Source organism: Chelonoidis abingdonii, chromosome 2, assembly GCF_003597395.2.
Source record: "Chelonoidis abingdonii isolate Lonesome George chromosome 2, CheloAbing_2.0, whole genome shotgun sequence".
NCBI classification, from domain to species: domain Eukaryota; kingdom Metazoa; phylum Chordata; order Testudines; family Testudinidae; genus Chelonoidis; species Chelonoidis abingdonii.
In genome coordinates, this window is record NC_133770.1 from 212446598 (window position 1) to 212518686 (window position 72089).

The window sequence follows — 72089 nt, forward strand, 5'->3', positions numbered from 1 at the left end:
TAATGCTGCCCGCTTCTTGTTTACAGTGTCACCTGAAAGTGAGAACAGGCATTTGCATGGCATTGTCGTAGCCGGTGTTGCAAGATATTTACGTGCCAGATACACTGGAGATTCATATGTTCCTTCATGCTTCAACCACTATTCCAGAAGACTTGTGTCCATAATACTCAATAATGATTCAAAAAGTGCGGACTAACACATGTTCATTTTCATCATCTGAGTCATATGCCACCAGGAAAAAAATGATTTTCTTTTTTGGTGGTTAGGGTTCTGTAGTTTCCGCATTAGAGTGTTACTCTTTTAAGACATATGAAAGCATGCTCCACACCTCGTCCCCCTCAGATTTTGGAAGGCACTTCAGATTCTTAAACCTTGGGTCAAGTACTGTATCTATCCTTAGAAATCTCACATTGATACCTTCTTTGTGTTTTGTCAAATCTTCAGTGAAACTGTTCTTAAAATGAACGACGTGTGCTGGGTCATCATCAGAGACTGCTATAACATGTAATATATGGCCGAATGCGGGTTAAACAGAGCAGAAAACGTACAATTCTCCCCCAAGGAGTTCATTCAGAAATTTAATAAATGCTTTTTTTTTAAAAAAACAAGCGTCACTACCATGGAATCGTCCTCTGGAATGGTAGCCAAAGCATCAAGGGGAAAACGAATGTTTAGCATGTCTGGTATGTAAATATCTTGCAGGGCCAGCTACAAAATTGCCATGCGAACGGCTGTTCTCACTTTCAGTTGACATTGTAAATAAGAAGTGTGCAGCATTATTTCCCTTAAATGTAAACAAAACTTGTTTGCGTTAGCAGTTGGCTGAACAAGAAGTAGAACTGAGTGGACTTGTAGGCTCTGAAGTTCTACACTGTTTTGAGTGAAGTTATGTAACAAAAAATCTACATTTGTAAGTTGCACTTTCACGATAAAGAGATTGCTCTACAGTATTTTTATGAGGTGAAGTGAAAAATACTATTTAGTTTTACAGTGCAAATATTTGTAATAAAAAATAATGTGAGCACTGTACACGTCGTATTTCATGGTGTAATTGAAGTCAATATATTTGAAAATGTAGAAAAAACATCCAAAAATACTTAATACATTTTAATTGGGATCCTATTGTTTGACAGTGCAATTGAAATTGTGATCTAACATTTTTAATCGCGATTAATTTTTTGAGTTAATTGCATAAGTTAACTGCGATTAATCGACAGCCTTAATAAAAATATCTGAAATAACAAAGTGATACTGTAGATACAAGAATATTGTGCATGATGCAGAAAAACAACTTGTTTAACTAAAATATTTATTTCCTTGGTACCAGAATACAAAAAAAAAAAAAAAAAATAGTCTCATTCAAGGGACCTGATCCTGTAAACAGTTACACTTCTTCTTTGAGTGCTGTCCCTGTGGGTGCTCCACTTCAGATTTTCGTTCACCCCTGCGCTCGTACTCAGAGACTTTTGATAGCAGTGCCTGGTTGGGTTGCACATGCGTGGTCCCGTGCTGCTTCAGGCAGTTAACTGATGCTGTGCGACCAACCCCCACTCAATACTTTCTCTACTGCTCTTGGCTATGAGTTGGAGCAATCAGCAGCATCTCACTACTTAGTAGTTAATCAGAAAACAGTTATTTAGTTTCATCGTTAGCACCTGGTTAAACTGTTCCCTTTTTCTTTTACCCCGTCACCTAGTTAAAAAAAAACAACAACAAAAATCTTTTTACTTTTACTTTCCTTTTGAACTACTGTCAGGAGAAGTTTCAGTTGAACCTCTGCATACACAGTCGCTTTGAGGGTGAAAGCTCCCCCTGATAGGAATGCCCGGTTTCCCAGGCTTTAAATGCTGTCTCAACTGCAAGCTTGCTATACCTGTCTCAGACGGACACGATCAGTGTGTTTGCTGCCTTGGCGATACACACATAGCTCAGAAGTGCCAGCACTGCCTCAAGCTCACTGCCAGGACAAGAAGGGCTAGAGATTTGCAGCTAAAGCTCCTTATGGAGAAGTCTCCGACCACTCCTGGTCAAACTTTGCCAACCACGTCTTCTGACAGGGGTCCCTCCTCAACCCATGCATCTGAGCAACCTGCCAAAAAACTGTCAAACAGGCAGGCACCTCTGTCCCCAACACAGGAATCAGTCAAGAAGTGCCATTCCACAAGTGGACAATCAGCACTAGCACTGACTGCATTGTCAGCACTTGTAGCCCACACAGTGGGACCATCCAGCCAGGGACTCTAAAAGAGCTGTATCTGACAGAGGCACTAAGAGGAAATCTAAACCCTATGTCTCTGCACCGCCAATACCAAAGCCGTGATCCGCACACAGTGGCACAGCACCGGGACAGATGGTGACTCCTTCAAAGGCACACTCAGTGCATTCAGTTTATATACAGCAGCTCCTGGCACCGACAATGATATAGCCTCAGAGTCCAGTCAAACAGGCAACACAGCAGTTTCTAAGACTAAAGGATCTCTTAGTCAGCTCTGCCCCTGACTCCCCTATCATCGGCACGGATGAGAACATCTCACGCTCGGCACCAAGTCTCCTCTCCTCTCGTATACAATCCGCTCCTCCCTATTAAAGTGAGGAGGATGAGAGCGAGGAATGACAAGGAGATCTCCCTCCACAATCGCCTCTCTACCATCAGCTGACTAACTCAGGATCCCCTCAGGATACATATTACACTGATCCCAAGTATTTCCAGTGGTATGACAGCCCTGGGCGCCCTCCATACCTCCCTCACACCAGTGGGCATACTGGAGCCTGTGGGTGACATACCCCACACAACAGGGACTGACCACCACAGCCAGATCCAGAACACAGTCACCTGCAACTTCAGTGCCTGGACCTTTGATGGTAGCAGGAGAAGAGGAGGAAGAACCCCCGATCCTGGAATGGGGCACCATCTACCTACTTGTCACCACTATCCACAGATGACACTGTCACACCTCCTATCCTAATATAGGGGATGTTTTCAGACTATTCCAGGATCTATTTAAAAGGGTAGCTAGCTCTCTGGACATCTTCCTTGAGGAGGTCCAAATGACACAACACAAACTAGTGGACATTTTGCTTAATCCAGAATCACTCTGCCCATGAACAATGCGCTGATGGACCCTGTCAAAACCATTTGGCAGACCCCTGCAACTGCTCCTCCAACCTGCAAAAGGTCTGACAAAAAGCCAAGGACACAGAGTTCCTCTTTTCACATCCAATACCCAATTCCCTAGTGGTGGACGCAGTCCAGGAACGTGGTAGGCAACAACAGCCCAAAACACACCTCACAACAAAGAGTGGAAAAGACTTGATCTGTTCGGCCGCAAGGCTTATTCCTTGGCTACACTACAACTCCCCATAGCCAACTACAAGGCATTACTGGCGAAATATGACTATACTAACTACACAAAAATGTCTGATTTGATTGATTTTTATTTCTGAGTACAAGAGAGAACAATTCACAGCACTTGTATCAGAGGGATAACTCATCTCCAAAACAGCCCTGCAAGCCACACTTGATTCTGCAGACACATCTGCAAGATCAGTGGCGACGGCTGTCGTGATAAGAAGGGCCTAATGACTCCATCTCTCTGACTTCCCTGAGGAGGTGCAATCAACAGTTGAGGATTGCCATTCGAGGATCCCAAACTCTTCACTGAGAAGACAGATGACTCTCTCCATTCACTCAAGGATTCACGAGTGACACTCTGATCCTTGGGAATCTATACACCCAAACCCAAGAAAAAACAGAGGAATTATTATGTAACCCAATGCTACCGCCAGACCATGTATTCGCAACAACGCACGATGGGACCTCAATCTGGTCCGTCAGGCCCTCACCTGTTCCCCATTTGAACCCAGGGCAACGTGCTCATTACTACACCTTTCCATTAAAGTGGCATTCCTTATGGCAAGTACATCTGCCAGATGTGTAGGAGAACTGGGGGGATTCATGGCAGATCCCCCATACGCGGCCTTCTTTAAAGATAAAGTATCTCTGAGACCACGCCCCAAGTTTTTACCAGAAGTTATCTCAGTTTTCCACCTTAACCAACCCATTTACCTACTAACATTCTATCCCAAACCCCACACAGATGGAACGCATAGTCCACACTTCACTCTCTTGATGTACAGAGGCTATTGGCTTTTAACATAGACCAAGGCCATTTCATAAATCACCCAGACTGTTCGTATCCATCATTAGAGCAACAGTCAACATCTGATACCTCGTTTGTCATCTGTCACGACTTCAACTCTGAAGCCCCTTCCTTCCACGGGAAGTCATCTAAAGTGGAGCACCCACAGGGACAGCACTCGAAGAAGAAGATAAAGTAACTGACCCTGTGCAGTAATGTAGGTTCTTAGAGATGTGTCCCTGTGGGTGCTCCACTATCCTCCCTCCGCCTCTCTATTTCAGAGTTTCTTACTCAGTCTGTGCAGTAGAGAAGGAACAGAGTGGGGGTCGGTCGCACAGCATCAGTTAACTGCCTGAAGCACATGAGACAGGGACCACACGTGCGACCCAACCAGCCACTGCTACCAAGAGTCTCTGAGTACAAGTGCAGGGGTGCACGAACACCTAAAGTGGAGCACCCACAGGGAGATACATCTCAAAGAACCTTTGTTACTGCACAAGGTGAATAACTTTCTCACATTTAGTCCTACGTGTAAAATTACTCAACCACATAAGTGTTTTGGGGATCAAAGCCTGTCTGTTATATATGCAGGATAGCTAAAACTGAAAGCTTTTGGCCTATATCCTGAAAACGCATGGGAGTAGGTCTGTGGTTTTATTGCAACTACCCACATGTGTAAGGTTCAACATCTGCATGAATATTTGAAGGATCAAGGCTTTTATACATAATTAGCCAGATCCTCAGCTCCTGTAAAATGACTACATTTTCAAAGTTGCTTCAGTGGAACTATGCTGATTTACATCAGCTGAGGGTCTAGCCTAAAGGCTTCTCGATAAAAGAATACAGAATCATAGAAATGTAAGGCTGGAAGGGATGTTGAGATGTCATCTAGTCCTATTAAGGAAAAACAGCTATTAAAAGATTTGGTTATTTTTAAACAATTTAGATTGAAGAGGCTAGAATGAAAAAAAAATTGAATATTAGAGCCTTACTTGTCCAGTATTCTAAACTATTAACTACTTCTGCTATTAGAAAGTACATTATATACTCTACATTGGAAAAACAACAGACCAAACTATAAATTCTGGATTGAACTTCGGAATCTGCTCTGTCTCTGATCCAAGTTATGTTAAGAGATGTTAGCCTGATGATGATTTAACAGGATTAATGTATTTCATTTTCAAGTTAAATCATTCTACTCCTCCTAAGGGCATTTAAGAATATTTGCCTTATTTTCTGGTGTTTAGAATTTTGTACCTGTTTCTTTGAAAATAAATCACATATAGACGAGGAACAAAGGGATTCTCACACTCGCACAAAAAGTCCACAGATTGTAAACAATCTTTTGAAAATATTGAGTCATTCCATGTTCAGTCAGATATTTTTGGGTGAGTATTGTATTTTTTTCAGTTTTAAATGTTAACTTTGTTAAAGATTTCAGATATAGAGACAGTGGGCCAAATTCAGGAGTGATTTGTAACGTGTAAAGAAGAGCACCTTATACTGACATCAAATGCCAGGTTTTCAAAAGAACAGCTCTCAGTTGCACATGGGAGATACTGGGTGCTGAGCACAGGGGAAAATCTGGCTACTTTTTAGGTGCCCAAATTGGAGGTGTTTTGAAAATGTGCCCTGTGTTTTTTAAATTCAGGCTCTGTTAGACTTACTTCTGTTTAGTCTAGCAGTGGGTAAGGGACTTTAAATTGATATACATGGGTAGGATCTGAAGGAAGTGTAAATGAAAGTAAGCCTGCCTGTATCTTAGTTTACCCCTGTGGTAAGCCTCTTCTTCCCAAATCTGGACCTTAGCGTCCCAAATCTGGGTGCTTAGCATGAAACTCCCCCAAGCTTATTACCAGCTTGGATCTTATCTCGCTGCCACCAATCAGGATTCAGAGTTCCTGATAAACTCACCCGGTCTCCCCAAACCTTTCCCTGGGGAACCCCCAAGACCCAGCAGTCTGGTCTACGGCCGGGAGATTCTCCCCTTTCCCTTTCCTCCCACCCAGCGCTTTCCATCCTGGCGCTAACTTGAGAGGTTCGTGATGTTATCTTTTACATCACATACCAAGAAAGCAGTCTCCTTATCCCCAAAGAGACAACCTCAGCCACAAAGAACAGAGATAATCCTCATCTCTTTCCCCTTCCACCACTCGTCTCTGGGCTGCCGCTGGCCACACCCTCCTAGATCTACACATAAAGAATCCCCTCCCTTAATACCTTTCTACCGAGGAAAACTTCAACCAAGTCTTAAACGAGAGTATAATTATATAAAAGACAAGACAAGACAATAATATTAGAACTCATTCCAAGATGCAATACAGGCTTATTTGCTTAAGAATTAAATGAATAGACCAGTGCTGATTCAAAAGAGAGATCCAATTTGAACATTATCCAGCAAGCCACACATGTAAAACAACAAAGCACGTATTACATAGCCTCTATTGCTTTGCGTACCTTTGTACTTACACTGGGAACTGAAGTTTCGAGATTAAGTCAGGAAAAAGAAAAACTCTTCCCTCACAGCCGAGAGAAAACAAAAAAAGAGACAGACCAAAGACAAAACCAGCAGTTCCCTCCCTCACTTTGAAAAATCTGGTTTCCTGATTGGTCCTCTGGTCAGGTGTTTGGTTCCCTTTGTTAATCTTTTACAGGTAAAAGAAACATTAACCCTTAGCTATCTGTTTATGACAACCCCTTAAGGGGTGGAGGGCAACTGGTGTAAATTGTCCTACCTCCATTGACTTCAATGAAGCTAGGACAGAGGTGGACAAACTACGGCCCATGGGCTGGATCTGGCCCACAGGATTGTCACCCCCATGCCACTCACAGAAGCGGCTGGCACCACATCCCTGTGGCCCCTGGGAGTGGGAGGGCAGAGGGCTCCGTGCACTGCTCTCGCCTGTGCGCACCGCCCCCCACAGCTCCCATTAGCCAGGAATGGGGAACCGCGGCCAATGGGAGTTTCGGGGGAAGTACCCACAGGCAAGGGCAGTGCATGGAGCCCTCTGCTCCCCATCCCCCAGGGGCTGCAGGACCGGGATGCCAGCCACTTCCGGCAGTGGCATGGGGCTAGGGCAGGTATGGAGCCTTCCTTGGACCTGGTGCGTGCTGCTGCCACCTCAGAGCCACTCCAGGTAAGCCGTTCTGGGCCGCTCCTGCACCCCAACTCTGCCCTGAGCCCTCTGCTGCACCCTGTCTGCACCCCACACCCCCCTGTACCCCAACCCCGTCCTGAGCCACCTGCCGCACCTCTACCCTTCCTGCACCCCAACCCTCTGCCCCAGACCCCTCCTGCACCCCAACCCCCTTCCCTGAGCCCTCTTGTACACTTCGCACCCCTCCTCTGCCCCAACCCTGAGCCCCTTCCTGCACACCGCACCACCTCTCACACTGCACACACCTACACTCCAACTCCCTGCCCCAGCCCTACATTCATGGCCCTACATACAATTGAGGACAGACTGCTGCTTCCTGCATGTGTGGACAGTTCCTAGCACATGGTGAGCTCTATAAGAATAGAAATGGTGCTTATTTTCAAATGCTTAAAGAAGGGCATCTACATTCATATTTAGGCATCAAAATAAGTCTGATTTTTGGAGGTTCTGGCCTTCCAAAACCTCATACTGATTTCAGTCAGGGAGATTTTTACCTCTGAAAATTAGGCCACCTTGCTTAGGTTCCTATATATGTATTTGGGTATCTAATTTTATGCACCAATGTTTGAAAAAAATAGGGCATAAGAAATAACTATGTGAACCAAATTCTGGTGGTGTGCTATGCATGTTCCTGAAAAGGTACAGCTAAGATTAGCACCACAATGCAATTGTTACATCCCTGTCCTGCCTTCCCTTCAAAAACATGGAGTTGATGCTGTGTGGCCTCTCTGGATAGAACCTCAAAGAGAATTCCAGAGTGATGCTCACAGGTCAATAGTAGAGGTAGTCAGAAAACAGAATTTCCATTCCATAGGAAACTTTGACAGTTCAAAACTTATTTTTGTTCCAAATTAGAACCAAAGTCAAACTTCCTTGTGGAAATTTTTATTCAGAAACATTTTGTTTTGATAATGCAAAACATTTCATTTTGGTAAGATAAAAACATTTTGTTTCATGTCAAAACTATATAAAATATAATAAATATTTTAATGTAAAACTAAATTATATTAATTGAAAAAAATAAAGTTGAAATGAAACATTTTTACTTTGACAACATGAAATGAGAAAGATTAAATTATTCATTTAGTCTTTTTCCCACTGAAAAAAAGTAACCACCTCTAGTCAGTAGTACAGGCTACATGTTATATCACCAACCTTCCAATTTGATTACTACTAAGGATCCTTCCTCCTTGGCTCATTCATAAGTTTAATGTGCATAGGTTGAAAGCAGTTGATTGAAATACAAAGTCAACATTTATAGCATTTATTTGTATTCGCAGAATCAGTGGGATTATTCTTTTGAGTAACATTTACTCACATGAACAACAATTTGTATAATTGGGGCCTTAAATAAAACAGAGGTTAACAAGGGATGGTAAATGCAAAGGAAGAAGCATTATGAGAAGCACAATGGCCTTCATTCTCCACTGTCAGAGCAAGTAGAGTGGGGTGGGCATAGGGAGCCAGTTGCAGCTCCTTCTTTTAAGACCTCCTTGCCCTAAGACAAGTTAGGGCTTCATAGGGACAGCCCTGACTTATACCACTGCTGTAAGGTCCCTCAGGGACCTTATTCCCCCCAGAGGTCTCATTATAGCTGAGCTCCACTCCAACATGCCAACTCCCCAATCTGCTCTCCTTTTCTCTATGCCCCAAGTTGATGGGGAAGCTGGCACAGGCATGGCGGAGCACCTGCACTAACTTTCCTCTGGCAGAAAGTTCCTAGCACTGGGGAAATTCTCCAGTGGCTATTTCCTGTTGATTTAAGGCTATGGAGCACTGGTTATATAGTATAAGTTTGCTTTGAAGACTCAAAAATCTAGCCCATTATGCTATTGTTTATATGTACCTTGTTTGGTTCATTTTGTATAATAACAAATCATGTTTGTTATTTATTGTATTTAAGGTCAAGGGAGCAAAGTCAGGCAGGAGTGATGGAGTGGATATGAGACTTGAAAGGCTACTTAAAACAGTGTGAGGGCACATCTAGACTAGGAAAAATGGTTGTGTTTTAAAACACATTAGCTACTCATTTTAACTGAAACAATTTTACACACAACTTTGTACCTCTAGACAGGACAAGTTGTATTGAAAAACAGATTAGGTGGTTGTGGGCAACCTTAGGGGATGCTTAATGCTGAGGATCTATGGTTTACCACAATCAATTGACATGTTTTTACTACCTGTAAACCAGTGGTTTTCAAACTGTGGGTCGAGACCCTGTACTGGGTCATGGAATGGAAGGCACTGGGTCACAGCAGCTCTGATCAGCACCACCAACTGGGCTGTTAAAAGTCCCACTGGCAGTGCTGCTCAGCTAAGGCAGGTTAGTTCCTACCTGTTCTGACACCATGCTGCACCCTGGAAGCAGGTCTGGCTCCTAGGTGTGGGGGGGGAACCCATGGGGCACCACACACTGCCCCCGCCCCAAGCACTGGCTCTGCACTCCCATTGGCCAGTTCCCCACCAATGGGAACTGAGGGCTGGTGCCTGCAGGTGAGAGCTGCAAGAAGCTGCTTGTGCGTCTCCACCTAGGAGTCAGACCTGCTGCTGGCTGCTTCCGGGTCACAGCATGGTCTGCAGTGCTAGGACAGGCAGGAAGCCTACCTTAGCGCCCCTACTGCGCCATTGACTGGGAGCTGCCTGAGGTAAGCCTGTGCCCCAATCACCTGCCCCAGCCCTGAGCCTCCCCAAACCTGGAGCCCCTTCCTGCAACCCAAACCCCTCATCCCTGGGCCACACCACAGCCTATGCCCCCACCCCAGAGCCATGACCCCCCTCCTGCACCCCAACCCCCTGCCCTACCCCAGAGCCCCCTTCCACACCTGAACCCCTCATTCCCAGCCCTCACCTCTGCACCCCAACCCTCTGCCCCAACCTTGAGACCCTCCCAAACCCCTCATCCCCAGCTTCTTTGGGTCATGAGCATCAACAATTTTCATCTGGGTCAGCAGAAAAGAAGTTTGAAGACCACGGCTGTAAACTATATCCTAAATCTAAATGCTAAATTTAATCTGTATCTTAAATCTACATCCAGTCTATATTCATATATTTCAACTGCATCATAGAAATATATAACTGTTTCCCATTAACAACTTCTGTTCTGGGCAGTACAGGACCTATGGGTCCCAAAACATGTTCCTTATGATTCTCCCATTTCCCAGTTTCTCTTATGAAACAGCTAATCTTTGGCCCTGGGACCCAGAGGAATATTCTACTCGTGCTCCAAGGAGCGGAGGCTGGGGAAACTGGAACCAATTAATAGGTGCAAATATAAGGCAGCAAAGAGGGTGTGTGGCTGCTGCTGTAGCGCTTAAAGTGCACCAGGTGGAAATGGATCTGGGAAATAAAATTTCTAAGCAGTGAGCAGGGTCACTAAGGGGTGCACAACCTTAGTATCATATAGGGGAGACCTTCTCTAATTGGCTGCTTTCCTCACTTGCCTACTTCCTGGGGAAGACAGGTCAATCAGGGTTTCTGCAGAGCTCTCCCCTCACCCTCCCTTCTTACAGGAGGGAGTGGGGAGGAAGAAGAAGATAAATAGCCCAATGCTCAGTATGACTCCACTCCTTCCCTGTCTTGTTGCAACACCCAGCCTGAGAAGGGGGAGAGAAGACTTTGCTGCAGCCCCCAGGCCTAGGAGAGAGGTCTGAAGTACCCCAGGAGGAGCAGAGATGAGGGTAGGGAGAAGGGCAGAACTGACAAGGGGGAAGAATTGATCAAGGGGGTTGTGAAGCATAATTAATTCCTGGGCAGGAGGAAGGACAGATGTGGGAGTGATGATAGACACCTGCTCTTGCGCACACACACTCTTTTCAGACCATTTTGAGCACTGGAAACAACTCTTCACTCCCTGACTAGTGGGTCTGAAAATGTAGGTATTCTGTTTCATTTGTTTTCTGTTGTGAACCTTGTCTTTTGGGTAAGCAGCCTAAAAGGACTGAGGACACCCATGAAGAGAGTTTTCCAGGAGCTCTCTCTCTCTCACAAATTCCATTTTGCTCCTTTCCCATCTGTCATGGAATAGTTTTGTCCACTGTGTTGCATTTCTTCTTCCTGTTGCATTCTTCTTTCTGTTAAATGGTCTGGATTCTGTAGTCTTTCAAGGGGAATCCAGTTGAAGCCACAGGGGTGTTTTGTTTACGGTTTTTATAGCTATAAAGAAAAGTTATAATTCAATATGTGTTTAGATGAGTGCAAATAGCTATCATAGGCAGGATATGGGTCTTGGATCCAAAGACAATCAACAGACCTCATTAATGTCAAGTGCTCCTTTATAGGCTCAACAGAAGGATCACTCAAGACCCTTTATGTAGTAAAAATAACTACAGACACATGTGGCTCATTGCCAGGGCAGAGCTAAATCAGAAGAGGTTCCCCTGTTTGCAAACCAAGGCTAAGATATTGGTTACAGGTTGTGTGTTGGAAGAAGCAAGCAAGAGAGAGTTGTGAGTGTGACCCTGAAAGGAAGCAAAGAGACACAACTTAGACACACAGAACTTGCAGCAGTGACGCATTTGGGGATTTCTGAGCAAGGAAACTGTCTGCTGTTATTCATTCTCCATGGCGTTCATGGAAACAGGACTTTGTGTACTTTTTTTTTTTTGCAAATAAACAAGATTACATCAAGAATGTACCTGAGTCACTGTGGATAGTTGTCTGAAAACAGCTGCTCAAGGTGCAGTAGGAGTCAAAAAAGCTAACAGTGTTAAGAACCACACAGTCGGGAATAGATAACAAGACAGAAAATATCATATTGTCAGTATATAAAACCATGCTGCACCACACCTTGAATACTGCATGCAGTTCTGGTCTCCCCATCTCAAAAAACATAGACTAGAGTTGGAAAAAGTACAGAGAAGGGCAACAAAAATGGTTAGAGGTATGGAACAACTTCCATATGAGGAAAGATTAAAAAGACTGGGACTGTTCAGCTTAGAAAAGAGACAGCTAAAGAGGGATAAGATAGAGATCTATAAAATCGTGAATGATGTGGAGACAATGCTTAAGAAGGTGATATTTACCTCTCACATAACACAAGAACTAGGGATCACCCAATGAAATTAATAGGCAGTAAATTTAAAACAAATATAAGGAAGTATTTCTTCCCACAGTGCTCAGTCAACCTGTGAAACTGGTTGCCTGGGAATGTTGTGAAGGCAAAAAGTAAAACTGGGTTTAAAAAAGAATTAAGTTAAAAAAGATAAGTTCATGGAAAATAGGTCAATCAAAGGTTCTTAGCCAAGATGGTCGGAGACACAACCCTATACTCTGGGTGACCCTAAACTTCTGACTGCTAGAAGTTGAGCCTGATGACAGGATCTGCCCTGCTCTATTCAGTCCTGCTGAAGCATCTGATACCAGCCACTCTTGGAAGATAGAATACTGGACTAGATGAACTATTGGTCTCACCAGTATGGCCATTCTTCTATTATTTTCTTTTAAAGTTGTTTCTGGATTTTATTTTCTTCTTTGTTCTTTTTCCCCATCTCTGTATCTTTCAGTGCTTATTGTTAATTACTGAGGCATTAATCTAGGCCAATACTAAAATGACTACTTACACCATTAATGTAAATCACTTTATTAACAAGTTGTTAATTGATCTGATCTTTCAAACCTACACTGAGTTCCAATGACATGTTCACAACGGCCTCCTTTTATTTTCACATGATGTGAACTATGCGTTGATTGGTTAGGGCTTTCATTCTGACAGCCATTCACTAAATTCCAAAAAGAGATTAAAGTTTATTATAACAATAATACCCAATACTATAAAGTATCTAAAATAGTTCAGCCAATTTACTAATTAGATGAGCAATCTGATTATGCTTTGGGTTATTGGTGGGTTGGGGTAAAAAGAGGCATTCACTTACACAAGACAACGTCTACAAGTCTGCTTCATTCTCAGTGTTGGGATGGAAGCTTTTTTAAAATAATGTAAACTATCTGGTCTACCTTTCTGATAACATAAAATGTTTTCATTTGCTGTCTGATTCTATCAACCTCTTACATATGGTTTGCTGTGCTTGGTATCACACAAGCAACTCAGGAGGACACTTAATACAGAAGGAGAAAAGAATGGAAACTCTCTTAAAAAAGCAAAAACATGTTTGAACATTTTTGCTAGATCATGCTAACTGGAATTTAGAGCTAATAGCAATTCAGGTGCAAGCATTCCAAAGTTTCTAGAGAGACTGACAGGAAAGAGTTTCATCCTTTCCAAAAGCTGGGAATCAAAATTCCAATTGGGGAAAAAATAGCATTTAAAGAGCTATCATACATAACTTAAATTATCTTGAGTTTCTTAGTCTAAAATGGTTTTCTTGATAAAAAATGTATTAATAATAAACTTGTGCCTATTAGTGCTGAGGGGGATCAGATTTTTATTGTTAAGCTTATGAATTTGTATGACCAAATAATGGCATTTATCAGGGTGAAAATGAAGGGATTAGAAGTAAATCCATAGTGTTACGATGGACAGACAAGAAGCTTAAATAACAGGAGATCTAATAAAATATTTATGTGATTTAACAGGACACTATCAACTTGATTTTTTTTTTTTTTTACTGACTTGTTTTACAAAAATACAGTTCCTGATGGAGCACCCTTTAAATAGGTCAAAACTTTTTAAAACAATCCTTTAAAATATTTGATAAGGAATTTTCAGCTCTCTTATTGATGTTTATAAGGATCTCTTCAGCCAGGGAGAACCTGACTGATATTCAAGGGAAACAATAAAACTGACTAAACAAAAAATCACTAATTTATGGGTCAGTTTTAGTAATCTTAGGTGTTACAACAGTAGCAGGTACAAAACTTTCACACAGATATCTGGTTCCTCCCACCCCCTTGATAGTACCCTTTAGATGAGCAAGTACAAATATCTTGCTACATAACAATATATCTGGCATAATATATGGCCCTAAAATGTTAAGGACCTTTTTCAGTAACCTGACCATACGTGGTATTTTTTTTCACTGACTTGCAGTTGAATGAGAGATCAATCATTATTATAGCATTTTCTCTGGATAAGAGTGTACTGTATTCATTATAATTCTTGCCTACTGTGTCTATCAGCAGCTGAAAAGCTGTCTACATGGAAGGAAAATCTTCTCTCCATTAATACTTCAGTTCTTGAGTATAACCATTCAGTACAGAACTATGCCCTTTGCAATTATTTCAGTAAGTACTTATGGATTCCACTTCTATGATGATGTGTCCTGAATTGTATAACATCTCATTTTTCTATTTTTTTTAATATTCAAGGCTGTGACACAATCTTGTATTTTAAAATTTTTCCACTAGATAGGGAAAAAACCCATAAGATGCCTTTTATATTTATCGTAGTCTAGAAAGCATTGATTTGTGTTGGCATTAAACATGATCCAGAAATGCTAAGATTCTGAAATAAAATGTCCACTCTGCCTTACTCATTGGATAATTTGAAGTTAAATATAGAATTCCAATAATCAAATAAATGATTAAACAACTTCAGATATCAACAGTCGAAAGCAATCATCTGTCCTTCAACAACAAAAAAAAACAAAACTTCAGTTTCTCAATAAATCCAACACATCTACCCAGAGTTACAACAGGGAACTATGGAAGTTTGTCACAAGATAACACACAATTGTTTGGAAATCTTTTTTTGGAAACAGGCTTCATTAAGCAAGAGATATTTGTCTTCCCTCCCTTGCCACTACTCCCAACCACCTCTTGCTCTCCTCCCAGGAACCCATTATCTTATGACAAATCAGTAACCCCATCAATAGTCTAGTTAATAGCAATGGAAATTAATAGATTTTATTTTAGAATAAGTAGATTTTGAATTCATTTCTTCCTGCTGAGGTCAAATCTCCACTAAATACTTGAAACTCGAAGAAAGAGTCCACATAAGTGTACATCATAAACTAAAGCAGCTTTGCAAATTTTCCTATGCTATCCTAAAACTGTGTCCCAGTCTTGACCTAGACCACTGAACTTCTCAGAAATGATAGCATGCCTACTCAATCCCTGATCTTCCTGCTGAGACTACCAATACAGGTGCTAACTTGTGCTAATATCATGCTTTCTATGTATGACATAGCCACTTTAGGCCCAGATCCACAAAGAAATTTAGGCATTATGACACTGAGCATCTAGCTTCCCCTGGTTAATGGATTGCTTCAGGGCTTAGCCAGAGATAGGTGTCCAGACACCTAGAGTGAGGCAGCACTGCACATGCCTAGAGGAGCCTATGTTTCTGCCTACCAGGGCTGGTGCTACCATTTAGGCAGCCTAGGGCAATCGCCTAGGGCACCAGGATTATTCGGGGGGCCGCATTTTGCCGGGGGTGGGGCGGCAGGTGGCTCCGGTGGAGCTGCCGCAGGCATGCCTGCGGAGGGTCCGCAGCTCCGGTGGAGCTGCCGCAGGCATGCCTGCAGCAGCTCAACCGGAGCCACGGACCAACAAACCCTCTGCAGGAATGACTGCGGCAGCTCCACCGGAGCCGCGGGATCAGCGCGGGGGGCGGCGAAATGGCCGTGCGCCCAGGGCGCGAGAAACCCTAGCGCTGGTCCTGCTGCCGACAGAACTTCTGTTGCTGAGTACTTAGGTGCTGAGTGAGTTTAAGTACCTATATGGTTAAGCACCAGCCAAGTGGGAGTTTTGCGCATCAGAATGCCTAAACCTGACACTTAGGCACTTAAAGTACTTTTGTGGATCCAGGCCCTATCTACTAGAAATTGGACTAAGACTAACTCACTTCCATAACAGTTTTCAGAACTAAGGTGAATTTGAACCGATGGAAGATTGGTTATGCTGAAGGTGAAGAGGTTGTGGTCAAAGAGAGAGAGGTCAGCTACGGAGAGATCAAATGGAACCGGGTTTAGAGAAGACTATGTCAAGTGAGTGGCTCTTTGGGAGAGGTAATGCAGAGTTGAAGTGCAGGCAAAGATGTAAAATCAAGGAGACAGATGGCTAAAGGGATTAACAGGATGGTCATAGGAAAATTGAAGTTGCTGAGGATGCGGGCAGTCAGGAGGCAAAATCTGAGACGATGGTAGATGAAAAGGAGCCTGGAGGGCAGTAAGGATAGCTCCATAACCAGGGGGAAATGTAGTTTCCTGAAAAAGAGCAGTAAGAAGCAGTGGGAGTTATCACTAAAAGGGTAGTATCTTGAGTTTGTGATGCCACATTTGAGTTAATTTACTGTTAGGTGTGAATGACTTCTTTAAAAAAATGTTAAGAACTATAAGTTTATTTGATTTCCATAACTCTCACACAGAGTCCTGAATTTCACCATATTTATTCTTTTGGGGGAAGGAGGGGAGTGGGTTAGGGAGAAAGATGGTTGAGTAGAAAAGGAGGAAGTTGAAGGTGGGGTTGTGTGAATTATGAAGACTGAGTGCAAAGCTGTATCCTGCCCTGCAGAAATGCACGTTTGCCACCTGCTTTCTACTTTGCTTAATTTGTATGGCTTGAACAGCCTGCATGGGAACATGGCACGCAAAGCCAGGGGTCAGTGAACAAGCAACTCCCCAACATTTGTGTTCCATCTCTGTCTGACCAGGGGTTGTTCTAAATTCCACGGTGGATGGGAAAGAAATTGCTCTGTGAGAAATGTGTGTGTTAAATTTTATCCTTCATAACAACCACAGAGATTAGGCGGGTCCAAAACTTAGTGAACTGTTTTCCCCTCCACCCCTGTGTCTCCGTCTCCCCTTTATTTGCTCTTTGGGGCATCAGCAACCTCTTCTTTATTTCTCCCAGCATCTTTCACATTTCTTCTCCCCTTATTCGCGTGGCCTAAACGCCTCAGCACCTAGGTAGACAGCGGCCAGCCCAGGAGATCAGCTTATGAAATCTCTCAAATCTTAACCCTAGGGAACTAAATCCAGCCTCACGGAGTCCCACGAAGCCTGAGCCCATTAACCAGGGTTGCAGACGGTTGAAAGGCAAACCCCTAAATGTCAGGCAGCTTCCAGTGAGGCCCCTGACAGGAGTTAATTAGGAGCAATTAGCTTGTCCCCGCTGGGAAGCGCTGCTATTCCCTCTCCCGCCTTCCCCTTCCTCCCGCTGCTGCGCCAGGCTAAGGGGTGGCTTGTGCTGGCTCCTTGCGCAGGACTGGCGTGTGCAGCAGGCAAAGGACCGAGAAATGCGCCGAGTCCCGGTCCCCCTCCTCCCCTTGCCGCTGGAGCGGTGCATTGTGGAGGGAGCCCGCGTCCCGCCGCTGCTGAGGAAGCCTCCTGCCCTCGGGAAGCGCCTCGCTTGGGAGCTGTCCAAGGTCCCGGGGCCCCTGCGACACCCCCGGCCCTCCCGCCTCCTCCCGCCCTGTCCGCGGCGCCCGGCCGGAGACGAGCATGGTGTTTGCTCCAGGTAACGCGCTCCCCTCTCCCGCGCCCATTGGCCGGGGTGCAGGCGGGCCGGGCCCTGCTCTCCTGGGCTGGGGAGGGGGCTGAGCATCCCTCTCGCTGCTCACCTGAGAGCGCCGCGCGCCCGCCAGCGGCTCCCCGCGCCCGGCCCCTGCACACGCGCCTGGCTTTGCAGAGGCTGCGGTCTCCTTGAGCAAGCGCCGGGCGGAGCCCCAGACCCTTCGCCCCCTGGAGCAGCTGTCGGGGCCACCTGGCAGGGCTAAATTTGGCGGGAGCATGGGGTGCTCTGCTGGCGCTGGGGCTCAGGCTCTGCTGCCGAGTGCGCCTGGCTACAGCTGCTAGTGGGGCAGCGAGACAGCTCAGCCTCCAGCCCGGGGACTGAGAGAGGGAGGCTGGAAAGGCTCTTTGGGGGGCGGGGGAAGAAAAGGAAAACGCACAGTCTTGCCAAGCGGAGAAGGAGGAGGGGAGGCTGCCTAGGGCTAAACTTGGATGAGTTCGAAACAAAAGGTCACCTAGGTGGTTGCTGTCAGGAGAAAGATCCTTGGGGGCAGCTATACCAGAGAGCACAGCATGGTGCCCCAGTGAGGGGGGAGCCTGCCTCTGCTTTTCAAAAGGGTTCCAGAGGCTTTCCCTCAGGGATAGGCTTCTAAGACACCCAGGTCCTTTTGAAAATGTTACCTGCCGACTGAAGAGATCTAGAGCAGTGCTTCTCAAACTGGTGGTCCATAGACCGGTGCCAGTCCGCGGCGAGTTTCCGCATAAGAGCGTCAACTAGGATAATAATATGGCACTGATCCCTGGCACATAGGGAAAAAAATTGCTGGTCCCCCACATCAGATAGCTTGAGAAGCACTGATCTAGAGTATCTGAATGGGAGAGTTCACTCAGGCCCCTCCTGCAATCTTTACTCAAACTCCACTGAGTGCCTCGTAGTATCTGACCCGAAAGGCCTAAGATGCACAATCATAGCTGAAAAGATCATCACAGGAGTTGCATTGGACTCAGTGTAGTTTGGTGGGATGGAGAGAAACTGAAGAAAATCAGGCTGGTGTGCGTAAACGTAACTTGTGTAAAATGGCATTTGTAAGGGGGCGCTCGCTTCTTCCCTAAAACGTAGGGCACTAGTATAACCGGTCCGGACCAGTGTAGCAGAAGAGAGATAAGAGAGACTTGAGGGTTTAATTTTTAAAGTTTTCATCTTCCTAATCTCAAGTTTCTTTTGCTTTGAGAGTGTATCCTGTCAGTTAAAGAGATAGGAGTCTGAAATGCTGGAAGGATATAATAGCCTCAGAAAGCCTGTTTGGTCAGCCTGACAATTGAAAAACACAGCATTTTGAAAAATTATCTGTTTTCAACATCAAAATATTAGTCTTGTATTTCAAGTTGCCCAGTTGCTTGCTAATTAGATACATTCCCCCTCAGAGACTGTTTTGGATTGGAAAGAAAACCAAGGAAACAAGTTGTTTGTCTTAACTGAACCAGATTCTGTTTATTGTAGCATCCCTTCAGCTACCTTTTATCTGACAGTCCAGATGTCTCTCACCATTAAGCATAGCACTGTAAAAAGGCACCATGGGACTGGGGTACTGCAGCAAGAGATAAAATAATGAAAACAATTCCACCACCACCCCCAAGGATGGCAATAAACTGACAACAAATCTTCCATTGATAACTTGTGCTACACAGAACTTTCTTTTCACATGCCTAATCCATAAATAGGAAGTTGTTTTATGCAACGATTCTGTTTCAGTCAATAAGAAAAATCAGCAATTCCTTTGCTCATGTTCCCTTATAACAATTGGTGCCATATCATAGATAAGGTAGTGAATAAGGATATCTAGGAGGTTAGAAATCAGTCATGGGAGTTTGACATTATCCTGAAATGAAAGGAAAAAGCTTGAGTGGATTGCATTTTTAATCAGTTTTCTTATTACAGATCAGTCTGGGTATTATTTCTACTTTAGATACAAGAAGTTTATAATTATATAAGAAGTTTGGGGAAATAGTTTGTAAACCTTTATCTTTCTCATAGTAGCTGTGCTACAAAACAATTTCCATGTTTGCTTTGGAATAGGAGTTTCATTCTGTCTTAAATTTTCTGCTCTTATCTTATGATGTATGAGCTGGTACTCTGTTTCATTTTTGTGCCTTTCACAGCACAGAAAGATTGTTTGTATAACTGGAAATGGTTATACAGTCATTTCCTTAAGCTTAATGTCTACAATGATAAACATCCAGTAGCCTTTGGTTCCAGAAAATAAATAGGATTTAGGATAATGCATCTTATTTAGCTGTAGGCAGCTATAGCTTCATTTTGTTCATATTCAAAAATCTATGAGCTTCTGAAATAATAATGAATAAGTTACTCCCCAGCACTAATTTATACTGGATTATAAATTGTGAAATAGAAGTAAATCTTCTGACTTAAATAGAACTTTTAAAAGGCTAACCCAACTGACTCTTGACAAAATTGATATTTTCCTTTAAATTCCTGCTACCTATATCTATTTCCTTAAATTCTTGCACCCATTGCTACCAATATACAGGTACCTATAAATCATTGGACCCGATGGACCAAAGCCAGTAAATGAGGGGCATCTTTCAGTGTTCAGAAGAAAATGGGCCTAATCCTTCACTGATTTCCACAATGTGTCTTGTTTACACCTGTGCAAAATGGGCATAAGATGCTACCGCTTTGATGTGATAGTGTTTTACACCCACTTTTAATTCACTGAAGATAGGTGCCAAGGAATGGAGAAGCTAATCCAAAGAGAAGAGATTTTTTTTTTTTTGTTTAACTGTGATTCACTGCATTGGTTGACTTGCTAATCACTTAGACACTATGAGTCAGGATCTTTGCCAATGTACAGGGACTGTAAAGCCTTTTCAGACAGGTACCTGGAGATCCTACATTGTAGAGGACATCCTTTGGTAATGTAGCTCCTCACAGTGGAAGGTGTATGCTCCATGAGAAGGTGGCATGACAAAGTTCTCTTGTGTTCTGGCTAACCCCAGTGGTGACTGCTTTAACACATGCCAATGAGTGAATTGGCCTTTTGTTGGCCCAAATTAGAAGGCTGTAAAAGAGATGTGAAATCGTTTTTGCACCATCTTCCCCACCCGAAGTCACAGTTGCAGTACAGTTCAGTTCAGCCAGAACCAAACTTTGGGGTCTATGCCTTGAGGTTTTGTCTGCTTGCTGAATTCGGCAACAATATTTCAGGCAGCCTACAGAGTGGACTAGTTTCCGTCATCCCCCGCCAAACACACACACACACTTCTTTGTGTCATTGGGTGGATGGGAGACTGCAGTGGACCAGGATCAGATCACAAGAAAATGAACTCTGCACTGCCCAAACCGCAGTCTTTCTTACAATGAATTCCAGATATTAAAAAAAAAAAAGCTTGCAAAACTATATGCCATATAAAGCCAATTATTATAAATAATTCCACTACCTACCACTTTGTTTTCATAGTGTAATGAATACCAAATTATTAAAGCATTCAGTAGTTGGCACAAACTAGCAAAAGATGATTCTATAAAGTAGGGTGACCAGACAGCAAATGTGAAAAATCGAGACAGGAGATATGGGGTAACAGGAGCCTATATAAGAAAAAGACCCAAAAATTGGGACTGTCCCTATAAAATTGGGACATTTGGGCACCCTACTATAAAGTGACAATACAATGTTGTTACCTCGCTGTTACAAACTAATTCGTCTTGTCCATTCATTAAACCTAAGATGTTCATCTATAAACATTAATTTTATATAGGCATATTTCAAAATAAAGGTAACATTTAATTATGTCTCTTACAAATTATGAAGTACATTATAGCACAACTAAGAATTACTTTCCAATATTGTGTTTTTAGTAACTTATCAAAATGTATCTTTCAAGTTGTAGCCATATATGCTTATTCTCAACCCAAATGTGATTCTCTCCCCCCACCTCCAGTGTGGAAATATTGAATCAAAACCAGTAATTTTGATTTGTCTGGGCATTAGCAAAAAGAATGTGTCTTTCATACTTTAAGGCAATTTTCTGACATTATTTTGCACTCAGATCCGTTTTGTTTTAAACCTTCAAACTGTGTATGTGTATATTCCTGCATAAGGAATGCTTTTGTTTTCAGAAGTGAGTCTGAAAATGTTAAACATATAAAAATGTATTTATTTTGCTAATGATCTAATGTTGGGATAATATAAGCTTGCATAAATTTTATTCCATCTTTATTAGCTGCCAAGAATGGTAGTTTCCTAAAGTTTAAAGCAAGAAGGGACCATTAGATCATCTAGTCTAACCTCCTGTAATCCCAGGTCATTAAATTTCACCCAGTTACCCTTGTATTGAGCCCAATAATTTATCTGAGTAAACCAGAAATTGTGTTTGGCTAAAGCATATATTCCAGAAAGGCATCCAATCTTGATCTGAAGACCTCAAGAGATAGAGAGTCTACCATTCCCCTGGTAGCTTGTTCCAGTGGGGTTAATCATCCTTACCGTTAAAAAGAATTGTGCCTAATTTCTAATTTGAATTTATTGCGCCTCAGCTTCCAGCCATTGGTTCTTGTTACACCTTTCTGTGCTAGATTATAGCCCTTTAATACCTAGTATTTTCTATCTGTAAAGGTGCTTGCAGTCATGAAAGAGGGAAGAAAAGGTAGGGGTTAGTGAAACCTGGCACTATTTATATATGAGGATCATTGAGCAAGCATATTTCTATAACTTCTAACTAGCTTGGACTTTTACTTCAGGGTTTTCACTGCTCAGCACCATTTTCCTGCAACAATAACTCTGTCACTGACACAGCTTTACATAAAATGTTTAAAGCTAATAGTATTTCCTACTGGCACGACGACACTGCAGATTGTGAGTGCATCCTGTACCAAAGGAATTTTAGAAGTCACATTAAAATGCAATTGAAGAGATAGCAGCTGCATACTTAAACAGATGTTTTTACTCGTCTGAATAGTCATAATCCTGTCTAATTTAAAAGCTGCGGAGGTTGGGGTCTGGTGTTTAGTCTAATGTGACCACATGATACTACATCGTGTTTTTTGCTTGTTACTAATGATTGCAGTGGCTGCTCTCAATCCTAAACTCTGTCTCCAATGCACCACCCAGGCCCTTGTGGGAGTAAGAAACAAAGAGAGAATTACACACCTGTAACTTTGCTTCTCTGAAGATATCCTATTGTAAGATCCTGAGAGTTCCTTAGCATGAACTGCCTTACCTCCAAAGGAAGTTTGACCCTTGAAAATAGCAGTAGCAGGGTAGAGTATGGACTAGGTGCCTACTGGTTATCATGCAATATCCCTTATGGCTGTAAATGTTGCCCTCCAGTATTCTAGTCTGTTCTTACAAAAGTAGAAAGAGAAGCCAATTCATGAAGATCAATGTAAGATTTAAAAGCATGCACAGTGTAAGATTACTGCTTCTTAGCTCGGGACTGACAGAATTCGTATTTCTACTGGTCATAAGATAGGGTTTGCAAACCCTACAAGCTTGGCACAGTATGATATGAAGGTTGAATTGCAATGAGTTTGGTGTGGCTGAGTGGTTAAGTTATGCATGAAATATACAATGAAATAAAAAAGATTAAGGTATGGTCAGAATTAGCTCTAATATTAATTTAAAATCTGAATCTAATTTGTCAAAAAAAAATCTTAAATGTGTTAATATAGTGAGAGTTGAAATACAATTTATTTTCTTAAATTATCCTGATCATATGTTAAGTCAAATTCAGATAAATAGTTGAAGGCACATTTCATTTTCAGGTCAATGGATTGAATCCAAAGTAGATCATTAGTGATCACCAGAAATAATGGAAATTAGGTTTCTGTGCAGTAGTCATGTTAAATGAGATGGTCTTAGTGTTGGTTTTGGTGGGGTTTTTTGTTCCAGACATATTGACTACTGGCCTTGGGAATAATCTGCAGCTACTAAGCAGATAAGTAAAGCAGTGAATGGGGAAAAAAAGAATGAGTTACTCTTACCTCTACAGTTTGTCCCTCCATGTCAGGAATGAAAATTTGTTCTTCTAGAGAAAATTGCTTGCTAATGTCTGCTGTACTTGCTCTATGGATAAATAACTCATTTTCCAGTGGTTTCAGTCTAGCAACATTAATGGGAAATAAATTCACCTAAATGTATTATCAACTATAGTGAAAGCTGGATTTATTCATATACTCTTGTTGACCTGGTCTCCCTTGTATTAAAGATACAAATAAGAAGTTTAATTTGTAGTTTGAAAAGAACTTTTATTTATCTATATATTGACTGACTGAAATAAATTGCCTCAAAGTGATCAGTCTATGATCAGGGTACACACTCTGTGATAAATGAAGCAGAGGGTAGCTCTCTTTTATGGAAACTCAGCCAGTCAGTTGGCTATAAAATCCCTCTTAATAGCTTTTCTCTACTTGCTTTACCTGTAAAGGGTTTTTTTGTTTGTTTTTTTTAAAAAGCCCATAGATAAAAAGAAGGGAGTGGGCACCTGACCAAAAGAGCCAATGGGAGGGCTATAACTTTTTTAAATTGGGAAAAAACTTCCCCTTTGTCTGCTGCTGTTGTTCTCTGGAGAGAGGAGATGCAAAGCAGGAATAGGGCTGAACTATGCTGTAGGAAGCTTTAAGCCAGGTATGAAAAAACATCTGCTCATACCTAGAGACTACTTATTTGAAACCTCCAAATATGTAAGTAGATCAGGGAATGTCTCGAAAGACGCGATTAGGTTTATCTTTTATTTTTCTTATTGGCTTGTGGATTCCTCTGTGCTAACCCCCAAATGCTTTTGTTTTGTTTGAAACCGTTAAGTTGAACCTCAAAAGAGAGATCTTGATTAATTTTTGGTATTTTTTTAAGACCTAGCAAAAAGCCTAAGTTCTAGATGTTTTTTTTTCTTTTTTAATAAAATTTACCCTTTTTAAGAACAGGATTGGATTTTTGTGTCCTAAGAGGTTTGTGCATACGTTGTTTTAATTAACTGTGGGTAACAGCTAATTTCCTTTTTCTTTCTCAGCTCTTCCCTGGAGGGGTGTGTATGAAAGGGCTTGAGGATACCCCACAGGAAGGAATTCTCAAGTGTGCCTTCCTGGATTCCAAAAAGGGTTTTTTTGCACTTGGGTGGTGGCAGCATCTACCCATCCAAGGTCAGAGAAAAGCTGTAACCTTGGGAGTTTAATAGAAGTCTGGAGTGGTCAGTCTTAGTTTTTAGAATCCTTATGCCCCCCACCCGCCCCGCCACACACACCTTCTGCACTCAAAGTGCCAGAGTGGGGAATCAGCCTTGATACACATACTCTAGTAGTTTGTACACTTGTACAGAAAAGCATGCATTACATTTTAAAAAAATGGTCATTGGAGCAGTATCTGTGTCAATGCTGGCAGAAATAACTAGTTTGACCTTAACAATGGTGTACTGCTTCGGGATTCTTCAGTCTATGAAGTCCAAGAAGGTGAGCTCTGTATTGCTATCATATAACCTCATTACTCTCTGAAGTAGCATTATCAGAAGATTTTTTTTCTACCTCTGTCTACAAGAGATCTTGGAATCTTCTGCCCAAAGGAATAAGATTGTCTTTCCTAAGGATGCACAAATATGTGAGGCAAAAAGTGGTGTACTGTATGCTACTTACAATGGTGCTCATTGTGAGATGAATCTTTAACATTGCAATACAACAAACTCTACCTTACTTTTCTAATTCAGAGCAGCTGCTAAAAACATGAAATGGTTGCTATTGATTATTGCCTCCATTCATAACTTGTCAGTGGGAAGGGGGTGCACATCTGTTGGCCCAAAAAAAGGCTTCCTGGTTATGATTTTCTCCCCCAATGCCCTACAAACTCAGGTTCCCTGCCTTTGTCTGGAGAGTTACAAGTAGGACCCAAAGGAGTTCACAGAAAGGAAGCAGGTCAGCTGCACCCAGTTTCTAACAGCACTTATAAAGAGGACAGTCTCCTAAGAGGGGAGCAGCTGCTGTTCAGAGAACTACTCTTCACTGATTGAAGGAGTACTCCACATGTACATAATCTTGTTCGCTTTATTGTCAGTTGTGACCTTGCTTGTAAATAATTAGTCTGAATTACTGAAAGACCTCCTGAAGAGGCTGAATTTTCTACTGACTTTCTAAAATAACCAGGTCTCTTTCCCAAAATTCAGCAGTGGTTTGTTGTTGGTTTTTTCCGTGTGTGCCAAAAGGGTCATCTCCTTTTACTGGATGGATTCGGGGGGAGGGAAGAACTCTCCTATAGTCAGGATTCAACTGAGCAATTTTCATTAGACTATGTATATATCGTCTGAAAGTGACCCAGCTTGAAAGACCCCTAAAAGGAATAACGGAGAACAAATCAGATATGAATTTACCTGGTTATACAATAAGGGAGAATGACCTCAGGTAAATCCACACTAGGAAAAATGTGTTTTTTAGCAAGTAAAATGAGACAACTTGTAGTTTTAATGTGTGTTAGTGGGTCAGAGTAAACATTTAGTAAGGAGCCTAAGAGTCTAGCTTGCAGTGTGGGCAGCTGAGAGGAGAAAAGAAAAGTCTCTTCACTTATAGACTGAGCACATCTGATACACAAATTGACAGACACATATTCCATTTTCAGAGTAGAACTGCCATTTAATAATTAGGGATATTAAGCAGTTATATATAATTCAAAGAGCATTTAGAAAAAGCTCATATTTGTGTTTACTAAGCAAGCAAGATGACCAGGGGAGGTCTAGGCCAGTCAAGCATATTTTCACATTAATCCACCCATCTCTCTGTATTCAAATGAGAAGCAACTGCTGTTTGCGGCTATCATGTTGGTAATTTGGATGCCAGGTATCTTTAACTGGACAGGAAGCCACATATATAGTTTGTAAGAGATTGGGGAGTGGGAACCAGGAGATCTTAGTTCTATTCTTGTTCTGCCACTGGCTTTGGTTAAGTCACTTAACGTCACTGATTCTTTTTCCATCTAAATAAAGATAGGATAATTCCTACCCCACACAGATGTTGTTATAAATCTTAATTAGTGTTTGTAAAGTTCTTAGAGATCTTCAGATGCAAATCACTATAAAATGTGTAACGCATTACATCAAATGGCAAAATCTAATATTATCCACTGTGCTCTCTTTGTTGGAGACCTTCCATTCATTTATAATTTAAATATACAATGGTGCATATAAGACCTGATCCAATCACAATGAAGTCAGCAGTCTCTTTATTTCAGTAGGAATTGGATTGGGCCCACAATAGTTTTCCACTCTAGAGAAGCTGTATACTCTGCTCAGGTCTTCCCTTCAGCAGATTTCTGAACTTGCTGCAGAGATTGTGCTCTTTGAGAGAGAGAGAGGTTAACCTGAAGCTTTAATTTATCCATTAAAGGAAATAACTGTAATAATGGAAATTAAAGTCTCTCTTTAGCTTTAGAAAAACTGGGCTCAGATGTTCTGTAAGAATCAGCTTTGTTTGCTGAACTCTGGCTGTAAGAAGACTTTGCTTAGACTGGCCTTCAAATTTAGTTCCATACAGCTTTCTCTTGGAGCCGGGTCTGCTTACCAGACTTTTGTATCACCCATATTCTGAAGTCACAACAAAATATTTTATCCTGATTTATTATCTCCAATAAAATGTATAGCACAAATCTGAATAGTCTGTGTACTACAAGATTTCTAATGGCTAAAATTGTTTAAAGTAAAGAACTAAAACTGCATCCAGCCCCTGCAGGTGAAGAATAAATATAGCTCCTTGCAGAACATATTTATTATAGATGATTAATTTGAATAGTCCATAATGACAGAATTCTGAATCTTTACTTTTTGGTAAATTGTATGGTTTGCCTATTTAGAACCTGAATGTTCTTCTAGAATGTATTAAACTGAGAAACTTAAGTTGCTTCTAGTTAATCTTATTGAAATAGTTGTGGGAACAAGTTTAAGAATAGCAACAAAAATAAACTGGTTTAAAAATATTGTTTGAACTTGTGAATTCCTAATGCAAGTTTGATGCTTCATTTATAGTGAGCATATTTCAAACAGAACAAGAAAATTCACAGAAGTCTTTTTAATATAGTGTTGATACAACTAACATAGCCACTGAAATTCCTGGGAATTTTTTCCTCGGTTTTTGTTAAGTAGCAAAAAACGACCAGACAGAAGTCATGAAAGCTCTGCTTCATGAGATTCTTGCTTGGATGCTATATCTAGATACTTCTTAAAGATGTGAATGATGAATTCAGCATTAAATCAGAGTTTATGGGACAGTTTATACTCATCTCCCTGTTCTTTCAGGATTGGATCACACTGAATCACAATCTATCAGCCCCTGACTGTTGCTGGTAAAGTTATCTGTACTAGCTCAGCTCTGGCTCCAGTATCTTGGCTGGTGGACTAGGGGGAGTGCAGGCTGTGCTAGGAGCAATGCTGGGTTCATAGGTTATTATAAAGCCAGAATGGAGCACTGATCTAGTCTGATCTCCTGTATAATAGAGGCCATAGGACTTCCATAAATTAAATTTGTTTAAACTGGAGCATATCTTTTAGAAAAAGATGACTGAGCCCTAAATGTTCTAGTAAGAGTGAATGCTAAAATATCCTCCAAAACTAAGTTAGGAAAATATGGAACTACTCCTGAGGGCAATCTGTGCCAAAAAATAAGAAATTCTGCACCCAAAAATTTAAAATTCTGCACACAGTATTTTAAAATTCTGCAAATTTTATTTGTCAAATAAATGTGGAGGCTCCAGCATGGTACTAAAGAGCACAGGCCACCGGCTGCACTGAGGTGAGAGATCACTGTGCAGCTTCCCTCCCTCCCCTGGGACAGAGACTCAAAGGTGAGGCTGCACCAAACCCTGACACAGTGCCAGGACAAGGCCTGCCCTAGAAACAACCCAGGGCCCTGCCCCTCCATGCCAGGTGCACCAGGAGTGGTCAGGCAGGCTCAGCAAGGCAAGATCCAAGTGTGGAGGGGCTTAGTGTGGGGGGATCCAGGTTTGGGTTCAGAGGGTTCTGTGTGGGACAATCTGGGTGCAGACAGCTCAGTGGGGGATCCAGGTACGGAGGGGAATCTGGATACACGGGCTTGTTGTGGTGGGGGGGGGGGCAGTTCTGGGTGCAGTGGTAATGGGACTTTGCAGGTGGTCCGGTGAAGGTGGTTGGGGCTCAGCCGGGGGGGTCTGGTTGTGGGTGGGGGATAGAGCTTGGCAGGGGGATCTGGATGGTTTGTTGGGGTGTGCAGGTCCAGGGAGACTGGGGCTCATCCGGGGGGGTTCTGGGTATGTGGGGTATGTGGCTTGCTGGGAGGGTCTGGATATGAAGGCTTCTGTATGCACAGGGGTTGGGCGAATGGGGAGCAGCTCCCTGTAAAGGGATCCCTCTGCCTGCAGCTGAGGAGCAATGGGTGCAGGAAGCAGGGGGATGAGGGAAGGAAGGACTTTGCAGAGCTTCCTGTAGCCAGGGGAGAAATCTGGGGGTGGGTCTGTCCCAGCCCTGGATGCCATGCAGGGGAAGAGGAAGTCCCGTCCTCATCAGCCCAGCCAGGACTAACACCAGAGCCCAGCACAGGGTAGGAGCCACCAGCTAGGTTTTCTCCAGCTCTGCCTCCTGCCCCCACAGTGATTTACCTCTCTGCTGGCTGCCCTGGGCAAGCGAAACATACTGCTGGGGAGGATTGCATGACTGCTCTTGTGGCTTCCCTTTGCTTCCCCATCAGAAAGTCATTTTTCTTCTGGGAAGCAAAGAAATCTGCAGAGGACATTGTGATGGGTTCCCCGCCCACCCCTTCCGGGGTGCCACCTGATGTACTGGGGTAGCACTGAGCCTGCCTGTTCCAGCAGGCTGGGCTCCCTCACCCTGACCTGCCAAGCCAGGCCCTCAAGCCTCCTCTAGCACACACACAGGTAGGGACACACCTACCTGCAGAAAGACACAGACACTGAAATCAGTGCTGCATGGGAAGGCTTTCACCTAAGGAATTGCCCAGCATTCAAGTGCACTCCCCTTCTGGAGAGTAAACCCAAAATTATATTGTCTTGTGCTGCACCAACAACTGTACGGTATAAGCTAATTGAAATTTGCCTTCTCCTTCACTGTGGACAGAGATATGCACAGCTTTTTGCCCCCCAGTTATGATTTACACAAGTTTATTAAGTACAAGAGGTAGATTTTAAGTAGAGTGGCCAGCTGTCCCGATTTTATAGGGACAGTCCTGATTTTTGGATCTCTTATATAGGCTTCTATTACCTCCCACCCGCTGTCCTGATTTTTCACACTTGCTGTGTGTTCATCCTAATTTTAAGTAATTATAATGGATAGCCAACAGATTGAAGCAGATTACCTTAGTAAATAAACAAAAAACACAAATTGAGCATAACACACTAGATAGGTAGGATATAAATTAGCAAAATCTCACCCTGAGTGATAAACTGGCTGGCTGACTCCTAAGGCACAAGTTGCTTTCGCTTTCGCTTTCCCAGGTTTTCATACACAGCTAATGAGCCTTCTAACCTGAGACCATCACTTCCAACAGTTCAGTCCTTGCCCATCAGGAGTTTCCAGGTGTGTTGTTGCAGGGAGACTGAGGTCCTGCCCCCCAATGTTATTGTCCCCCTTTTGTATCTTCTCCCCACTTGCTTGAAAGCTCTTTTGCTGTGACCTGGGTCAGAAATTCCCATTGTGTAGTGCTATCTCTGAGAGGTTTCTATTGTACACAGTTCCTGAGGTAATCCTGTGCTTGTGTTCATTTCCTCAATAAGCCATTAATGTTGTTTGACCTTTTTACTGTTGTACCTGAAAGGCTGCTTGTGCGTGTTTTCAACCTCATAACATGTTCCAGTGTAACACACATACTGAAACTTCATATACAAAGATAACACCTACAATCCAATGAGAGATTAATGTCTAGCAGATCAAGACTTTTAGAATGATACCTCACAAGACATACTCTGTACAAAGTATCAGAGGGGTAGCCGTGTTAGTCTGGATCTGTGAAAGCAGCAGAGAATCCTGTGGCACCTTATAGACTAACAGAGGTTTTGGAGCGTGAGCTTTCGTGGGTGAATACCCACTTCGTCAGCTGACGAAGTGGGTATTCACCCACGAAAGCTCACGCTCCAAAACCTCTGTTAGTCTATAAGGTGCCACAGGATTCTCTGCTGCTTTCACTCTGTACAAAGCATATCCTAATTACATGACAGTGGTGAATATTGGGGTGTCAGTGTCACAGATATAAATTCTGCACATGTGCAGTGGAGCAGAATTTCCCCAGGAGTATATGGAACCAATGAATGAACCTTATTCATTCACAGCTTAAAGATTGAAATACCCATAATAATCTGATGGTGCAACTGCTTTTAAGCATTTTTTATTCCTTTCTCTTTCTACTGTAGAATCAGCTGGGTATTGCCCTCAGACTTTCCACACTAGTCAGTCATGTCTCCATATAACTCCAGAATAAAGAATAAGAGGCAATATTAGACACAACTAACTCTAATACCAAGAAAGAGACATTTCAGTCACTTAAACATGTACTTTTGTTAAGGTTACAGCTTAATCCTATAATGTACACCCAAGGTTTCTTGTCATACATCTAGATTCAGATGTGTCCAAAGCAGCCCCTAATCGAGCACAAAGTTCAGCGGGAACTATTCATGCATAAAGTTAAGCATTTGCATAAGTGTTTGCGGGGTTGGGGTCCTGGTGACTGCCTCATTCATTCTTAATATACAAGCAACGTGACCAATTAACTCCCTGATCTTGGACACCAAACAACCTCACTCTTTAAATCTCTCCTTGAAATCCTCCTTATTCTGGTTGGGCTTCCAGGGCTGAAACTCTTCAACCAGTTTATAAAAGTAATTGGAAAATAAGCTTTTCATCATCTTATATTAAATTATATGCTAAAAACAAATCATGCTGCGCACATTATATACACAAAAATGTGTAACCAAAGAAGAATCATCAGATGGAAGAAGATATCACTTTCCCAACACCTACTGCCAACCTAAGCATGAGGAACTGACCTCAGCTTCTCACTTTGTGGTACACTATACTGCCACACACCACCCACCCTAATTATTTGTATTATTATAGTGCTCAGAAATCCTGTCCCTGGGTGCCATTGCTGCTGCACCCCATCTCCAAGCATGCACTGCCACTCGCAGGCAAGGATGTTTATTCTTTTATAACAGAGGTTAAACAAAACACAATCTTAAGTCAATAGCTAGCCCCCAGGCTTCAGAGCCATCCGTCCCAGGGATCTCTGCCACTCCAGCTCCTGGCAGCCTCCTACCCTCAGCCAGCTCTGCTTTTGGCTTGGAGCAGCAGCCGCAGGATTGCTTTCCTGATACTCTGGCTCCACCTTGTTCCAGGGACTCACCACAGGAGTTAACGCGACTCCAGTATGACCTTTGCTGCCCAGAGTTCAGTCTGTCTGAGTCTTTCATTCCCAGTCGCCTACTAGGAGCCTTTTATAGGCCCGGGGTAGCCCGGACCTCTCTAATTAGCTGGATTAGGCTCAACTGCTCCAGTCCAGGGGCACTGGGCTCAATCTATCCACAGAGACCAGCTACCCTGTCATAACCCCATTCATGGACCAAGCCCTATTGTGCTAGGCACTGTAGAAAGAACAAAAAGACTGTTCGTTCCCCAGAGATTTTACATTCTCGTCCTACGAGCTAGAAGCGTCATCCCCCTGCTCGTGTGCACATACTTGTGCTAGGTCTCGTTAAGCTAACACAACTATAAACAGCAGTGCCGCTGTGGTAGCACAGACAGTGGCAGTGGAGGCCTGGATAGACAGGCCAAGTGCAAACCCTCCTGAAACTGGGCAGTTTCAGATGCACTTGGCACTTCTAAGCTGAGCCTCTGCTGCCACTTCCCATGTTACTATGGCTAAACTGCCGTTTATAGTTGTGTGTGAACTCCATGTACGCAAGCAGGGAAATTACTTAGGCTACATCATAGTATAGATGTAGCCTAAGTATAAGACAAGAGACAGCAGATAGACGGACAGAGGAGTATAAAGAAACAATAAAATAATATTGGTCAGCATGATAGGCAGTGGTCTCAGCACGCCAGCCGCCTACAGGGTGTTAATGTAGCAAAGATAAAGACAATATGACCTCAAAGAATTTTTCCACTGGCACAAACCAAGAGGAAGATGTATGGGTTGCAAACTAAGGTCCTAATTCTGCAGTGAACTCGATGTAGTTGTGAACTTATACATCTAATTTTAGTAACTTTTAATATATGATTGAGATTTTCTAGATAGCAATATTTTTCTCCATTTGCTGTATCCAGACTTTATTGGAGTAACTGTGTAAATAAAATCATAATTGTGCTATCCTACTGCAAATAAATAGCGCAATACATTATATAACACCGATGAAAATGGAAATGCGTAAACAGGTTTATGTAAATCATTAGTCTTCCAATCCAAAACTGTATGGTTATAATATTAAATGGTACATTTTTAAGGATGGTGAATATAAGCAAGTACTACTGATATGCAGTTTCAGAATGCAGATCTGGTTCAAGGTTCACTCAGACTTAGACGTATTTACATAAATTATGATTGTAACCAAGTCAGAGAAATTAATCCCCATTGCTTCAATTAAAAGTTCTAAACTACTACCAAGAAATTTGCCAAAAAGAATGTGATTTTTAGTTTTAAATATGAGTAACTTGAAAGCTGTTAACACAAAAAGAACCTTGAATAAAGAACAGTTTCTAGTGTATATGTTTGCTGAAATGAAACTACACTCATTGCTGCTACAAAGCAGAACCTAAGCTTTTACCTCCGACTTCCTTTCTTCTTTGAATGCTTGGGATTTATGTAACCTGCTATATGTACTCAGCCATCCTCCTCACATTCATATGAGTTCATGCATAATATGTGCTACTAAAGATAAAGCCCCTAGCTCCACTTACTACAGCTGCTTTTAGGGATCCTAATTGCTAGTGAGCAGTCACAACCTTGTTGGTGAAAAGGAAAAGGTACCATTCATTTTATGAGCCTTCAGTGCAGCCCTATACCGTAGGAAGATATGATGGGATGAATAAATACCACATTGCTTGGCAATGAGGAGTGATGTCTACTCAGTTTTTCCTAGTCTAAGATCCCTCACGATCACTCCTCATTTACCATCCTGCCACTGCTGTCCTTCAATTCACCAGAAATGCTGCTTCTGTTTCCTGCTAAATACCTGATTTGGCTGCCACTTAAACCAATTTTATAACTTTGAAACTTCATTGATCTTAATGGAGCTACTTCTGATTTACCCGTGTGTAATAGCAGGCTTGTGTCTTTAATGGGTTAACTTCACAATAATATTCCACAATTTTTCGCATGGATATGTGGAAAGACATGAGTGATTCAGAGACTTACTGTAGCGTGACTGTCTGTTGAAAACTCGCTTCCTGTGGCATACACACATTATTAAAGCTGGTCTGTAGCAAGCTGAAGGCAGAAAGTCTGAATGCAGGCCCACAGTATAGGGGGTGGGAGACGGATTTGATTTCAAGGTCATGCAAGAAGACTCAAGATGCTTGTGAGGGGGTGGAGTAGGTGCAGGGTGTGTGTGTGTGTGTGTGTGTGTGTGAAGGTGACTATATGCAAACTGGGTTGACACCTTCTGCAAATCTTAATCTGTTTTTATAATCCTAGTTTATAACTCAGTTTCCCTGAAAGCATTTCCTATGTGTACTCTGAAGCCAGGAAACATGACAGAGCATGTGAGATCTTCCACACAAGAGGTTCTTGATTTTTAATTACAATCATTCCATTGATTTGCAGGGGAAAAAAGCCTTGGAATCTATTTATAATACTATATTTTCCCAAAATTATTAATAGTTTTTCTTTCATGGAGAGCAGCTTTGATCCCAGCCAAGAGTACTTCAAAAGCTTAGCTGCTGATGTACAGTGCCAGTTTTTGGTGAAACTGGAACTCTAAGTTTGAGATTGGTGACTCTTTGGGTACTTTTGCACTGCAGTTAGAAACATGCTTCGCAGCTTGTGTAGAAAGACAGGCTAGGTCTGCTTGAGTTAGTGTGCTAAAAATAGCAGTGCAGCAGGGATAGAACAGCTGGCAGCTTGGCCAGCTGTCTGACTACAAACCCATCCAGACCCCCCAGCGTCTGTACTCAGGTGGCTAGCCTGAGCCACACTACGCAAATAGAGCTAGCATATGTCTGTCTATTTCAGATGGGAAGCATGGTCCCAGCAGCAGTATAGATGTACCCTTGGAGTCTGAGGCTTTGTGAACTTCTCAAATTATTTTGGGGGTGGGGTACAAAACTACTGACTCTGCAAACTATTTTCCATGTGTTGTGTTAGCTGGAGTAAAAGTTAAGTTAAATGCAGTCTCAGGAATTGAACAACTAGCTAAAGGAAAGGCTGTGCTGTTTATTAGTGATAATATAACCACTCCCTGCTCTGCAAGTGCTAAGTTTTTTTACTTAATAGTCAGATAACTTAGAAATTTCTGTTATGCAGATAGAGGAACTATAGTGATGGGTGCCAGTATAAGAACCTAGATTAATGTATGGATACCAAATCATCCCTTCCTACTCTTTGATACCTAGATCAGGATCTTAGTCATTAAACAAGTCTAGTTTCTGGACACAATGCTGTTACCTTACTACAGCCTCTCTGCTGAAAGATGTATTAGAGTTAGAGTTTTTTGGAAGTGGACCTGCTGCAAAATAAAACTCCTCAGCACCAGCCACAGCCTTTTCCTGCCCTCAAAGCACCCAGTCTGGTGCCATGGACCAAGCCCTTCAGAGCACCACTCTGGGAATGTAGCCGTCCCCTGCCCTACACACGCACACATGTACGTACGTGGCAGGGGACAGGATTTTCCCTTTGTAAAATAATTAGATCAAACATTCATGCAAATACTCACACAGCAATAGCATGTGGAGTTTTAGTAAATTGCTTACTGTTACACATTTCCAAACTTCATAGGCTGATCCATTACGTAATGTCAGCATAGTAAATCAGTGATTTGCTGGACACTTTCAAAACACTAAACAACAAATTAATCATGTTATATTATGCATGCTGCAGTCTGGAGTTCTGCAAAAATTCTATCATCACAGGCAAAAAAAATAAGTCACAAATCACATTTTCATGGATTTGGGAAACATACCACACTTAATTGTTTGCCCGTTTTTCATGGGGGTGGGGAGAACAAACTTCACAGGAAGAAAATTAATTCACATTTGGCTATTCACAGTGTGAAAAATATCTGTGAAGCTCTGGTATTATTGTGAACAAGACTCTGATGTATCATCTTCAGAAATAAATTCAAGTTCAGATTTATATAATATAAACGAAATGCAGAAAATAAGAAAGAACTTGTGAAATAAACATGGAAGTACCCCTAGATAAATGCGGGGAGGGGGGACAACATTCAACAGCATCATGCTTGGTAACAGTATGTTTTGTTAGGAATAAAAACTGATTTGGTGGATGAAGCGAAGTTTTTGGACACACATCAAGCTTCTAGAAATGTATATGAAATTGCATAAACCCTACTTTAACACATGTTGCTTTGTTTTCAATCTTATATTTGTCTATTCCTCTTGATAAAATATCACCTTTAGGACACCAGCTGAAGTTGGATGACCTCTGACTGCCTTACAGGAGAAAAAATTGGCTCTGTGATACATTAGTTCTTGGATAATAGAGAAATATTGTGCATTTTATTGTTAAATGACATTGAACTGCATCCAGAAAACACTTACTGTTTCAAATGCTTGGGAATGGAAGAAACTGAATAGAGGGGAGCAGATAGTGCCAAGAATTCAAGTGGTTCCATTGTGTCAATGTTCTCATCTAAAATCTGGCTTTCTAGGAGTTTGATTTAGCTTCTTTAACATGGGGCCAAATGTTGTCAGCTCCAATACTAAGTATAAATTCTTTCAAAATTGTAAACCACATTCCTATTTTATATTTTGGCCAAAATCTATCTTAAAGTATGATAATTTAAAAATAAAATTACAATAAGTTAATCGTTACGTTTCAAAATGACCTCGCTAAAACTAAACAACATCTATTCTTATAAAGTATTAGAGTTCACAAATTCCCTCTTTCTCATAAGGTTAGTAGTTTGGATGGTATCGTGCTTTTGATTTGGACATATAACACCAAGACTTTGCATTGTTTTCCATCAGCTGCGAACAACATTTTGCTATTTAGGCTGTCATAAGAATCTTAAAATTTATCTTGAAAGATTTGTAAAGTAAAGACTGGGAATTTCTCACAGAATGCTTCACACAGAACTTAATCTTCAGTGGACTCTGATTTACCCTAGTTATTATGTAAAGAGCTCCTCTCATGTGGCTTCAGAACAGAAAGCCAATTACATATCCTGATACTGAGGCACAACAGGGCCAATTAAGAATGAAATGAGCTCACTTATTATGCACAGTTTGCATTATGAGTAAGGCTACATTTTAGTCATGGATATTTTTAGTAAAAGTCATGGACAGGTCATGGGCAGTAAACAAAAATTCATAGCCCATGACCTATTCATGACTTGTACTATATACTCCTGACTACATCTTGGGGAGAGAGGTGGCCCGGGGAGGTGCTGCGGGCACTGGGGAGGGGAGGCAGGGACCCCCTCTGGTGCTTGGGGAGGCAGACAGTGGCATGCGGCCCAGGACCGCTGCTAGTGCTCGGGGCAGGGAGAGCAGGTGGCACCACATGGCCTGGGACTTGTACTGGTACTTGGGGGGTGGATGTTGGTTGGGCTGACAGGCTCCTTACCCAGCTCTGTGCCTCCCTGGAAGTGGCAACGTTCCTAGGCATAGTTGTGACCATGCAGCTCTGTGTACTGCCTCCCTGAGCGCTGGCTCTGCAGCTCCCGTTGGCCAGGAACTGTGGCCAATAGGAGCTGTGAGGGTGGTGCCTGCAGGCAGAGGCAGCGTGCAAGGCCCTCTGGTCATGTCTCCCCCAAGGAGCTGAGGGATGTTGCTGCTTCTGGGGAGCCCCCCCTCCACCCCAAGGTTAGCGCAACCCAGAGCCCTCACCCCCTCCCACACCCCAACCACCAGCACCCCACCCAAGCTCCTTCTGCTGCTGGGGTGGAGGGGCGGTGGCCACCACAGAAGTCATGGAGGTCATGAAATCTGTGACTTCCGTGGCAAACTCGCAGCCTTATGAGCACTCTCAGACAGATTTTCAAAAACATTTAGGTGCCTAAAGGTGCAGATAGGTGGGGCTAATGGGATTTTCAAAATCATCTAAGACCCCAATCCTCAAAAGGTAATTAGGCACCTAACTCCCATTGAAATCAAGTATCTGGGTCCAAGCATCTATCTCTTGCTGTTGAAAACCCCATTAGGTGCCTATCTGTATTTCTACATGCCTAAAAATATCTGGCCCTGTGTCCTTAACACTGACATTTCTTTTCTTGGATCAAGACAAATCCTTAACATGATACAATGTTTTTCCTGTTGAATAATTAGTCCTGACTGTAGCCCATCCACATTTACTTCACTGCAGACTTTTGGCCAGCTTCTCTGCTCACGTGAATCCTTGTAGTTCCATTGACTTCAGTGGAGCTGCATCAAGTTTACACCAGTTGAGGATCCTGACCCTCTGTTACTACATTACTCCAATTCTTCTCTTGATTGTAACACTGATGAAACAAGAATCAATTTGCCAACTTTTCTTAAGTAAGCAATATGCACCTCTAGTTGTTGTTTTTTCAGTAATCTGTGTAGTTCTTCAAGTGGTATTCCACTCAGATGTGTTCACACCTGGTGCACTGAGAGCCAGAGACTTTTTCCCCACAGCAGTACTCATTGGGGAATAGCGCACACCCTGCTCCTCTCCATGGACTTTCCCAAGGCCATATAAGGGCAGGGCCCTCAGCCAGCAGCTGCCACTCTCCGGCCACCCATCTCTGAAGGCAGCTGGGCAGAAATAAGAGTGGCATAGTATGATATTCACACCCTTACTACTGTCCTACTGTTGGTGAGGTGCTGCCTCAGAGCCGGGTGCCCGGCCAACAGCTGCCGCTCTCTGGCCACCCAGCTCCCAAGTCAGTGCAGAAGTAAGGATGGCAATACCATGACCTAAGTTCCTGTAAGCTGCGCAGCTGGGGGAGGAGTGGCCCGAATGCAGTCATGGCTGGACCTGCCATGGCACCCGGCCCTTGGCCACAGCTCAGCCACGGACCTGCTGTGGCCAGGGCACCCCTCACCTGGCTCAAACCCAGCTGCAGCCCAGACCTGCCACGGCCAGGGGAGGGGCGCCTATCTCGCAGCCCCAGAGCTGACACAGTGGGAAAGGCGCCTCTTCCCCCCAGCCCAGGTGCTGCTGTGGCAAGCTAGAGCTGTGGGGAGAGTCCTCTCTTTCCCCACTGTAGTCCTGGAGCACCCTCCTGCACCCCAAACCCCTCATCCTTGGCCCCATCCCAGACCCCACACCTCCAGCTGGAGCCTTCACAACCCCACACCCAACTGTCCGCCCCAGCCCTGAGCTCCCTCCCACACTCCGAACCCCTTGCCCCCCCCCACGTGAATTTTTCTTTATGCACCAATATGGAGGTGATGTGTGACACATCACCTCCATATTGGTACACATAACAATATTCATTCCACACAGGTGTGGGAAAAATTAGAGGGAACTCATCCCTTGTCCCGCATTGCTTCCTGCAGCCCCCATTGGCCTGGAGCAGCAAACCACGGCCAGTGGGAGCTGTGATCGGCCGAACCTGCCGATGTGGCAGGTAAACAAACCAGCCTGGCCCAGCGCCAGGGTGCTTACCCTGGCAAGCGCGTGCCAAAGGTTGCTGATCCTCGGTATAGGCTAAAAGCACACAAAAGACCAGATTCCACAAGTCCATGACATACTTTTCAGCTGTGAATTTGGTAGGTCCCTAACTATGAGGCCTGACTCAGCACCAGGGCCTTCGTCAGATCATTTGGCCAGCCATCCTCAGGCATCCTCTACTTCTGCGGTAATTCTGGAAGACCCCTAGAAGGGAAAGGGGTCATTCACCTTCTCCTGGTGTTCCCCATAAGAGGATCCATAAAATAGATCAGAGTCAGCAGACCTTGAAGAGGAATTCATTATCCTCAATAGGCACTAAATGACATCAGGACCCAGGTACCCAAGGTAGATCTGGACCATCAACTTCTGTCTCCCCGGTAGTGAGGCAGGAGGATCCTGGTATGATACTATTGACTCCAGAGCCATCCGAGAGACAGACATCGAGTTCAGCATCTAGGAACACTGTAGCAGTGCCATCCCTTTCAGTAACCTTTTGCTCTGCAATCCTTTATGGCAGCAGCAGATCTGCTATGTCTCTCTGTGCCTGCATCTCCGTTTACACAAGAGGTGAGCTCTACATTGGGACCCATAGTGACTCTATGTCCATCACATCCTTTGACTTTGGGACCCAGTTTACAAATACTTATGGCCCCAGTATTGATGAAGAAACAGGCACTGCCCATGGTCGTTGTGCCTGTGGGGCTGGTACAATTGCCCCCTCTGTCCTCAGTGCCTGCTACACTTCTGACCTTGATACCTATTTGCTTACTTGCTTGGTGCCTACTTGCTTTTTAGAGTGGGGATTGGCTCCATCAGGCTCATCAGTACCAGCGGTATGCTCCTTCCTGGTCCTGGACCCATTCATCCAGCCATCCCAGGACACCCTTACAGTAACTGATGGTACCTCCCCTTCCTTGGTCAATACACAAATTGGGATATCCAGTGGTCCCACTGGGGTGCACTCCACCAATGCCCATGAGCTACTCTGAGAACTCATCAAATTCTGAGTCAGAGTCCAGCTCTTATTCATCTCATTCTCAATGAAAGGGGTCAGGCAAATCATCCAAGCCTCAGCTAGGGGACAAAATTGGTACCCAGAGCACAGCCACTCTTATAATAAGGGAAGACCATCCTGGTCCAATATGTACTGGCCTACTGTGTCACAGCCCTTCCCACAATGGCCTTCAGAGGACTGATGGGTTGGATCTCTTTCCCTCAGGTCAGGACCTCAGCACTTGTCCAAGGATAAATTCCCCCTCCCATCCAGTTGTGAGGCAGATGAACCTCCAGTGCTACCTTTGATGCAGATACAGAAGGATACCCATCCTCCTGAACCACTTCTTGTGGGTGAGCCCTTGCCAGATGATCAACCTTTGCCTTAAGAGGCTACATTGGTCCTCGCAATTCTGGCTTTGCCCTCTCTGAATGACTCAGAGGTACTGACTTCTTCTTCTCCAGTCCCAGAGAATTTTAAATTCTACCAAGACTTACTTAGGAGAATGGCTATAGCCCTAGACATTGAACCTGAACTGATATAGGAAAAATATCCACAAGTTATTGGACATCCTCCAAGCATCTACACTGGGAAAGGTAGTTCTCCTGATTAATGATGCCTTTCTGCAACTGGAGAAAACGTTATGACTCACATCGGCATCTCTAACTCTGACAGTGATGTCCCTTCTCAGGGGTTCTAGTGTTTTTACTCCCACCCAGCATTGAACTCCCTAGTTGTCAACACTTGTTAATGAAAGATCGCTGCAGGGGAAATTGCAATCCCCTCTCCCCCAAATAAAGAGTCTAAGGCCAGGTCTACACGACGCGTGAAAATCGATTTTAGATACGCAATTCAGCTACGAGAAGAGCGTAGCTGAAATCGATTATCTAAAATCAATCTACTCACCCGTCTTCACCGCGCGGGATCGATGTGCGCGGCTCGCCATGTCGATTCCGGAACTCCGTTGGGTTTGGTGGAGTTCCGGAATCGATGTAAGCGCGCTCAGGGATCGATATATCTAGATGAGAGGCGATATATCGATCCCCGAGCAATCGATTGTAACGCGCCGATACGGCGTGTCGTATAGACGTGGCCTAAGAGACTAGATGCATTAGGAGGAGAGATTTATTCTACTGCCTCACTCCAGATGAGAATAGTAAACCAGCAACCCTCCTGGTGAAACATGATTTTCTTAATTAGCAGGTGATGTCAAAGTTCCTGGACACATTGCTGGACAATACAAAGGAAGAGTTCAGGGCCTTCTTAATGATGGCAAAGACTTCGCTCTAGTCTGCCCTAGACATTGCAGATGCTTCCTCCAGGGCTGTGGCCTCTGCAATTATAGTGAGAAAGGTTATGTAAATCCTGGATAGTGCTGGGCATTCAGCAGTCTATTGAGGACTTATGTTTTTACTGTCAATATTTGTTTTCAGACAACACAAATGAGGTGTTGCACTCTTAAGACTCACATATTCTGGGGATGGAAGGCGGTGTGTGTCCTACACCTGGCTACCAAGAAACGTCATTATAAGCCTCCTCAATAATATTCTCAATGATATCAGAGGCAACCCTTTTATCCCCCAAGGCACTATGACTCTCCTAGGAAGAGACAGATGCCTCAGAAGAGGAGAGCATCCAGTTCCAGTCTAACCAATCGTATCACCCTCAATGTGCTGTAGGGAAACAACTTTTTTCATGAATTCTTCAAGACCAGCAATGCAACCACCAATGATCTACCCATCCCTTCCCCCAACCACCCATTCGGGACAGATTTTCCTCACTTGGGAGACCATAATCTTGGACAAGTGGATCCTAAGTACTAAGGGACTGGGATATTTGATCCAGTTCTTATTCATCCCCCTTCCCTAATCCCCTTTCAGAGACCAATTTTACAAGTCTGTGCTCCTTCAAGAAGTTCAGTCTCCACTCACTCTAAGGACTATACAGGAAGTTTCCCTGCAGTTTCAAGGACAGACCTTCCATTGCCATTATTTCCGTATTGCCAAGTCCAAGGGAGGACTGAGACCTATTTTGGACCTTAAGATTCTCAACAGGTGCCTCAAGCAACTGAGATACCACGTTTACCCTTGCTTTTATACTCCCCTCACTAGATATCAACAGTTGGTTTGCTGCTTTTGATCTTTGAAATGCATATTTTCCCTGTGGTGGTATTACTCAATCACTGGAGATTCCTCAGTTTCTGGTGAGGGGTGGGGGGAACTGCCATTGCCAGGACATGGTAATTCTGTTTGGCTTGTCTTCAATTTCGTGTGTATTCACCAAATGTTCAGTGGTAGTGGCAGCCTTCTTAACAAAGAACGGTATCCACATCTTCCCTTACCTGGATCATTGGCTGGTACAAGGTTTGTCACAGGATCAGGTTTGGTGCCACATCAGGTTAATCATCTGCTTTTTCAGTCATCTGGAACTCCTTCTGAACAAGGAAAAATCTATATTTATTCCAACTCAGAGACTCAAGTTCATTGAGACCCTACTGAATTCTATAAATTTGATTACTTTTCTTCCTCACAAGTTTTAAATGATTCATGACTTGTGCAAATCCCTCTGATCTCATCTGTCCACCACAGCTCGGACTTGGCTGAGATTGCTGAGCCACACAGCCTCATGGTTGAAATCTATCACCCAGACACAACCTGAACAGATTGGTGTCATAGGCTGGGATGTAGATGGTCAGACCAGTAGTGGTCAGGCCTAATGGTTGCTCCAAGAGTCAGGAGCCAGGAATCAGAGGTGCAGGTCAGAGCCAGAGGTCAAGCCAAGGGTCAGAGCCAAAGTCAGTAGGTAGGGCAGAGAAGTAGGGATCTGGAACAAGGTGGGAACCAGGGGAACAGGACAGGAAGGCAGAAATCAGGAAAAAGGTAGGGCTCAGGAGTGAAGTGAGACAGTCCAACTTAGCAGTCAGCTATGGATTTACCTAGTTGCTCAGACTACTTCCTGTGCCACCTTCTGGCTTAAATAATGAGTTCTTCTGGCTTAAAAAGCTCCTGCCTGTGTTAATATGTTCCCTGGAGTGGTGAATGACCCTAGACAATGGGTGTGTAGGCATTCCCTTTTCTCACCCAACCGCTCTAATAGGCTGGGGTGCTCAAAAACTCAAGTGCTTTGGTTGGAGGAAGAGTCCAATCTGCATAGCAGATTGTCCTTGAGCTCTGAGTTATTTGCAGAGTGTCTTGAGTCTGCCTTTCTTGTATCAGGGGGCTTGTTGGGCCAAATTTGGACCAACAATACCTTTGCATTGTACTATCTGAACAAGAGAGGGCGGGGCTTGCTCCACTCAGTTCTGTCAAGAAGACATGAGCTTTTGGAAGTTCTGCATCACACTGATTTCCTCCACAGAAGATTCTCCCACAACTACAAGTAGTATCTCAAGAACAGGATGCTGAAGTCCATCTTCTGAACATGGGGTGTTCCTTTAGTCAATCTGTTCGCTGCAAAAGACAATAGGAAGAATCATCCATTTTGTTCTCAAGTGGGCCACAGTCCAGACTCTCTCACCGACGCCTTCTTGTTGGTGTGGAGACTGGAACTAATGTATGCATTTCCCTGATTCTCCAGTCATTTACAAACAAACAAGATCAAGTCAGGTTAATCCTCGTAGACTTGGCATGGCTCAGGCCATGCTGATTCTCAGACTTCAGTCTCTCAGTTTAATTTCCTCACCTTTGGCCTCTCCTCCAGGACTTAGTGCCACAGCAGTATGGTCACAAACTGCATCCAGACCTCAAGAGCCTTCACCTCACTGCATGGCTTGTGAGTGGCTAGACGAAGAGAAGTCATGTTCCTTGGCAGTTCAAGAGGTTCTGCTTAACAGTAGAAAGCAGTTAACAAGGACAACTTACATGGCTAAGAAGAAAAGGTCTTCCATGTGTCCCCCTAGTTGTGAGCTACAATCTTCAGAGGCAAGAATCCAGAACATCTTAGAGAACCATCTTAATTTGAAATCCTCAGCCCTTTCCATGAGTTCCCTGAGAGTTCACCTTGCAGCAATCTCAGCTATCTATCTCCTTGTCCCAGGAGCTTGGTATTCTCCAGGTTGCCATAACTAGCTTTCACAAGGGAGTGATGCGCCTTTTTCCACCTATTAGGGATGTGGTGCTGACCTGGGACCTTAACTTTGTGTTGGTAGCTCTTAGGAGCCTGCTTTTGAGATTTGCTTACTTTTGGCCCGAACAGAAGACCATATTCCTCATAGCCATTACATCAGCCAAACGAGTATCTGAACTGCGAGCTTTGATGAGTCATGCTTACACAATATTTTTCAAGGACAAGATAGTCTTGAGGCCACATCCAAAGTTTTTAACCAAAGTAGTGTCAGTTTTTTATTTAAATCAGGCATTGGAACGTCTGGTTTTCTTTCCTAAGCCATGTTCTAATAATGATGAGGAATTTCCACATATCTGAGATGTTAGGTGAGTGTTTGCCTTCCATCTGGACAGGACCAAAACTTTCAGACAATCACCTTTGTCTTTTTGTGTCCTCTCCAGATTGTATGAAAGGGCAAGTAGTCTCAATGCAGATAGATCACCTCTTGGATCACGACAGCATATCGGATAGCTGACACTCCTTCTCCAAACTCTCAGCCCATTCTACTGGGGCTCCACTTTCAACAGTTGCTTTTCTGAGAGATGTTCCTATATTGGACATTTGTAGGACTACCATGTGGTCCTCACTATACGCATTCATGCGTCGCTATGCCATTCTAACTGCATCAGGACCAGATGAAAATTTTGGCAAATTAATATTATAGTCATTGTTTAACTAGACTCCAAGTGTATACTGGGATTGAGTCAGCTGAGTGGAATGAACATCTGCACACATTTGAAGAAAAAATAATTACTTGCCCATTCTGTAACTGTTGTTCTTTTTAGATGTGGGTGCAGATGTGTATTCCATGACCCACCCTCCATCCCCTGTTCCCTGGAGTCTTTGTTTCTATCTCTGGTCCAGAGGAATTGAGGTGGAGGAATTAGGAATTAGCAGCACCCTTACATAGACTCAGAGGGGCCATGAGGAGACCCAGGGTGTATACACTGTCCTGACAGTGACAGGTACTGCTGCAGGGAAAAAATAATCTCCAACTCTTGGTGCACTAGGCACAAACACACCTGAGTGGAATACACATCTGCACCCTCATGAGCAGCACTTACAGAACAGGTCAGTAACGTTTTTACGCAAATATATTTGCAGGTGTAGTTAAAGATTAATCAATTTACACTTTAAAATAATTCAAATTCTGAAGCCAATGGAAATTTTGACACAGATGTCAGCAGGACTTGGGTTTTGTGCTTTTTTTTTTTATTAAAGGTAAATAAACTGTTAGAAGCATAGTCTTTCTTTATATAGCAGTAAAGGAGAAGGTGTCAGATATGCTAAGTCTATATCCTCATCCAAGAGCATAGCCCAAGTAAATTGTTGTCCAGGAGGGTTGGTGGAAGGCTCCTCTCCTCTCAGCCTACCAAGTAAACATGTAGCCATTCCATATCTGAGTAGCACTTCTATCTGACACACACACCCCTCCCTCCATTCAGGTGGTGGATCTATGCAGGAACAAGCCATCCCTCTTCATTCTTGCTGAAGGCTGTGTTGACTCTGATAATGTTGTAGACAGATCCACCTTTCTAGATCACCTCCTGTTATGGCAGGTGTCTTATTTAATCTTTACCTTTACAATTCACTAACAGAATTTTTCTGTATTACATTTAATGTATTTTAAGTAGCAAAAATACTTAAATTCCTCTTTTTCAAACTTTTTTTTTTTTGTAGGTGAGAAATCTGGAAATGAACAAGAAGAAGTTGCACTGCAGAATGCCAGCAAACAGATTGTGCAAACTGCCATCCTGCAGGCAGTTCAGCAGGTCTCTCAGGAGAGCCAACAAAAGGAGAAGAGAGTAAACAGCAGTGTGAGTCTGCAGTTAGAAAGAGGAGAATTAACCAAGAAGCATGAAAAGAAGTAAAAGAGTGAACTACTTGTTTTGGTCCTCCAGTTGGCAGTATCTCCAGCTTGCCTCTTAGTATCAGCTGTGTTGCCAGTGCAATGTTACTACTGTAAAGCAAACCAAAGTATAATCAGCACCTAGACATAGAGTAAAGCTGCAATAGTTCTCAACTGAGAAATATTAAGTGCATTAGGTGACTCACTTCATATTTATGCAGTGCCTCTTAAACATAATGAACAAAAATACTGTATCTATAAAATAGTTTCAAGCACAATCTCTTCTTAAGGGATGGTTTTATATGCAAAAGCTTATTGTTAGTGCCCTTCTGTATGAATCTTATGTGCATCATCTGTGTCTGTTCCCTTGGCAGATATCTCTACTGAGTTACAGATTTTACTAGGGATTGGCTGTGTCAACTAAACAATATATTGTAGCATGTAGGAGATGCGCTTTCAGGCTCCTTGAAACACGAGTTTGTGTTTTATTTTGATAGAATGTGGACTGTATAAAATAGCAGCTGTAAAATGGATCTGGAAAGTTTCATGCACATATCTTTTTTTCATTCTTTTACAGTCTCTTTACAAAGTACATTATCTATGACTATATAGTTCACTCATTATGCTGCAGATGATGTAAATGTCCAGTACATTTCTAATCTTTTGGACAAAAATTATTTCTGAGCCTCAAAGATTCCTTTAATTTTACCAGTAATAAAAGAAAAGAACCCAGGATGTTATACTGCTGCCTAATTCTTCCTCCAGTTTTTCAAATTCATGTATGCTTAGATTTATAATAACTAATAGGATTAAAATAGCTAAAATATGTAAAGCTTTTGAATTTATGAAAATTCAGGAGGTTGAAAATACACTATGAATTAATTTTGGGGAAGAAGACATTTGTTTCCCATTTGCTGGGTCTAAAATGACTTCAACTATTTGCAATTTTAACATAGATTCACATTATATACATGTACACTAAAGTAACACTTAAGAAATGCCCTTAAATGCTAATAATAAAGTGCATGAAGTCTATATGAAAGCCAAATTAATTCAATGTGACTTTTTCACTTTATGTTCAGTTGTTGAATTGTAGGTTGCATTCTGATACCAGTGGAGTGAAGATCCACGTACACCAGGCAAGAAATGATCTTGCCTTTGCCTCAAAAGAATTTCTGTAATACTGGCCACAATGAGCACAAGATGTAGCACATGTAGAAATTTTTCACTTGGAGAAAGCAGATGCAGCCTCAGGAGTCTGTAAAGAGGAAGACAAACTTTCCTAAATGCATTTGCTTCTCAATGAGACATTTCTCAGAGTATTCTTTTGGTTTATAGATTAATTGGCTATTACTTGGTGCACCCTGTTGCTAGTACTAAACTATCGCCAGTGCTAAACTTCAGGATTCTTTCTCATGGGCTGAGGTTTAACTCCATAATAACCACCCATCCTCTAATGTTCTGCTTTGCTCTATTAGCTCCCATTGATTGATGCTGATTTACACCAGATAATGATCTGGCCTAGTCCAAATCCAAATAATAAAACCAGTTTTTCTTAACCCTTAAATGATGGAAAGCTGAACTGAACTGCAATGAAACATCCTCTATTTACTCACATAGGTCTTAGTTTTTATTTAATGAATTTCACTAATCAAGGACAGACAAAAACTAAGAGAAGGAAGAAGTTGGTGTGTTGTTGTCTTTTATGGTCATATGACAGATGGCTGATGGGAGGTATCAACCTTGAGCGGAGAGATGGCTCCTGTCTAAACAACCAGCATATTGCTATTTTCCCTGAAGGTCTAGAAAGGTAGATCAAGAGCAAAGTCCAATTCTGAGTCTAGTGAGCAGGAAAGGTCAATTTAGAATATGATATTAGTTTGGAGTGACTCCATAGTTGGAGACAGAGGATGCATTTCAGCCTCTGAAATTCTCACTTGGAGAGCAAAGGAAAGGAGATGCCTATCATCCCTTTAAGGATATTCTTTCTGTTCACAGAAAACATCCCAGATTATCCTTTTCCTTCCCAAAGTTACTTCTAAATTGTCTTTTTAACCCAAACAATCTTTGCTCAAATACATAAAAACCTTCAGTACAGTTTCAAAACCTCTTTGAAATTCCGGTTCTCAAAACTAAAGTGCAGTGTGCATCATGTTCCTCCTTAGCTTAGTGGCAATATGGCCTCTCAGAATTCTAGATCACATTTCATTATGTTCAGTGCCTTAGCTATTCTTAACACTCTTTCCCACAGGTAAGTCGTGTCCACCAATTCCATTGTCATGACAGAAGTCTGAGTTCTGGGGAAAAGAATTCATTCTTTGATCCAGCTGCTTAAATTTTCAGATTGAAAATATTCAGGCCTAATCACACACTAGATTGAAACTACAGATGGGGCATGGAGAAAGCATTGAAAACAATAGTTATCTAAATAGTATAGTTTCTCTCAGAAGTACAGTGTGGGTCTCATATCCATAATATGTAGCTGTAATACATATTGTACACGTAGTGTCTTCTGTTGACAGTGGGAGTTCCCATATATGGGTTGCACCCAGACTATGTAGCTATGATCTGCCCTGTGTGTAAGTGAGCAGCTGTGTAACTCACAGAAGAAAATTTTACCCTAGCTTAATGCATGCTCAGTATGGTAAAGAAGCATAATTTGCTTCTTGGTATTTGGTAGAAAGAGTGTATTTGTGGAGAAAAATAACTGACTAGAAATTATTTCAGATAAAATGGAGGCCTTTTTACCAATACTCAAAAATGGAAAATGGTGCACATCTCTAAGTTGGATGTATATCAGCAGCAGAAGAAAAGCAATCTTCACTAGATGCTTTTCATAGTGCACAGATAGCAGATCATGGGGGAAGATGAATGCAGTGTTCAACCCAAACACTCATCTTTTAACAGAATTTGAGACAATCAAAATATTTTAAAGTAAGATATAGAATAATATTGCACACCACTTGCAGAAGAAATAAAAGGAGATATGAATAGAGAGAAGTACTCACGCTCAGCCAAAAACAAAAATGCTAAGTAAGACTGGGTTCTTCCATGACTAACGCCAGCCATGCCTACTGACATCTTTCGTGTTAGGTTAACTTGTATAACTTATTTCCACGTAACTGAGCTACACTATATTTGTGATCAAACATTTCCTCTGAAGATTTTGGGAAAAATAGAAGCAAAGAGTTGTGTCTAATTGCCTGTGCAATGTATGTACATACTTTTCATCTATTATTTAGAAAGACATTTGTTTTAATTTTTGTGCATATACATTTTATTTATGACAAATAAACATTGTTGCTAGAGTTCGAACATCTTGTATATCGGTTGGTAATATCACAAAAAGAGCATTCAACATTTTAGTTATAGCTGTTGTTCACCATTGTGTCTAACTGATTTTCCACTGTCATTCTAGCACCTGAGAATGGAAATTGTCAATAATAATAATAAACATACAAATCAGTTAAGTTCCATCAGTAAGAGACGCTTTTAATTGAACTATATAGATTATCCTTGTTATATGTGACATGAAATACAAATGCAATTAAGTCTCTAGGTTTATCTTAAAAGAAGAAGAAAAACAAATCTCGGATTCACTAGATAATCTTTCATACTGTACAAATAGGAGATGATGGGGGAAGATGAATGCAGCATTCAACCCAAACACAATAAGAGTAAAGTTCATCTGCACGGGAGAGAGAACCTTCTCTGGGGCTGGTCCAAGCCTATGGAATGAACTCACCCAAAATATGACCATCACAAACTTCACTGCTTTTGACTTCCAGTGCAAGGTGCATTTCTTTCACCTTGTCTTATCAAAGTACATAGCAACAGATATATCTATTGAAAAACAACAACAAAACCCAACAAAAAGAAGGCATTTTAGTGCACATGCTTCTTCAGCTGGGTGTGGGGGAGGAGGAGGGAACAAACAACACAAAACAGATGTTAGTTGCTGTGACTGGGGACCCAGGGAACCACGCTGAAGTCACTCAATTAAGGTGAGCTGAAAAGAATGGGGCAGACAATCCCCAGAGCTGATGAATATTTCAATACTTAAATTTACCAGACCTGAACAAAACAGCCTCTATAATACCTCACTGGTCACCCAGAAGCCAACAACACAATTCCCTTAAAGCAACCCTACCTCAGGCCTCCACCAGACACCAAGTCAAATATGATGAGGATTACTGAAAATCTTATTAATCATATAAGAAAGTTCTATCAATCCCAAAGTATTGGACACATTACCTGCCAGATTAATGAATGTTCCAGATCTTACCCAATTCTTATGAACTAAACTAAGATTTATTAAAAGAGAGTGTGTGTGTGTGTGTGTATTGGTTAAAAGATCAATATACCTATAGACATGAGTACAGTTCTGAGATCAGATTCATAGTCAAGATGGTGAGCTTTATAGTTGAAAAGAGCTCTTTTAGAATTAGTCCATAGGCTGTATTCCAATGCTCATCTTCAGGGTGATCTCCAGGACTCTAGAGATCTCAGTCTTATGGCTTAAGCTTCCCCTGCATGAAGCATCAAGCAGATCTGAGATAACAGAATCAGGACCAAAGGGGTTTTTATACAGTTCCAGGTCTTCTCTCAACAGCTTCGAGAGTCCCTAGGCGAACAATAGGCAATCATGGAGACTTTGAGATAGACCTATTTCCTAAACATCACCGATAATTAGCTACACAGATTAACATAAGGCAATTTATCCATTGGGCAATTTATCACAAACTTTAAAGAGACACATAGACAATGACATTTCACCCAAGATTCATCTAAATGTTAATATTCCCTTTTGATCTCTGAATCAATAGCTCTAGTGACGGACAGGAACTGTCTGGTTACATGGTTAACATCTAACAAGATACAAACAAACACATACAATTAGTATCACTAATTTTCTAACAATACAGGTTTGCACTTCAGAATTCTAGGCCATCTAACATGGACTGGCCCTAATTACCATTCATATACTTTTCTAACATGTCTCTAAAGGTTGATTCTGGGTCATTTATCCTGCAGAATGCTTAACCCTTTCTAGCTATGCGTTACACTTCATTTGAGGTTCATTGCAATTATGTAACAATGGTACCAACAATGATTTAATCAGATAATGTCATACTCACCTTGGTTAATGTGTAAGCAAAAGCCTAATGGGAAGAAATTGTCTCAAGTAATACTGTACTCCATTTTGCTTATTTTGCTTTATACTCCATTTTGCTAGTTTTGAATTAGTAAGAAGAAAATGTAGCCTTGAATTAGAAGAAATTGTTCTGAGTTTATTCTATACTGATTGTGTTAATAATTGTTCTTAAAAGGATAGAACCTTTATGGCCTTATTTACTGTTTGGTGTGTGTAAAGAATGTATGGTAATTAACTGAAAAAAGACAGCTGGGCCAGATGGTCAAGAAGGAAGTGGAGGAGTCAAGAGGCACAACTTTCACTCAGCTGGCAAATTGACGAGTCTAGACAAAGGCATACACCCCAAGGACAAGATAAAGAGTGGAGCCAGAGGGATGAAATAAGAAACAGCTGTGGATAACTCCCACTGACAGCCCAAATAATGCTGATTGGAGCAATCTTGAACAGCTCCGGTGTAACACAGCAAGATCCAGAGACTTATATGGGAACTTATTACTATGAAAAAAGAGTGTATTGCCATGGGAGTTTGGGTTCATTCTGGAAGATGATGAGATATTACAGTGATGAGCTATTCTATATAGGTATAAAAACCTATATAGAATAGCTCTGTTAAAGGAATATTTTGAAGGAGACTGACCTAGTTTGAATTGGAATAATTGGGGATAAAATAGCTACTTGAAAGGATATGGGATAGACCACTTTCCATTGTTTACCCACTCAGGATCCATGAGGGAAAACCCCTGGGCTTTGCACAGCCTCACTGATCTCAGTGGGGCCCTACAAGAGTACAGGGGTTCACCTGTGCACAACAGCTTGTAGGATCATGTATTTAGTGGGTTAAGAAGTAAGCCTATGGTAATATATTCTTCTTCACAGTAGTATGGGATTGTCAAAAGCAGAGGTTTTCCTCATTAATCAGAGGTTCTATTTTGCTTACTTACAAAAAATGTAAGGGCATCATTCTCCTAGATCCTGCTTATTTTAGAATATTTTTCCCAGTGATTTGTTTATTGGGGTTTGTGTATGGACCTGCTAGCCTTAAGTCTTAAGAAACACTAATTCACACATTTTTGCTTATTTTACTGACTACTACTTCAGTGGAATTATAGGGTGTGCTATGATGTTGTGGGGATTTTTTTCCCCATTCTTCAAGTCTAGCAACAGCCATAAATAATATTACAGAGGAAAGGAAGCATTTTTCAACTGTCTTTAGCAGGTGTTCTCTCAGAATACATTACATAGTTCAGAACCTTCCAACAAAGCATTTGCTTTGTAACTATAGCTAAGTTTAGAAATATGGTGGGAACACGTTCTGTTTGCATTCCAAAAGAGGGACATTTAAATTTGGTGTGAACATTAACCTAAAAAGCCTCAGTCACATGGTGATGGGTGCTCAAAGGGGAAGATAGAGCCAGTCCCACCTGTGAATAATCAGTGCTGTGGTGCAAGGGAACAGGTGATAGCTTAAGGAGCAGCTAAAAGCCAGAAAGAGCTCAGCTGAGGTAGAAAAAGCTATAAGAAGCAACTAGGTTCCCCTAGTGGGTGTAGGGGAAAGAAACTGTTAAGTGATTCCTAGGCATTTGGTTTGGGGAATCAAGAGCTGTAGGGGGTATGGACTTGGGAGGGAAGTACCTGGTATAGGAACCAGAGCCTGGTTGATGATATATTAAGGATGCTGCTACTGAATTACAGCATATCCCTGGAACTAGGGCAAGTAGTTTGTGAGTCTAGGCTCATTGGAGTGAGACCACAACCTGGCTGTTGGTTATGGGGAAGCCTACCTGAATGGCAACACAGCTCTAGGAAGGAGCCCTGGAATCAGGGGGAAAATGTCTGTGAGCTTAGGGCTTGGAGTGGGGCCTAGTGAAAAGACAGCTAGAGAGGGACTGACAGAGTGACCTGGATTGAAGGGCACTGGGGGCAGCTGGAACCTGAAGCCTTGGAACAAGGATGAGTTAGAGCCCAGAAAGGAAAGGCTTGGGGCTGAAGGGGTAAAAGGTATTCTGTAAAAGCTTAATAAGCTAGCCCCCCCCAAGAGTGGGAAATGGCATAGTACTCTGGTTTACAAATGAATTATTGGAAGAAGTAGGAGTGTAAGGGGATCTACCATGACAGATGTACTCTGTGGCTACAGCCTCATGGTACATGTGCCTGAGAAACAGCCTCTGTTTTCCAACTGTCACCACAGCAGTTGAGATCACCTGATGAAATAGAACTATTACTCACTAGACTTAAAAAATGGGAGTCTGGTGCCAGGATTTTGTTAGCTGAGGAACTTTAGCTCTGAAATGCCATTCCCATACCCATACACAAAAGTCTGATGCTCAGTCCCCTAGGGTTTTAACTGAATAGTGATTATATGGATTGAGTGTAGCTCAGTGGTGGATGAGAGGCTTTTAGCACTGAAACTGAGTGAGCTAATGTAGCTTATTTTTTTTTAGTATTGTTCAATAGTCCCACCTTCCTGATGGGAGTTTTTTTTAATTATTATTTTAGTTTAAAAATCGGTGGTTTTTTTGAAGTCCAGTTTGGATATGGTCAGCTTGGATCTATGGGCCCATGCTACTACATAAACAAAGAGATTTAAGGAGAAATCAAGAATGGTAAACTGTAAATTAATGTCTGTAACTTACAGATCTGTAGGTATTACAATATTCAAACTAAAAATATAGCTTTTGCTGTCTCACTTTGTCTCTGAAATAGACATGGGAATTTATTTTCTTATTGAATGACCTTGTCACCTCCCACTTTTGCCAGAAACCCTTTCATTAAAAATATCTTTAGGGTAAAGCAAGTATGTCATAACTACTATAAATTCTCTTTGAGAAATAACTCACTTCTCAGATGAAGAGAAATTGCTTGTAACTGAGGCTGGGAAATACAGAAAGGGCTCTTGTGAAGAGGCAGACTAAGAAATAAAGCAGGATTGAAAAAAAACAAAAAAAACCCCCTGATGTAATCTAGCAATAGGCAACAAAAAGCCAAATGGCACCAAGCAGCATAATAGGATCACTGAAAAGTCCTGATTACATTAAACACACTACTGTCAACAGGAAATATAAAAGCTATGGGTTGAGCCTTGGAATCCTTATTCAGGCCAAATTTTCATCAAAGTCTCCAGGAGTTTTGAGAGAATAAGGACTATAGGTCCTTTAAAGAAGTATTGAACCAGAACCTATAGTCCTTATTCTCTCAAAACTTCTTTAAACTGAGCTTCACATTTCAAGTCAAGCTTTTATTCATAGAGATGATCTTTGAAAACAATTGTCCAATTAACATTAATGTATTTTTCAAGCAAATGTGCATAATACTTTGTTTTTTGAGGCACAAGGATCATGAAAATACAATAAACTAGGGCATTCTAGAATTGTCATTCAATCATTAATAGCCCCAGGTCCAAATTGTGCTCTTGCTTCTATAAGGTTCAGGGAAGAAAACAGAATAATTGATGCAACCTCATTCAAAGCAGCAGAAGTCTGAGTGGAGAGGGTCTTCTACACCCTACCTCCTTTTCCAGCTAGTGCATGCAGACTTTCCATTACCACTCTAGAGTGAGACACTACGTGTGGATGAGATCTGGGCATGGATGAAGCTAGCTGGCTGAGACTCAATCCAGAGAAGAGTGGGGTGATGTAAATTGGTTTAGAGAAAAAACTGGAAGAGATGGCTGAGAACATCACAATCTATCATTGATAAGGTTTACTCTACAGATGGTGGGGGAGGTGCAAAATCTAGGAGGCTAGATGGACTGTAAGAGCAGGCAGCAGCTATGGCAACATCCATTTTTTCTGTTTGTACAGAGCCAGAAGGCTGCATTAGTTTATTTTGGATGCAGACTTTGCAACTGTTATGCATGTCTTTGTCACCTCCGGATTATACTGCTGCGGTGTACTCAATGGGACTACATCTCTAGGGGCTATCTGAAATTGAAGCAGTTGCAGAATTAAGAGGCTTGTTTGTTGTATGATCCATCTTGCTGGGAGCACATGACACTACTGCTTTTGGATCTGCACTAGCTACCAATTAAGTAGCTGGTAGACTTTAAAGGATTGGTTTTGGCCTATAGACAGGGCCAGCTCCAGCTTTTTTGCCACCCCAAGCGGTGAAGGGAAAAAAAAAGAGATAAAGCCACAATTGGCGGCACTTCGGCAGCAGCTCTACCGCTCCACTTCATTCTTCAGTGGCAATTCGGTGGCTGGTCCTTCCCTCTGAGAGGGACCCGCCGCTGAAGACCCAGACGTGCCGCCCTATGCACCTGCTTCCTGCACTGGTGCCTAGAGCCGGCCCTGCCTTTAGATCCTTAAATGGCCTGGGGATTACTATCTGAGAGACCACAACTTTCCAGCCATGCTACCCTAGATGAGATCAGTGAGGGTGCCTGCATTAGCAAATATGAGTGAGCAATAAAGAAGATTCCTGTCTTGATAACACATAGCTGCCTGCCAGTGAGCTGTGCAGTACAATTGCCCACTCTTATTATCATCTGATGAGTTGAAAGGACCATACTGCTGAAAGTGCCCTTCACAGTGTAATTATCTAGTAAAGAGAGTTGCTTCATTCCTTTTTAGTTTTAAGAATAGTGATATTACTATCTAAAGCCAATCCTGCACAGAAAAGAACCTAAATTCTCTGTCCGTGCCTTGGTTATGGATCTTGCTGAAGCTTGGTACATAAAGTTCTGCTGAGCCAGCTTTCCAGGGAACCTTAGAATCAGCTCCTTGCTTATCATGATACTTTCCAGATTATCCTCTGTGCAAATTTCCCCTGTCTGCCCTTCCCCCAACATCAAAATGAAAATTAACAGAGAATTATAATTATCGTACACCAGGCTCTTAACACAGCCTTACCTGCACACCCACTGTGAGGGTCATGTATTAAACTATGACTGGGGAAAGAGTATCTCACTAGTCATTCCAGTGACTCTCAGGAAGTGGAGGTTACTTCATATGCTATGAGTATAATCCTGGCCTCATTGAAGTCACACCAGTGACTTTTGTGGAGCCAGAGTTTCACTTAATGACTGTAGCCATTATCTGGCCAGCAACACTAGCTCTCTTGATCTGTTAAGAATTGGATTCATATCCACTTTGCCCTTTAACAAGTTAGCTAGCATTTTTTTTAATAGGAAGGCTTGTTTTACACATCCACCTGATGGAAGATTTGAATACCATTGGTATGTTTACTTTGTGTGGTGAAGAATACAGTGTGCACCCAGGAAATGTGTTTACAGGCTCAGCATTTGGATCCTAGAGAAGGATGACAGGGCATGCATATGAAGACTTCGGCTTGATTGCATATCACTCCTGGATCTGTCTGACCTGGAAAAATGCTGTAGTTGGATATGCAGTAATACACAGTTTTTAACAGATCATGATGTCTATGTATTCCCTCGCCCACAGGAGGCTGTCGTGTTGCTGGAACCCTGAGGAGGGCCCCCTCAAGAGTCTGTCACCTGTGGCTGGAACCTTGAAGAGGGCACCCTGAGAGTGCTGTCACCTGTCGCTGGAATCCCGCTGGGCCCCACTGGCTGCCAGTTCCAGTCCCACAGCCCCTGGGGCTAGAACAGAAAATTTCAGGGAGGTCTCTGGAAGTCATGGATTCCATGACTAACATGACATAAACATAGCCTTACCTAAGTGTAAAGTCTATTTGGTTTAGAAGTTGGTCTGCAAAGTCTGTGCATTACTTGTGTCAACTGTTCCTGAAGGGTTAAAAACTAGAGTACCTGTAAGGGTGGAACCCTCAGGAGGGTGTGTTTGAGGGACTGGGTTTTCTCAGGGAATTAGTGCTGGTCCTATGCCTCAGGGCAGCAGGGCTGCAGCAATTCATTTCCTGGAAATGACATCAGACAGAGAGAGCATGCCTAAAAGGCCAAAATCAGCCATTGCAGATGGAACCTACCCAGACTCAGAGGAGCTTAAAAGCACCTGGATTCACAGTATAGATCCAAACACACGCACCTGGTGAGTATCCATAAAAGAGAGCTAACCTCCTCCCCCTTATAGACAGCCAGCCAGCTAGCTAGCTATAAAATCCCTCTTACTAGCTGTTCTCCACTTGCTTTACCTCTAAAGGATTAAAAAAGCTTACAGGTAAAGGAAGGGAGTGGGCACCTGACCAAAAGAGCCAATGGGAATGCTAGAATTTTTTAAATTTGGAGGAAAAAATTTTCCCTTTCTGTCTGTCTGTTCTTTGTGGAAGAGGGGAACAGGGCAGCAGTTATGCTGTGAAAAGCTGAAGGCCAGGTATGAAAATCATCAGAATCACACCTAGAAATTGCTTATTTGGCAACCTAGATATGTAAGTACATCAGAAATGTCTAGAAAGACAGACGTGATTAGGTTTATCTTTTATTTTGTAAGGGTTGTGGACTGCTTTGTGCTAACCCCAAATGCTTTTGTTTTGCTAGTAACCTTTAAGCTGGACCTCAAGAAGGTCATTCTTGATGTTTAATTTTTGTAAGTGGGATTTTTAAATCTAGTAGAAGTCTAAGAGCCAGACGTATTTTCTTTCTTTTTGTTTTTAATAAAATTTACCTTTTTTTTTTTTTTTTTTTTTTTTGAGAACAGGATTTGGATTTTTATGTCTTAAATTTGTGCATATGTTTTTTTTTAATTATCTGGTTGCAACAGCTGATTTCTTTGTTTTTCCTTTTTCAGCTCTTCTCTGTGTGGTTGGGGGGTGAAAGGACTTGAGGGTACCCCACTGGAAGGAAATCCCAAGTGCACCTTCCTAGGTTCCCAGGAGTTTTGCATTTGGGTAGTGGCAGCTTCCACCCAGCCAAGGTCAGAGAAAAAATATAACCTTGGGAGTTTAATACAAGCCTGGAGTGGCTGGTATTAATTTTTAGAATCCTTGCAGGCTCCCATCTTCTGCACTCAAAGTGCCAGAGTGGGGAATCAGCCTTGAAAGGAGCTCAGCGAGGACTGTGAACACCTTGCTTGCAGGAAGTAGATGGTTGGAGGATCAGACTAAATTGTTCATTCAGTGTTGTCTGGTCATTTTTATTAAACCCAAGGTATGTAAAGACAGTAAAATTTTTTGTGAACACATTGCAACAGGTGAAATCTGCTGTCTCTGAAGGATAGTCAATCATATATAAAATAACTGACTGTGATGGGGTATACCAACCACACACTGGAGCAGAGAGAGTTAAAACACAATATTGGGCCCAGGAAGCCCTGCCCCTCCAGAACTACCACGCCTACTCCGACTGGAGGAGTAGGCTAAAAGGAGTTCAGAAGCCCAGGCAAAGGGTGGTGGATTGGCTGCAGGAGCCTTCTCCAGGAAGCTAGACAGAAGGCTGAGCCTGAGAGGAGACCACAGAGTGGGTAAGGCTCACGGGCAGAGCTGTCTCAACCACCACCTGTTACCCTTTGAGAACCAGCTGGTCCTGCAGGACTCTGCTCCATTTGACTCTTTTGTTATGTGATTGATGGTTTGCACTATATGGGCCATGCCCCAAACTGAAGGGATATATATATATAGGAAGTAACATCAGCAGTAAACTTAGATTCGCTGCAGCTAGGACCCTGCCAATGTTGCTTCCCACAGGAATGGGACCTAATAAAGAGGGAAGGATTGGGTCCCCCTACCATACCTCTTAAGGGCCAAGGCCTAGATGTGGTTGGAGGGCTCAAGATTCCCAATTTAGGGAGAAGAACAGGCAACTCTACTGTCCTGACAGAGGCAAGGGACCGGAAGTCATATAAGCTATCCACTATGTCCGCTAGGCCTCCCGGTCCTCTGAGCACTCTATCACACTAACTCACAAATCCCATGATGCCTTATGTGATTCAGTAACAGATTTCACTTGCCATTGTGGACGTACCTGGTAGAGCGTCAAAACTGTTTCCACAACAGGCATAAAGGTCTTATAGAATGTTCTCCCTGTAGGTAGGTGTTATACCTACCTGTTCTGCTGATTGAACTTCTGCTGGTAGGGCTATTAAAAATAAAGGCAGATTTTCTTGTTTTGTGGTTAGAATAATTGTTTTCCTCTATGTAGAAATAAAGAATACCAAATTTTGATTGAAATTGCTAGAGAATTGAGGGAGGCAGAATGTATTTAATCTGAGTTCAGTACATTAGTAGGTCTAGTAATTGTTTTAGAAAAGCAAACATTTATTTGAGAACTGTAAACTGAGTCTGTTTTGTTAATACATACTAAAAAATCTTGATTCACAAGAAGGGTACTTCAGGACTAAATGTCCTACCTACAATCTTGCTATCCGTCATCCCAATGACTGTAAAATCTCATCCAAGCAGCTTTTGATTTCACATACATCTTCATGAAAACAATATAAGCTATCCACTATAGCTTCCAGAAACAATACAATGCTACATAGCTGTCACTTTCTATCAAGAGGACTAACGGGTTACAATAAATTGTCTCTTTTTGGAGGCAAGTTGTACTTGTCCTTTTGCAAAAAATAATCTGCCCAGCCATCCATGATGCAGTAGCCTGTATCAATTTAGACATACCAAAAAAGCCACAGGCACTGGCTGATATTTAGAAATCTGACACGTTTAGGTTTTAAGTGTAGTTAAAGTATCTGATGACACTGTTGGAAAGGCAACTGGCTGAGTACTGTCTCCAGTCCACTTCCCTCATGAAACCTACACTATGTCCATTTTTATTCCAGAAGATTTAATTAAACAGATTGATATTTTGAATAAGATGTAACTTTTTTCTACATGAAGAAAGTCTTAGCCCAGCTCTTACTAATGTAGGATCTAGACAAAGTTTACAATGAAATCCTAGCCCCACTGAAGTCACTGGCAAAATTCCTGTTAACTTAAGTGGGGCCTGGATTTCACTCAATAAAACTTTTATCGCTGATTTCAATGAAAGCACAAACAACCCCTTAACCTAATAAAGCTGCTGCCTGCACACAATGCAATCCTACTCTATGGCTTGGCAGCAAATGTACGCAACAAAGCAGAATGCACTCAGCTAAATCTTTGGGGGGTACATATGGACCTTGCTCAATTTATGTGGTATGACTAAGGTCAGGAGTGAATGCTGTGTGCTTTAAGATTTTAAATCAGTGTATTAATCCCCGGTTTCAAACAACCTTTATTGGAAAGGTTGGACAGTTATCTGTACTGAATATTTCTTAGCACCCTTACCCAAAAGTGACACATTGGCTACCCCAGCACTGTGTTGCTCTCCTGTGCTGAAGTAGAACAGAACCTTTAAAATAAATTGATTTTAAAAAAGAACATTTTTCCTGTGCTCCCTAATAAGGAAATGGACTGTAACTTCAATGTAAATAGTTTTATTCCATTACCAAGAGATTTCCTGCTACAACCACAGGCACTCAGGCTTCAATAAATTTCTAGCTATGGTATAATATTTTGTTACAGAATATATGCCACTGATTATTTCTGTGCCAGGAAATTCATATACTCAGAATACCAAAGACTAGGGATGATTATGCAGGGCCGTCCCTACCAAGACACAAAGTATGCAGCTGTGTAGGGCACCAGGAAATTTGGGGCACCACATTTCCTGGTGCCCTACACAGCTGCATGCTGCTCCAGCCCCTGCTCTGCCTCTTCCCCATGGCTCCTGCCCCTGCTCTGCCCCAGCCTCGCCTTTTCCCGCCCCTCCTCTGCCCCAGCCCTGCCTCCACTCCCCTGAGGACTGCAGCGGGGGTGGGCCTGCACTCACAGGCGGCAGTAAGTGGAGCGACCTGACCCCAGCTTGCTCTGCTCCCTTGACTCCCAGCCACGCTGCCCGTGAGTGCTGGGGGACAGTTCCCCCTTGAGCCCCAAGGCTCAGAGCCAGGGGAGCAGAGTGGAGCAGACTGGGGCTGGGTCACTCCACTTCCCTCAACCCATGAGTGCGGGGTCGGGCCTGCCCTGCACTCACCAGGTGGCAGGAAGTGGAGTGACCTGGCCCCAACCCGGGCGGTAGGGCAGGAAGGGCAGCCAGCACATCCCTCAGCCTGCGCTATTTCTTGCTGCCCTCGTTGGCCTGGAGTGGCGAACTGCGGCCAGTGGGAGCCGCAATTGGTCAAACTGTGGACGCAGCAGGTAAACAAACCGGCCTGACCCACCAGGGGCTTTCCCTGAACAAGCAGTGGACCAGCTTTGAGAACCACTAAATCTAGGGTACCAATTGATGTGGGGTAAGTGATTGGTCTCTTGGGACTGAAAGCAACCTGAATATTTTGTGACTTTTGGTGTAAGTAACCAGTTATCATTAAGTGCAGCTTGCCTGGTTGGCAAGATAGACTGGAGAGTCTGAGTAGACTGTCTGACTCCCAAGACAGTGATGTAGGAGTTCATATTTGTTACTGGCTTGGTGAAATCTAATTATAGAACATACCACCAGTTTGGGGTGTCTGCCCTGCTTTTGACATTCTGCCCTAAGGTTGGCACTCAGGGTCATGAACCACTCCAGACAGCATGACAGAGTCCACAGTCTATAAGGAGAGTGTGAACTACTATTGATCATTGATTTGTGTAACAGTAGAACCTAAAGGACCCTACTGAGATTGGGGCCCTATTGTGCTGGGCAAAGCTGTAAAAAATGGTCCTGCCAAGACCTCACAACCTAAACAGATAAGACAGGAGGGTAAAAGGGGAGAACAGAGGTGAAGTGATTTGTACAAGGTCACTCAACAGGCAGATAGCAGAGCCAGCAATGGAACAAACTGACTCCCACACCAGTGTCCTGGTGGCTACGGGACCCTGCTGCCGCCAGGGCTGGCTACAGGTTTTCTGCTGCCCTAAGCAACCGGAAAAAAAAATAAAAAAGCCGATCGGCGGCAGCTTAATCACACCACTCCAGTCTTTGGTGGCAGTTCGGCGGCAGGCCCTTTGCTCCCTCTCTCCCTCTCCGGTGGCACTTCGGCGGCAGCTCAAAGAGGAAGAGAGGGACCCGCCACCGAATTCCTGCTGAAGACCCGGACGTGCCACTCCGATACCAGACAGAGTGCTGCCCCTTTGTATTGGCCGCCCCAAGCACCTGCTTCCTTAGCTGGTGCCTGGAGCCAGCCCTGGTTGCCACTCAGCTATATAGATAGTGGAGAAAATACAATGAAAGCACATCCAGTCATTGAGCTATACTTAGTGGAAGAATGAATATTGCCGGGAAAAAAACTTGATATCATCTGGTATTCAGTCCCCCAGACCTGGAAAGGAACAGAGATTAGTGGATAGTACAATACAGATTGCTGCTGTTATAGAAGAGGTTTACTGAAAAGTTCTTAATGCAAGTGTAGTAAACTACTCATGCCTGAAATAAAGTTTCTGAATTAAAATTCTCATTAGGTAGGGAGGATTGAATGCTTTTCAGTGCAGTTTATGTGAAAACATAGATGAAAACGCTATTTAAATGCATGGCTTATGTAAAACATTTGGTAGTTCAATGGCAAAAATTACACTGATGCAGAGTTAAGGTTGCGTGGTGGTATGTCAACCCCTTGCTGAATGTCGACCTGAGCAAAACTCAAACTTCTGAAAACCAGGCAATACCCTCTTTCAGCAATGATCCAATGCACCCTGTTAACACACATACCTTTACTCTACCAACCCCATAGTTGCTGAAATATGCAAGCTCTTCATCTCATTTTCTACCCACAGGATTCCATCTAACACTATTACAGGACACACACACACACATACACTCTGTCCATACCACCCTGCCTCTGTTCCCCTGGCACTGGCAGTAGCCAATGGGAATTATTTGCATACACTACGGTGCAATCAATGTATTAGGTGTACCTACACTAAATGATGAAGGCAAATGGTGCTTTGCAATGGTGTTTGCAATGTGAGAACATATGTAGATTACTTTGAGGTGAGTAAACAGAGCTGCAATTATATGAGGAGATCTATGTTTTGTTCCCTCTCGTGTGAGCAAAGGGAGAAGCTGCATATGCCCCTTCAGGACCAGTGTGCATCATGTCAATGCAGAACTGTGTAAGTTATGTCAGAAGTAGGGAACAGGGCTAGTATTATTAGCAGTGAGGTGGAACTTGATATGAGAGGATTCAGCTGAGATGCTTTGTAATGGAGTTATAAAGGCTGCAAAGTAGTTCCTAAGCTGTACGCATGTAGCATTCTTTCTGGGGAGCTGGCTCAGTGTGAAAGTGTATGCCGGGATCTGGAACCTCCTGAATCCACCGCCAAAAGGCAGTGTGAGTATGTGCATATTAAGGCGTTGCTCAAAACGGGTAGAAGGAAAGTGATGTGAGCACCCTCTTCCCCCCCCCCCACCCATTTGTCATTTAATAGTGTTAGAACAGTGGTTCTCAAACTTCTGTACTGGTGACCCCTTTCACATAGTGAGCCTCTGAGTGCGCCCCCCCCCATAAATTAAAAACATGTTTTTATATATTTAACACCACTATAAATGCTGGAAGCAAAGCGGGGTTTGGGGTGGAGGCTGACAGCTCATGACCCCCCATTTCTCTAATGTTTTTTACCTTAAGAATAAAGTACGCTTGCTAGAAAGAGCTGTGTGGTAGCTTATATCTGTAGCAACTACACTGTTATCCATGTCTGAAGAGAAAGCAAGCAGGTGTCCTAGGGGAAACCTGTCTGAACTGGGAATGACCCAATGAAGGCAGGGAACTGTCCAGCCTGGGAATATCCAGGTCAGAAGTGAGAGACACACATCTGCACCCAAGAAAGGTAACAGTTAGAGAGTTGAAAGCCAAGAGTGGGTGCCCTTGCTGGACTACTGAGAGGAAATACAGGTGCCATTGCCCTGAACTGTAATAACGCACACTGCCAAAACCTATCAAATGACTATAAACCTAGTCTTTCTGAGTCAGACTCATTATTGGCCCAGGAAACTGCTTGTCCAAATTATCCTGGGCAGAAGCCTCCCTATAGGTGTCAGCAGGGGTTTCCAGTCCATTCCGTCCCCACTCCTGACTCCCAGTATGCTGGGAAATGGTGTTAGAGGGCTCTGGTAGCCATTGCAGTTGGAGTCCTTTGTATAATCTCAGTCTAGCACTCCACAAGCTAGCAAGGTCCAAATGGTGGTTTACACATTTACTTAGTATTTGTTAGCATGAATGTTTCAGTTCGGGTCTTTCCTGTGGTAATTGTTCAGTGTTACAAACTTGCATTAGAATTTCGAATCCCAAGACTTTTGGGGCTCCAGGATTAGTAATTAGTTTTCTGTATTAAGATATGTTACTTGGAAGAGATGTAGAAAATCAATATTGTCAGGTTATGGTTATCCCTTTAGGTGTAAAATGGTTAGAAGGGAGAGTAAATTCCAGTTTTAATTCATTACTGGGATGAAAATAAACAACAGCTAAAGCCAGTTTGAGACCTGCAACTACCAATTTGTTTATTAGGATGATGCCAACATCACGCCTCTTATAATTTTACTCACTGGTGATGTGGTTACTGATATAAAATATATTGTTCTGTAAGGGAGGGAGCACTGGCCTGCTAAACCCAAGGTTGTGAGTTCAATCCTTGAGGGGGCCACTTAGGGATCTGAGGCAAAATCAGTACTGAGGCAAAATTGGTCCTGCTAGTGAAGGCAGGGGGCTGGACTCGATGACCTTTCAAGGTCCCTTCCAGTTCTAGGAGATAGGTATATCTCCATTGGCTAGTGCTTATTCTCTGTTCCATCTCTTTTCATGTGATAATTTATCTGTTTCACCTTCATCCTCTTGATGAAGTTAGCTGAGCTCTTTTCAGTATCAAATTATGCAGCACACATAGACAGATGATTGGGAGCCCTAAGCTCTTTTAACTAGCTTCTCCTTCCCTAGGCAAACCTCTTTATTAAAGATTTATTTCATTTGCCCATTGAAACTAGTGAAATACTTTCCATTTGGAAATTTTGCTAAGGTTATTCCCTGGCAAAAAGGGGAAGCAAAATCAATCTAAGCCACTGCAAAACCATTCCCATTATGTCTGTATCATGTAACCTTTAAAGAAATGTGATTGCACTCAGGTTTCAGATTACCTGACCCAATATTACTATTTATTATTATAATTTTAACACTGCTGCAGTTTGGTTTATTTTAGAGCTTGATGATTCCTCTAATTCTGCCCTTTGGAAAGCTGAAAATGATACTCTGAGTTTTAACATCTTGCTAGGATCTTTATGGATCCCGGCAAGACTTTTAAATTGAGAATTTGGGCTTTGATGTTATGAACATCTTCATATATTCATACTAATGGAAAATTTGATTTCAGTATTATTAGCAATATTGCACTGCAGGTGGTTGTGGGCTGCAGTGCTGTTCAAGCATCCACAGAAAATGACAATTGGCAACCAATATCCTGATAATACCGCCGTAGGTTTCTACCCTAAGACCACTGTTGTTAATTTATATAAATAACATTGTGTGGAAGGTAGGTTGTGACAAAGTAATGTTCTCAGGGTAGATCCAAGGAGACAGACCCCTCCGCGAAGCCTCATTGACTTTGTCCTTTAGGGTCTCTCACTTCTCTCCCCACTCACCTCCCACTCTATCATGGACCTAGTTCCAGGAATCTGACCCCTGTTTTTTCAGTTTTGAGGCAATCTGTTCAAATCTTTCTAAGCTCAAAAGTAATAATGAGTGTGGGGATCTCATTTCCCCCTCCTAGCACTTACCTCACAAAGCCACCCCACGAGAGCCAGCTTTTGCTCCTGACAGGAATAGTATTGCATGCCATTACTGCTGTGAATTAGCAGAGCTGTGTGGGCAAGGCTTTCTCAGCGTTATCCTGCATTATGTCCGCCTCCATCCAGTGTTTAGTTTGTACCATAAGTACCATACAAAATTCATCCAATTTATTTTTAGGAAAAAAAAGTCCTATCTTTGCAAGGCTTGGGCCTGATCCATTTCCTTGACTTCATAGAGTTTTCTGGCCATTCTGATTTGGATGTTTTTTATGCACAATTGCATAGATGTAAATGCATTCAAGGCAGTGGAGAATCATACCCTGGGTCTGTATCCATGTATGTTGAACTTGACATAGGACTTCATTTTTTCCAAGATGCATATAATCTCCAGTCTGTCTCTAACAAAACCCAGTCTGGATTTAACAAAACCCACTCAGTATTTTATCTGAATTATCTATCTATCTATCCCTGATAGGCCCACTCACTGATTGAGCTTGTACAGACAGCAGAAGGCAGCAGTAGTGGGATCTCAAGAGGCTGGTTGGGGAGTTCGTTGCTGCTCAGAATTTGTCTATAACCAGTTTATTGCATCAAATAAATGTTGAGTTTTGGCAGGAAGAGAGAATTACACCCTGATTCTGCAACTGCCTTTGTGCAGAAATCCACAGAGTTCAGTTGGGTGCCACGTGGCTGCAGAGGTCTGCAGTTGCAGGACTGGACCTTTATTTGGGCAGGACAGATTGTCCCTGTATGTTTTAAACATCCCTGAGAAATCAATGAGCTGCACAGGAACCACTCAGGAGTTCACTGGGGACATAGATGGAGGGAAGGAAGGAGGGAAGGACAGAGGGAGAGAGAATTTCAAACTTCCCTAGCTCACAGGAGAGAGACAATGAGGGAAGAAGCCTGGAGGCCCAACTGATAGCATGGGGAAGATGCTGCAAACCTCCCATCCCCTAATAGAGAAAGTGCCAGATCCCCATGAATATGCCAGAGCAGGAAACAAGCCTGCTACTCCTTCCTGAACAGGCTAGGGAATTGCAGACCATTGAACCTACCCACACTGACACAAGACAAGAGAACATATGGGGATGGGGACTTTTTAAAGAAGAGGAGATCACCTGGGGAGGGGACTCCATGGGTTCTGTCTATTTGGTTGAACGCACAACAGTCAGCAGCCTTGAATTGTTCATATCAAAAGAATCTAAAATTCCACATGACCCCTCCCACACTGGTCAGCCTTCAAAGTCTCAACTTATTTTCAGAATCATTTCAGGGATTTAAAATATAATGTTGACAACTATATGAATCATTCCTCTTTCCTCAGAATATTCCTTGATTTCCTCTGTGATTTACAGTTGTTGTCATATATGTCTCATATTATCTATAAATTCTGTCCGTAAGCTTGCACACTGTTTCAATGTATATGTTAGGAGAAATCCCACTTGTTAACATTAGATTTATTTTGACACTATTAAAATGATAATAAATGGGATTAGGATCATAGATGACTGATGTCAACTCTTTTCACTAAGATACACAGTATTTTCAGGCAAAGATTAGAGCATATGGGTCAAACTAAAAATATCTTATAGTTTTACATAAAAAAGAAGTGAACAAAATAAAATGATACTTTCTCAATATAGAAAAATGCTAGTACATAGCATCCTAATCCCACTTCTTCTCTTAATTAATAATGATTTAATATAAATTGAAGCTGCCAGCAGGAATAGTCCAGCAGCTACTCTGGTCAACCTTGCTTTAGGATCCATAATCTGTAAGCGTTTGCATGTTTTAGGCATACAAAATCAAAGGAGAAGTATCCTAATACATGCATTTAATATCTGTAATATCAATACATATTTCAATAATAGGGGTTTGTGAGGAAGGGGGTTGAGGGAGCTCCATTTTCATTTGATACAGTTACCAGGTTTTGAGGTGAAAGATATGCACATGTCCAAATTTGTTGAATATGTTTAACAGTTATAATACTTTTTATCAAATACTGCATTTTGCAATCACTATAAATGATTACTAATGTTCTGTCACATTCAGACTACAGTGCTCTGTCCAAATATGAGAAATTCAGGTGCTGTTTGTCATCACTGTTTTCATCTGCAAATGTTAATGCTGATTTTGTTAGGTCATTGCAATACACCACATCTTCTGGATATGCACAGAATATGGAACATGGTAGTTCGGCACTGTTAGAGCTATGTCTCGTAGATTTATCACAAGAGCACTTGATTAACTTCAAAGTATCTGCAGGCGCAAACATATCACTGGCTGGTACAGTTTTTTGGAAACAGACTTGGCACTGTCGTCGCACATCTGTCCATGCTGAAGTGGCTCAAAGGATGGTGTGACTGGATCCAAATCACTTTTCCACACGTATACCTGAAGACATGCTCATTGCACGTTTTCTAGAAATGCTTCAATTATTAGTGGTAAGGAGTTGAGCTTTGATGTTGACATGGCACCTTTGCCAATTTTCCCTGCCAATGATTTCTGACATGCTTCTGACACAGTTGCACAATATGATTGTCAGTAGCATATGAATGTAGCATATGCAGCCATGAATTTGGTTGTCTATTCAATGACATTAGAAATTGCTGCTCTAATGTCATCCAGCAGAGAGGATCTAGCCCACAAAATCTTCAATGGTATTTTTGCCAAGGTTAAAATAGGAAGTTACTATATCAGAGTCTGAGAATATGTGGACATCCTGGTACAAAGTTCTGGTGTTTTTTTTGCAGTTGCACAAATGTCTATTACAGCTCTCTCTTGGACTGTGAATTCTATAAAGATGGTAGGCCCTATTCAAGGTAATGGTGCAAAAGTAAGTCAAACATGTCAGTGTCAAATGATAATACTGATATTCCCACCTGTTTCTCTTTTGCAACCACCATCATTTGTTGAACAAGGATATTGTCAGCTTCCTTATTCAAGGTGGCCATATTTTCTTTGCTGATCCCCACATCCTTTAGTTTATTTCTTGGGGTTTTGTCTCTGGGTGTGATAATTAGCTTGTGTTTTAGTATGTGTCACTGGTGAAACTTCTTGTCTTGAATGAGTTCTGTACAAATGATGTCAGTCAACAGTTTCTTCTTTTCAGTAACCATCAAGACTATGTTCTATGGAGGTAGCTGGATACTTGTACTCATTGGATGTTTGGTTCTGTAGCTCTGCTGGCTCTTGTGACTCTCTTTGTGCTGAAGTCTTTGTACTTGTCACAGACAAGTTATACATTACCCGCTGCTAGCTTGTGTTCAGTGTAGGCTTTGAAATTGATCACAAAGCCCTTGATGATACCAGTTGCTGGTGTGCTACCCAAAAAACTGTCAATGACTGCAGGTGATGTCTTCTGACCTATGTCTAGTTTGACACCTCTTCAGCTGTATCTTTAGGCAAGACTTAGCCTTGGCAATCCTCATGTCACCAGAATCAGTTTACATTGCTGTAGGTACAGGAGCCAACTCATGTGATAAAATATTCTTGATATCAACCTCTCATGAATATGCTTTGAGGTTTATCAATCACTCTTGAATAGATAAAGTTAGTGTCAAAGAACTATGCTGGACCAACTTATGTATGCTTTTTTGTCACTGCCAGTGTCTCCAAGATCTGTGGTACTGTGCCATAGAACCCTGGGGGTCAGCTATGTTCAAATTCTTACTTTTGATGAATTTCAATTGTATGGGTGTCATCTACATTGATTGATAGTGGTGCCACTCTACCACTGACAATGTTTACTCTTGTCTCTGGGTGTTTGATGAGGTCTAGAGACCTATGCACAGCTCAAGCTTCTTACTCGTGGCTTTTCTGGCCATTGCATCTGCAGCAATCCTTGAATTCAGACACAATACAAGAAATCCACAAAGAAGAAATGGTGTGTGGTTAGTTTATAATCTGTTAATGTCTATAATGGTTCAATATTTGAAAATTAATTCTCATAAGTTACTATGTAAGAATTTTTAAGTGAGCATGCTTTGAGACTCAGGGCCGGCTCCAGGCCCTAGCACACCAAGCGCGTGCTTGTGGTGGCATGCCACGGGGGGCACTCTGCCGGTTGCCGGGAGGGCGGCAGGCGGCTCCGGTGGACCCTCCACAGCCACATCTTGGGGCGGCGAAATGGCTAGAGCCGGCCCTGCTGAGACTACAAGAAGAATGTCTTGGGTATGGTTCAGGGGTGGAAGGGATAGGATGAACTAGCAAGGTATACTGCTGAAACAGATATAACATATGTACCTCCTAACTAATTATGTTCCATAATAAAATATTAGTGTGAAGTTTTCACTGAAAAATAACTGAAATTCATGTAAGTGATTTCACTGTTTCCTGACTTTCAGGAATCAGGAGGTGGTGGTAATTGTTCATATTTCAAAATGCTCAACAGTGACAAGGTGACATCAGGTAGTTTCCTTGAATGTAGGGACTTGAACTTCAGAATCCCCAAAACAAATTGTATGGACACTAAAACAACATACTGACAAAAACTTGTGTTTGACTATTGGACAAGAAAAGCTCTCTAGGGAAATGTGGCTTAGGAAGGGTATTGCTCATTGGAATGTGCAGGGCAGATGCCAGAGGCCCCTCACACACCTGGATCCATACACCCTGTCCTATTTTCCCTATAGATTACTGCAGAATAGCTCCAGAGAAAGTTAGGAACCCTTTGAGCCTGATTTACTAAAGATATCTGCAATGCATTCCTAAGAGAGGGGCACATAAGGAGTGGGCAGGTTCTAAAGAGGGAGCTGCCAGAAGGAACTGTTCCCACTTTCCCAGAGGCAGTGCTAGCCCATAGGCGGCCTTAAGCGGGATTATTTTTGCCTCCCCCCACCAACACACACAACACATAACAAAAAGTAAATAGGGGGCCCTCTTGAGCTGCTCAGGACCCCTATGCAATAGTTTAGTCTGCTTGTGCCTAGTGCCAACTCTGCATTTTCCCCAGGAAGCTTGTGGAGTCTGTTTGGACATCTCTCTATGGTATGTTGCCTATTTGTGGATATTCTTCTTTTGTTTGAGTAGCTAACCAGAAAACACAGCACAGGAAGTTTAAATCTGACTTTCTTTTTTCTGGTGACATAAACAAGTAAAATAAATGAGGACTCTGAGAAGGGGTGTTTCTTTTGTTGTTGCAAAAGAGGCACTGGTGGCGGCAGGGTTGGGCTCCAGACATCATATCTCAGCCAGCTTTGTAAGGAGATCTGACTTTATATGCAAGAGGCCAAATTGTAGCTGTTAACTGCAGCCCTCTGTTGGAGATTGCTAGTACTATAGGCTGCAGAAGGACAAGGATAGTGGGGACTTGGTCCTGAGGTGCTTGCTGAAAAAGAAGAAAGGAGATCTTGTCCAAGGCATCAAAAATGAGGGAGTGGTGAAGTAGGAGGGGATCAGAAATATGCAGAACAAGAAGAGGCAATGGGGTTAATATTTTTAAAAAGTCAAGGTGCTTGAACTTGAATAAAATGTTGCTCTGGTACATTTACACTTTAATCAGATCCGACAGTGCAGATTTTTTTGATACTCATAACCATAATACTTTAAAAATGCTATTTACAAACTAATACAGAAAAATGTTCTACTAATACTACTTGTCTGTGTTAGAGTCCTGTATTTATCACAGTGATGTTGCAGGACGTGGAGCTTGGGAAGGGAGGTCATCCAAAGGGAACCTCCTAACAACTACTCTGCACTCTGAAAAAGTTTAAGGTCTATAATGTGCTCCCCATATGTGGGATTTGAACTTTCCTTCACCTACAGCTGTTATGCATGTTTTTGCAGCACAAATTTGGGATTTTGAGATCCTTAAAAATTTAACTCAGTAAAACAGGTGTTCTAAAAAAGTTACTTTGGGTAGCTTCATCTTGCATGATGGTCCATAACAGCAGGTGATGCTGGGTTTAACACGTTTTGACAGCATTACAAGACAGTCTTCATATGAGCAAAAACTGCTCCAAA

The 72089-nt window shown here is 42.5% G+C and overlaps 1 protein-coding gene across 1 annotated transcript; it reads left to right on the forward strand.

Annotated features, from left to right (window-relative positions):
- Positions 1 to 17585: 17585 nt before the first annotated feature.
- AKAIN1 (A-kinase anchor inhibitor 1) lies at positions 17586 to 47167 on the forward strand. Its single transcript, XM_032785954.2, has 2 exons — positions 17586 to 17650; positions 46203 to 47167. The coding sequence occupies exons 1-2, from the start codon at positions 17635 to 17637 to the stop codon at positions 46391 to 46393; spliced, it is 207 nt and encodes a 68-aa protein (XP_032641845.1). The 5' UTR covers positions 17586 to 17634; the 3' UTR covers positions 46394 to 47167.
- The last annotated feature ends 24922 nt before the right edge of the window (positions 47168 to 72089 follow it).